Source organism: Ursus arctos, unplaced genomic scaffold (assembly GCF_023065955.2).
Source record: "Ursus arctos isolate Adak ecotype North America unplaced genomic scaffold, UrsArc2.0 scaffold_36, whole genome shotgun sequence".
Classification (NCBI taxonomy): domain Eukaryota; kingdom Metazoa; phylum Chordata; class Mammalia; order Carnivora; family Ursidae; genus Ursus; species Ursus arctos.
In genome coordinates, this window is record NW_026623050.1 from 12307009 (window position 1) to 12379097 (window position 72089).

Genomic DNA, 72089 nt, shown 5'->3' on the forward strand with positions numbered 1-72089 from the left:
TATTTGAACAAATTGTAGCTGAAAACTTCCCTAATCTAGTGAGGGAAACAAACATTCGTATCCAAGAGGCAGAGAGAACCCCTCCCAAGCACAACCATGACAAACCTACGCCACGTCACGTCATAGTGCATTTCGCAAATGTTAGATCCAAGGATACAGTATTGAAAGCGGCTAGGGCAAAGAAATTTCTCACGTACCAAGGCAAAGGTATCAGAATTACGTCAGACCTGTCTACACAGACCTGGAATGAGAGAAAGGGTTGGGGGAGCATATTTAAAGCTCTTTCAGAGAAAAACATGCAGCCAAGGATCCTTTATCCAGCAAGGCTGTCATTCAGAATTGATGGAGAAATAAAGACATTTCAGAATCGCCAGTCATTAACCAATTTTGTAACCACGAAACCAGCCCTACAGGAGATATTACGGGGGGTTCTATAAAAGTAAAAAGGCCCCAAGAGTGATACAGAACAGAAAGTCACAGCCAATACAAAGACTTTACTGACAACATGGCAACATTAAAATCATATCTCTCAGTATTCAGTCTTAATGTGAATGGCTTAAATGCTCCCATAATGCCACAGGGTTGCAGATTGGATAAAAAGAAATGACCCATCCATTTGCTGTCTACAAGAGACTCATTTCAAACCCAAAGATGCATTCAGACTGAGAGTAAGGGGATGGAGTACCATCTTTCACGCAAATGGACCTCAAAAGAAAGCTGGGGTAGCAATTCTCATATCAGATAAATTGGATTTTAAACTACAGACGATACTTAGAGATGCAGAAGGGCACTATATTATTCTTAAAGGAAGTATTCAACAAGTGGATATGACAATTATAAATATATATGCCCCCAACAGGGGAGCAGCAAGATACACAAGCCAACTCTTAACCAGAATAAAGAGACATATAGATAAAAATACATTAATAGTAGGGGACCTCAACACTCCACTATCAGAAATAGACAGAACACCCTGGCAAAAACTAAGCAAAGAATCAAAGGCTTTGAATGCCATACTCGACGAGTTGGACCTCATAGATATATATAGAACACTACACCCCAGAACCAAATAAAACTCATTCTATTCTAATGCCCATGGAACATTCTCAAGAATAGACCATGTTCTGGGACACAAAACAGGTCTCAACCGATACCTAAAGATTGAAATTATCCCCTGCATATTCTCAGACCACAACGCTCTGAAATTGGAACTCAACCACAAGGAAAAATTTGGAAGAAACTCAAACACTTGGAGACTAAGAACCATCCTGCTCAGGAATGACTTGATAAACCAGGAAATCAAAAATCAATTTAAACAATTTATGGAGAACAACGAGAATGAAAACACAATGGTCCAAAACCTATGGGATACTGCAAAGGCAGTCCTAAGGGAGAAATACATAGCCATCCAAGCCTCACTCAAAAGAATCGAAAAATCTAAAATGCAGTTTTTATATTCTCACCTCAAGAAGCTGGAACAGCAACAGAGGGACAGGCCTAATCCACGCACGAGGAAGCAGTTGACCAAAATTAGACCTGAAATCAATCAAGCAGAAGCCATAAGTACAGTAGAGCAGATCAACAGGACTAGAAGCTGGTTCTTTGAGAGAATCAATAAAATTGACAGACCACTGGCAAGACTTATCCAAAAGAAAAGAGAAAGGACCCAGATTATTAAAATTATGAATGAAAAAGGAGAGGTCACGACGAACACCATTGAAATTGGAAGGATTATTAGAAATTTTTATCAACAGCTATATGCCAATAAACTAAGCAATCTGGAAGAGATGGAATACTTCCTGGAAACCTATAAACTAACAAGACTGAAACAGGAAGAAATTGATTTCTTAAACAGGCCAATTAATTATGAAGAAATTGAGTCAGTGATAAACAACCTTCCAAATAACAAAATTCCAGGCCTGGACGGTTTTCCTGGTGAATTCTAGCAAACATTCAAAGAAGAAATAATACCTATTCTCCTAAAGCTATTTCAAAAAATAGAAACAGAAGGAAAGCTACCAAACGCATCCTATGAGGCCAATATTACCTTGATCCCCAAACCAGGCAAAGACCCCATCAAAAAGGAGAATTACAGACTGATTTCCCTAATGAATATGGACGCCAAAATCCTCAACAAGATACTTGCTAATAGAATCCAACAGTACATTAAAGGGATTATCCACCAAGATCAAGTGGGATTCATACCTGGGATGCAAGCGTGGTTCAATATTCGCAAATCAATCAGCGTGATACATCATATCAACAAGAAAAGACTCAGGAACTATATGATCCTCTCAATCAATGCCGAAAAAGCATTTGACAAAATACAGCATCCTTTCCTGATTAAAACCCTTCAGAGTGTATGAATAGTAGGTACATTTCTCAATCTCATAAAAGCCATCTATGAAAAGCCTACAGCAAATATTATTCTCAATGGGGAAAAGCTGGAAGCCTTTCCCTTAAGATCAGGAACTCGACAAGGATGCCCACTCTCACCACTATTATTCAACATAGTACTAGAAGTCCTTGCTACAGCAATCAGACGACAAAAAGGGATCAAAGGTATTCAAATCGGCAACGAAGAAGTCAAACTATCTCTCTTCACAGATGACATGATACTCTATATAGAAAATCCAAAAGAATCCACTCCCAAACTATTAGACGTTATAGAGCAATTCAGTACTGTGGCAGGATACAAAAATCAATGCTCAGAAATTAGTTGCATTTCTATACACGAATAATGGGACTGAAGAAAGAGAAATTAGGGAATCCCTCCCATTTACAATAGCACCAAAAACCATACATTACCTTGGAATTAACCAGAGACGTAAAGGAACTATATTCTAGAAACTACAAATCACTCTTGAAAGACATTGAAGAAGACACAAAAAGATGGAAAAATATTCCATGCTCATGGATTGGAAGAATTAACATAGTTAAAATGTCCATGCTACCCAGAGCAATCTACACTTTCAATGCTATCCCAATCAAAATACCGATGACAGTTTTCAAGGAACTGGAACAAATAGTCCTTAAATTTGTATGGACCCAGAAAAGGCCCCGAATCGCCAAGGATCTGTTGAAAAGGAAAAACAAAGCTGGGGGCATCACAATGCCGGATTTCGAGCTGTACTACAAAGCCGTGATCACAAAGACAGCATGGTACTGGCACAAAAACAGACACATAGACCAATGGAACAGAATAGAGAACCCAGAAATGGACCCTCGGCTCTTTGGGCAACTAATCTTTGATAAAGCAGGAAAAAACATCCAGTGGAAAAAAGACAGTCTCCTCAATAAACGGTGCTGGGAAAATTGGACAGCTACATGCAAGAGAATGAAACTTGACCACTCTCTCACACCATACACAAAAATAAACTCCAAATGGATGAAAGACCTCGATGTGAGACAGGAATCCATCAAAATTCTGGAGGACAACATTGGCAACAACCTCTACGACATCAGCCAAAGCAACCTTTTTCATGATACATCTCCAAAGGCAAGAGAAACAAAAGATAAAATGAACATGTGGGACTTCATCAAGATAAAATCTTCTGCACAGCCAAGGAAACAATCAAAAAAACTAAGAGGCAGCCCACGGAATGGGAGAAGATATTTGCCAATGATGCTACAGATAAAAGACTGGTATCCAAGATCTACAGAGAACTTCTCAAAGTCAATATGTGAGAAACAAATAAATCATAAAATGGGCAGAAGATATGAACAGACACTTTTCCAATGAAGACATACAAATGGCTAACAGACACATGAAAAAATGTTCAAAATCATTAGCCATCAGGGAAACTCAAATCAAAACCACACTGAGATACCACCTTACGCCAGTTAGAATGGCAAAAATCAACAAGGCAGGAAATAGCAATTGCTGGAGAGGATGTGGAGAAAGGGGATCCCTCCTACATTGTTGGTGGGAATGCAAGTTGGTACAGCCACTCTGGAAAACAGTGTGGAGGTCCCTTAAAAAGTTAAAAATTGAGCTACCCTATGACCCAGCCATTGCACTACTGGGTATTTACCCCAAAGATAGAGATGTATTGAAGAGAAGGGCCATAGGCACCCCAATGTTCATAGCAGCATTGTCCACAATAGCTAAATCATGGAACGAGCCGAGATGCCCTTCAACAGATGACTGGATTAAGAAGCTGTGGTCCATACATACAATGGAATATTACTCAGCTATCAGAAAGAACGAGTTCTCAACATTTGCTGCAACATGGACGGCACTGGAGGAGATAATGCTAAGTGAAATAAGTCAAGCAGAGAAAGACAATTATCATATGATTTCTCTCATCTATGGAACATAAGAACTAGGAAGATCGGTAGGGGAAGAAAGGGATAAAGAAAGGGGGGTAATCAAAAGGGGGAATGAACCATGAGAGACTATGGACTCTGGGAAACAAACTGAGGGCTTCAGAGGGGAGGGGGTTGGGGGAATGGGATAGGCTGGTGATGGGTTGTGAGGAGGGCACGTATTGCATGGTGCACTGGGTGTTATATGCAACTAATGAATCATCGAACCTTGCATCAGAAACCAGGGATGTACTGTATGGTGACTAACATAATGTAATAAAAAAAACAGTTAAAAAAATAATAAAGAAAAAGATTCAGAACTATAAATACAGAACAAATTGATGGTTGCTACAGGAAGAAGGGTGGAGGGTTAAGCAAAATGGGTGAAGAGAGGGAAATACAGGCCTTCAGTTACAGAATAAGTCATGGGAATAAGAAGTAGAGCATAAGAAATGCGGTCAATGATACCGAAATACTGATGTAATGGGACAGATGGTAGCTACACTTGCGGTGAACATTAGCCTAATGTATACACTTGTCAAATGACTAAGTTGTATACCTGAAACTAATGGAACATTGTGTGTCAACTATACCCTAAAAAAGTCATATTCTTTAATAAAATCACTGATCTGATCAAAGTCTTTAGGTTTTAGGAAGTGGTCAGACTCAAGGTGTAATATACAAATTTTCCACAATTCTAATTTTCACTTAAAACTTCAAATTTTATCACTGGCAACAAATACTGTTTCTTTTTCCTTGAAATGGTAAGCTTGCTTTGTTAGTTTTTAAGAAAATGACTCCCAAATAACCCAGTCTGAATAACCATCTTCTGCCTGTCAGTTGTTATTTCGAGAAAAAATGCTGTTCCCTTGAAGAGTCTTGCTCAGCTTTCAAGCGAAATAATTGCATAAGTGCTTTTCATTGATATAATGATCATACTTTGGTATGCAGAAGCCTTATGCATACTTCCTTTTTGTCACATAGAATATTAAAAAGACATGTACTCGAGTATCAAGATTTTTAAATTAATAATTTTGACTGCTTCACCAAGAGCATCTCTTGGAAAACTAGCTTTAAAAATTGGCAGTGGAGAATATTAGTAAAGTGCCACTACCTCGACTTTTTACTAAGGCACCAGCAATCTGAGACACCATTGCTTTGGCATGATCAGTGGAAATGTGAACAAAACAGAATATGCAAAAATAATCTTAGTATTGGTAGGAAAATAATTTGACCTTGTGGATTCCCTGAAATGGTCTCTAGGATCCCTAGGGCTTTGTAGACCACACTTAGAGAGCCGCTGCTGTGGAAGTATGATTTCCAAGCTGCAGCGTACCCTCCTAGCAGTGTATCCGGACTGGTTCCAAGCACTTTCATATAATCAATGAAGTGAGACATTGATTTTATTGTATCATATTAGGTTTTATTTACTTGTTTTATATGGAGAACAAACTCATCTTCTGAATCATTGTGTTTTCATGGTTTCTAAGCCATGTAAACCTGATCTTCTCTTAACAAAGAGGTGAGGGACTTTTGGTGGCCCATAGGGTTTAGACTATGAGCTCAGGGTTTTCAAATATCTCCACTCCAGACTGCAGGGACCCACCTCTTATCTTCTTTATCCCTGTTTTTAGCATAAGAGACATGCCATGGCTATTATTTCAGCTTCTTCTTAACACCTGCCATCTGTACAATCAAATATTAATCCTGGTTTTTAGTACATTCTGCCTTCTGGCTGCAGGAGATGAGGGTCTCTTTAAATAGTTTTCTGTCTTTCACAACATTCCTAAGTTAATATTCAAGTGACATGAACCTGGTTCTCTTTTTTCCTGCTTCCAAGACAGTTAACAAAACTCCACCAACTTCACTATCCTGATTATCACTATCTTCATATATTTCAAATGTTGTAACTATGTGTAAGTCAGTATTTCCTCTTTTGCTTGTGCTTCTTCCCAATAACCTGTAGGTGAGAGTCTTAGTAAACGTGATGTTGCAGCATACCAGTAATGGGGACACTTTGCCATTTGATTAGAAAATGATCTATTCTAGAATCTTAGCCTGAGGGTCTGCTTCCTAGGACAGTTTGGGTTACAGCCAAAACCAAAACTGAACCTAGAATTTGGGAAAAAGTATTTATCTGGGAGGTGATCTCAGAAGTCAGTGAGTGGGAAAATGCAACAGGGAAGGGGAAAAAGCCAATAAAGTATATATTAAGAAGTGGTTATCACTGTTTGCAACTAGAGTTTAAATCTGTTGTGAACTCCCTGAGACTGTGTGAAATATACCTCACAATTTGTCCCATGTAAGGGTAAAGAAGTCATTTTTCTACTCTTTTTTTTTCTTTCATTTTTTGAAGATCATTCCTGGGGAATTGACTCTGTCTCTTTCAGCCAGCCCCATATAAGGGCCACCTGTTCCAGCAGCCAGAGCAGCTGGAGCCTCAAGGAAACTGGCCCCACAAAGGCTCTCTTGACAAGCAGATGTTTGAGGAACAAAGCCAACTGTAGGATTCTTCTTCCCTGAAGCTCTGAGTGAGCTCTGCGTTGGTTGAAGAAATAAGGATGGGTTCTGATTATGTCTGTTACAGACCCTACCTCACATTCACACAAAAATCAAATCCAGGAAGATTAAGGGCTTAAATGTGAAAGGAAAAACTATAAAACTCTAGAAGACAACCTTATACTTGTTAGATCTTCTAGTTGGTAAAGCTTTCTTTAAAGAGATACAAAAAACACAAATCATGAGAAAAATATTCAATAATTTCTCTGTACTAAAAGACACCATAAAGAGTAAATTTAAAAATGCTATAAACTTGAAAAAGATATTTGCAGTACATATAAACAAATAGCGTGTAGTGTATGTAAATACTGTGAACCAGAATGAAAAGGAAAACCCAATAGAAAAATTGGGGGGAAATAAAAAAGTAGAAAATCAATAGCATCAATTCAAAGATTGGTGAGGCAGGGGCGCCTGGGTGGCACAGCGGTTAAGCGTCTGCCTTCAGCTCAGGGCGTGATCCCGGCATTACGGGATCGAGCCCCATGTCAGGCTCTTCCGCTATGAGCCTGCTTCTTCCTCTCCCACTCCCCCTGCTTGTGTTCCCTCTCTCGCTGGCTGTCTCTATCTCTGTCAAATAAATAAATAAAATCTTAAAAAAAAAAAAAAGATTGGTGAAGCAAAATGATCCAGAAACATTTGAAAATATTCAATTTCATTAAGCAGTGGAAAGAAAATTAAAGCCACAGGAGAGGAGTTAAGATGGCGGAGAAGTAGGGGACATCTTTTTCAGCCAGTCCCCTGATTCGAGCTGGATAGGTACCAGACTATCTTGAACGTCCACAGAATCAGCCTGAGACGCAGGAAGATACATCTGGATCTCTACAAATGAACATCTCCAGCGCTGAGTATTGAGGTATGAAGAGGGGAGCCGTGAAACCGCGCACAGATATCGGAAGATAAACGGAAGGGGGAGGGAGCCGCCGCGTTCGGGCGCCGGGAAGTGGCAGCCACTTGCACAGGGGAGCGGGCGGACTCCCTGACAGTACCTACGAGTGAGCAGACTGAGACCGTGAGCCGGGTGTGCGCGCCACCAGGCATCTCGCGGAACACCGGAATCCCGGTGCGCTCACCGGACCCAGACTGAGACCGGGAGCTCCGGGAGCGTGGAGGCGGCTGGCGGCTGGTGGCGTTAGAAACACAAAGGACAGAGACGCGCCGGCCCTGGAATTGAGGGCACGGACGCCGGGTGTGGGGTGCACATCCTGGGACGCTGCAGGGTTGAGCAGCACCAACAGAAACAGAGTTAAAGTGGCCAGAACATTAGTAGAGAACGGGCCGCAATCCCTCTGTTCTGTGGCAGAGGCTGAAATTCGGTCGCTGCTGCTCTGACTCTAAGAGGCACAGCAAACCGCCAGGGAAAGCCGCCAGAGAACAAAAGCCTGGAAATACCGGCTCAGGGAGTGCCCATCCCCATCCCCCCTCGCAGGGGACACAGAGACTCTGCCCAAACAGGGTTGTCTGAGTATCGGCGCGGCAGGCCCCTCCCCCAGAAGGCAGCCTGAAAAATCAAGAAGCCCACAACCCTAGCGCCTGGGTGGTGCAGTCATTGAGCGCCTGTCTTCGGCTTAGGGCGTGATCCCGGCGTTCCGGAAAGGAGTCCCTCATCGGGCTCCTCCGCTGGGAGCCTGCTTCTTCCTCTCCCACTCACCTGTTTGTGTTCCATCTCATGCTGGTTGTCTCTCTGCCACATAAATAAATAAAATCTTTAAAGAAGAAGCCCACATCCCTAAGATCCCTATAAAATAAGGGTGCACGGCCTGGGTCCCGGTCAATAATTTGGGCTCTGGACATCCCCGCAACCTCTCCTCATCAGAATGACGAGAAGGAGAAGTCCCCCCCAGCAAAGAAAAGACAATAAGTCTGTAGCCTCTGCCACAAAACTAATGGATATGGATATAACCAAATTATCAGAAATGGAATTCAGAGTAACAATGGTCAAGATGATGTGTAGACTTGAAAAAAGTATTAACGAAAATGTTAATGAGAATATAGAATCTCTAAGGGCGGAAATGAGAGCGAATCTGGCAGAAATTAAAAATTCTATGAGCCAAATGCAGTCAAAACTAGAGGCTCTGATGGCCGGGGTGAATGAGGCAGAAGAACATATCAGCTAATTGGAGGATGGGTTAGTAGATGAAAAAACGAAAATAGAAGCTGGACTTAAAAAAATCCACGGCCACGAATGTAGGTTACAGGAGATTACTGACTTAGTGAAACAATCCAATGTCAGAATCATCGGCATCCCCGATGGGGTGGAGAAAAACAGTGGTCTAGAAGAGATATTTGAACAAATTGTAGCTGAAAACTTCCCTAATCTAGCGAGGGAAACAAACATTCGTGTCCAAGAAGCAGAGAGGACCCCGCCCAAGCTCAACCAGGACAAACCTACGCCATGTCACATCATAGTGCAATTCGCAAATATTAGATCCAAGGATATAGTATTGAAAGTGGCCAGGGCAAAGAAATTTCTCACGTACCAAGGCAAAGGTATCAGAATTACGTCAGACCTGTCTACACAGACCTGGAATGAGAGAAAGGGTTGGGGGGGGGGCATTTTTAAAGCTCTTTCAGAGAAAAACATGCAGCCAAGGAGCCTCTATCCAGCAAGGCTGTCATTCAGAATTGATGGAGAAATAAAGACCTTCCAGAATCGCCAGTCATTAACCAATTTCGTAACCACGAAACCAGCCCTACAGGAGATATTAAGGGGGGGTTCTATAAAAGTAAAAAGGCCCCAAGAGTGATACAGAACAGAAAGTCACAACTGATACAAACAAAGACTTTACTGGCAACATGGCATCATTAAAATCATCTCTCTCAATAATCAGTCTCAAAGCAAATGGCCTAAATGCTCCCATAAATGACACAGGGTTGCAGACTAGATAAAAAGAAATGACCCATCCATTTGCTGTCTACAAGAGACTCATTTTGAACCCAAAGATGCATTCAGATTGTCAGTAAAGGGATGGAGTACCATCTTTCACGCAAATGGACCTCAAAAGAAAGCTGGGGTAGCAATTCTCATATCAGATAGATTGGATTTTAAACTAAAGACTATAGTTAGAGACACAGAAGGGCACTATATTATTCTTAAAGGATGTATCCACAAGTGGATATGACAATTATAAATATATATGCCCCCAACGGGAGCAGCAAGATACACAAGCCAAATCTTAACCAGAATAAAGAGACATATAGATAAAAATACATTAATAGTAGGGGACCTCAACACTCCACTATCAGAAATAGACAGAACACCCTGGCAAAAACTAAGCAAAGAATCAAAGGCTTTGAATGCCATACTCAACGAGTTGGACCTCATAGATATATATAGAACACTACACCCCAGAACCAAATAAAACTCATTCTATTTTAATGCCCACGTAACACTCTCAAGAATAGACCATGTTCTGGGACACAAAACAGGTCTCAACCGATACCAAAAGACTGAAATTATCCCCTGCATATTCTCAGACCACAGCGCTCTGAAATTGGAACTCAACCACAAGGAAAAATTTGGAAGAAACTCAAACACTTGGAGACTAAGAACCATCCTGCTCAGGAATGACTCGATAAACCAGGAAATCAAAAATCAAATTAAACAATTTATGGAGACCAACGAGAATGAAAACACAACGGTCCAAAACCTATGGGATACTGCAAAGGCAGTCCTAAGGGGGAAATACATAGCCATCCAAGCCTCACTCAAAAGAATAGAAAAATCTAAAATGCAGTTTTTATATTCTCACCTCAAGAAGCTGGAACAGCAACAGAGGGACAGGCCTAATCCACGCACGAGGAAGCAGTTGACCAAAATTAGACCTGAAATCAATGAATTAGAAACCAGGAGTACAGTACAGCAGATCAACAGAACTAGAAGCTGGTTCTTTGAGATAATCAATAAAATTGACAGACCACTGGCAAGCCTTATCTAAAAGAATAGGGAAAGGACCCAAATTAATAAAATTATGAATGAAAAAGGAGAGGTCATGACCAACACCAAGGAAATTGGAAGGATTATTAGAAACTTTTATCAACAGCTTTATGCCAATAAATTAAGCAATCTGGAAGAGATGGAGACATTCCTGGAAACCTATAAACTACCAAGACTGAACGAGGAAGAAATTGATTTCTTAAACAGGCCAATTAATTATGAAGAGTTTGAGTCAGTGATAAACGACCTTCCAAAAAACAAAACTGCAGGCCCGGATGGTTTTCCTCTGGAATTCTACCAAACATTCAAAGAAGAAATAATACCTATTCTCCTAAAGCTATTTCAAAAAATAGAAACAGAAGAAAAGCTACCAAACTCATTCTATGAGGCCAATATTACCTTGATCCCCAAACCAGGCAAAGACCCCATCAAAAAGGAGAATTACAGACCGATTTCCCTAATGAATATGGAAGCCAAAATCCTCAACAAGGTCCTGGCTAATAGAATCCACTGTACACTAAAAGGATTATCCATCATGACCAAGTGGGATTCATACCTGGGATGCAAGCGTGGTTCAACATTCACAAATCGAACAGCGTGATACATCATATCAACAAGAAAAGTCTCAGGAACCATATGATCTTCTCAATTGATGCAGAAAAAGCATTTGACAAAATACAGCATCATTTCCTGATTAAAACCCTTCAGAGTGTAGGAATAGAGGGTACATTTCTCAATCTCATAAAAGCCATCTATGAAAAGCCTACAGCAAATATTATTCTCAATGGGGAATAGCTAGAAGCCTTTCCCTTAAGATCAAGAACATGACAAGGATGCCCACTCTTGCCACTATTATTCAACATAGTACTAGAAGTCCTGGCAACAGCAATCACATAACAAAAAGGGTCAAAAGTTATCCAAATCAGCAAGGAAGAAGTCAAAATGTCTCTCTTCACAGATGACATGATACTCTATATGGAAAACCCAAAAGAAGCCACTCCCAAACTATTAGAAGTTATAGAGCAATTCAGTAATGTGGCGGGATACAAAATCAATGCTCAGAAATCAGTTGCATTTCTATACACGAATAATGAGACTGAAGAAAGAGAAATTAGAGAATCCATCCCATTTATAATAGCACCAAAAACCATACGTTACCTTGGAATTAACTTAACCAGAGACGTAAAGGACCTATATTCTAGAAACTATAAATCACTCTTGAAAGACATTGAGGAAGACATAAAAAGATGGAAAGATATTCCATGCTCATGGATCGGAAGAATTAACATAGTTAAAATGTCCATGCTACCCAGAGCTATCTACACTTTCAATGCTATCCCGACCAAAATACTGAGGACATTTTTCGAAGAACTGGAACAAATAGTCCTTAAATTTGTATGGAACCAGAAAAGGCCCCGAATCTCCAAGGAACTGTTGAAAAGGAAAAACAAAGCTGGGGGCATCACAATGCCGGATTTCGAGCTGTACTACAAAGCTGTGATCACAAAGACAGCATGGTACTGGCACAAAAACAGACACATAGACCAATGGAACAGAATAGAGAGCCCAGAAATGGGCCCTCGGCTCTTTGGGCAACTAAACTTTGATAAAGCAGGAAAAAACATCCAGTGGAAAAAAGACAGTCTCTTCAATAAATGGTGCTGGGAACATTGGACAGCTACATGCAAAAGAATGAAACTTGACCAATCTCTCACACAATACACAAAAATAAACTCCAAATGGATGAAAGACCTCGATGTGAGACAGGAATCCATCAAAATTCTGGAGGAGAACATAGGCAGCAACCTCTACGACATCGGCCAAAGCAACCTTTTTCATGACACATCTCCAAAGGCAAGAGAAACAAAAGATAAAATGAACTTATGGGACTTCATCAAGATAAAATCTTCTGCACAGCCAAGGAAACAGTCAAATAAACTAAGAGGCAGCCCACGGAATGGGAGAAGATAATTGCAAATGACACTACAGATAAAGGACTGGTATCCAAGATCTACAAAGAACTTCTCAAACTCAATACAAGAGAAACAAATAAACAAATCAAAAAATGGGCAGAAGATATGAACAGACACTTTTCCAATGAAGACATACAAATGGCTAACAGACACATGAAAAAATGTTCAAAATCATTAGCCATCAAGGAAATTCAAATCAAAACCACACTGAGATACCACCTTATGCCAGTTAGAATGGCAAAAATAGACAAGGCAAGAAACAACAATTGTTGGAGAGGATGTGGAGAAAGGGGATCCCTCCTACATTGTTGGTGGGAATGCAAGTTGGTACAGCCACTCTGGAAAACAGTGTGGAGGTCCCTTAAAAAGTTAAAAATTGAGCTACCCTATGACCCAGCCATTGCACTACTGGGTGTTTACCCCAAAGATACAGACGTAGTGAAGAGAAGAGCCATATGCACCCCAATGTTCATAGCAGCATTGTCCACAATAGCTAAATCGTGGAAGGAGCCGAGATGCCCTTCAACAGATGACTGGATTAAGAAGTTGTGGTCCATATATACAATGGAATATTACTCAGCTATCAGAAAGAACGAGTTCTCAACATTTGCTGCAACATGGACGGCACTGGAGGAGATAATGCTAAGTGAAATAAGTCAAGCAGAGAAAGACAATTATCATATGATTTCTTTTATCTATGGAACATAAGCACTAGGAAGATCGGTAGGGGAAGAAAGGGATAAAGAAAGGGGGGGTAATCGGAAGGGGGAATGAAACATGAGAGACTATGGACTATGAGAAAGAAACGGAGAGCCTCAGAGGGGAGGGGGTGGGGGAATTGATAGACCGGTGATGGCACGTATTGCATGGTGCACTGGGTGTTATACGCAACTAATGAATCATCGAACTTTACATCGGAAACCAGGGATGTACTGCATGGTGACTAACATAATAAAAAATCATTTAAAAAAAGAAAATTAAAGCCACAAAATTAGCAAAAATAAAACTGTCAGAATGTATCAGGTATTGGCAAAAATGTAGAACTCTCATTAGCTTTTGAAGGGAGTGTAAATTATGTAATTTCTGTGAAATGTGAAGTGACATTTCAGAGTTGAACGTGTATATTTCCTACGATCTATCAATAGCACTTACAGATATATGCCTGGAGAAACTTTTGCACACCAGGATGTGCACAAGGATATAGCCTTCAAAAAAAAAAAAATACTACAAAATGAGAAACAAACCAACACTTGTCAGGGGAACTTTGAGTCTTGGTTCTGTTTCCGACTAGTTGGGTGATGTTGGACAGTTATTTAACCTTAATGAGCCTCAATTCTCTCACCAGTAAGATGAAAACAAGACTAGCTCCTAACTCATAGCCTTGTTATTAAAATTAAATAATACATGCAATGTCCTTACAAATGTGCTTGTTACTTGCTCAATAAATGTTAATAAAATGAATAATTCTTATTTTCATTAGAGTCTCAGGAAAGGACTATTAAAAAAAGAGGGTTATTGTACCCTTTAGTTCCTCAGAGATTGTTAAATAGCATTTTAGTTTTATTTCTTTTTAGTCATCTGGACTTAATAGAAGCTACCCCATGGGGTTGTTGAGAGAATTAAGTGAAATAAGACAGATAATGCACTTAGAAAGGCTTCTGGGCTTGATGGTGATGGCACAACACGGGCAACCGCTATTATGTTTTTCTATTTTACATTAGTCTCCTTGGTTTTAAACACTGAGACATTTGAGGGCTAGTCTAATTTGTTTCTTATTCTTTTTCTTGGCTTTTCTCCTCACATAGTTAATTTTGAGTATTTTCATCTTAAAGTACCAACCTTCTAAACATTTAGATTGTATTTGGTTCTTAGACTTCTTTTCCAATAGTTACTTTCCTTTTGATTAATCTGGATCTGGTTTAGATTTCCTACAGTTCATTTATTTTTAATCTTGTTGAATTCTTTTTTCCTTTATGATCTTGAATATTATCATATTTTTGTCATTTCTTCCCAAGTTTCTATACTGAACAGGACTTTTCTTAAAACTTTGCTGTTGGACTTATTTATATGGTTTATAAATCCAGAGAGGCCTCATCCGTGACTCACAGGTCAAAAATCTGGGTTTGGTACTGAAAAATTAGTGCAAAATGACATAAAACAATACAAATAAAATGAAAATTTCTGAAGTTATGTGGAAACGACTTGCAATAATCAGAATTCAATCATAAAAAATGTTCAGTCATGAAACTATAGGTCAACATCAGCTGAAATCCACTTAGATACTAATATAAGGTGGTAGAAACTCTCGGTATAATTATGTGCACAGAAATAAGATATTTTGACACTCAATTCTCTGCAAGATATCCTAATCTACGTGGAATTGAGGTGCTCTCCATCCTTGCCACTCAAAGTGAGGGCCAAGGGCTGGTAGCATTAGCATTATCTGGGAGTTTGCTAGATTCACAAAGTCTCAAATATCATTCCCTGAATGCTCAATCAGTATCACCATTTTAACAGGATCCCCAAGCTGTTTCCATGCATACTGGTATCTGAGAAGCTCAGAGCTACAGTCTGATTCGTTCATGTAAGTCACCCTCCTCCTCCTCGACTAGAGAAATGGTCAGGTTCCCTAAACCATAATATAGGCAGGGCGACGAGGCAGTGATAGGTACCATCAAATGAACTGCTTCATACATACCATTACATGGAATAACACGTGTCCAAGTCTGTTTCTCAGCAATTTAATTCTTTGCGGTATTTCATTCCACAAATGTTAGCCATGTATGAGTGTGTGATTTATTTACAGCCTCCTCACAGGTATATTTGGTAAAACGTTACTTTTACTATAATATTGATGAAGCAATAGAACATATTTTGATTTACTCACTCATCAGACAAGCATTTAATAAGCACCTGTTCCATCCTGTACTAGAGGCTGGGGACACAAAGGTAAACAAAACATGAGGCTTGTTTTCAAGGAACTCACCATTTAATAAGGAATGAACACATAAATGGACACTTTTAATAAAGAGAAAGAAATGCCTTGATAGAACACTTCCAGGGTCATTATGGGAGGCATCAGTGAAGAGTAGCTCATCCATATTCAGAGGAAGGTGAGAAGGTAAAAGAGGTAATGACCACGTTTTCCTAAAGGATGAATATAAAACTTGCTTGGGGAAGAGAAAAAAGAACATGCCTTGGAGAGGAGATGGCATAAGCAGAAATTCAGACAGAAACAGTGCGATTTCAATGGGGACTTTCCGGTAGTTAGCTATTACTGAAGCATACCATGCCGTGCAAGACAAAGAGGAGAGGCAGGCGGGGCTAGAGAGCCAGCCAGGGTAGGTATTTCAAGTCCCTGTTAAGAATCTTGTAGTTTATCTTACAGGGTGGCATTAAAAGTCTTTTATTAAATAAGGAAAAGCCCAGTCAGATTATCATTATTGGTGGAACACTCTGGCTGTAGAGTGGAGGAAGGAAGAAAGATGTGGGAAGATAAAAACCAAGGCACAGAGACCAAGTAAGAGGTTATTACAGTCTTGCTGGCAAAAGGTAAAGACAACCAAAAGTTACAGAGCTGTTTGATGGTGAGATGTCAGTGTCACAAACAACGAGAAGGGCAAAGGTACAAAGAAAACCCAGGGACTAAACTCCCCTAACACACTTTCTCTACAGCCTTGATGTTATATTCCACTTTTTAGAACAATATTGCAATCAGTGCTTTAAATGAACAAATTCTCAAGATATCATACTCTTCCATCCATTATACTCTAAAAAAAAAGAAACAATTAAATCCTTTATTATACAAGCATCTTGAATAGAGATCAAATGTAATTCATCCCACATGCTGTCAACTAATTAAAATATTTGTACCACAGATTCCTCAGCCTTTCAACCTTGGAGGAGCACTGCGGTCTTAATCCAGGAGACAAACAAGTCACTTAACATTTTCCTCTTATTTAATTTTTGCCACAGTACCAATAGCTTCAGTACAGAGCTGCATTTTCAAGCTTTATATTTACCCTGGAAGTTAAATGTGCACCTTCAGAAAACTGCCTGCAGGTAAGAAGAGGAAATTACGTGTTAAAGAAATCTTTAAATCAGGATGAACGGATTTCTCCTCCTCCCCTACATCCTGATTTCTGTCTTAAGCATCATTCCTTTCACACTGCTATTCACTTTTCTCTCTGATCTCAGCCCGGTGGGAACTGAGATATTGTAGGAAAATGTGTGTGTATTCCCAGTTTTACAGCATAACAGAGGAAGTTTTAAGTGATAGGCAAATGAGGAAAATCCAAGTCCTCAATATGCAGAACTAATTTGCATGGTTCTTGGCAGACTGAGAAACCCACTAGGTTCTGTGGTCCATCCTTATCTGAATAATAGCACATTGTCACCTAAAACTGGCAGGGACTTAGACCTCAGCAGGAGAGACTGACACTGGACAGCTCATTCTGCTGCCAGGCACAGAGCATTTGAAGCTCATGCAGGCAAATTTAGCAGTTTTTACTTTTAACAAACACTTATTGGGTACCTATTGTGTGTAGGATGCTACTAAGTAATTGGGAAGAGGATACAAATTCTTTGAATACTTTTTCCTGCCTTGTGAGGGACTCATGATTAAGGGTCCACAGCCAATTTATAAAACCCTCACTTATTCCCCTTTTCGCCATTTTCACAAAACTTGTTTCTGATTACTCCTGCTCCTCTTCCATTTCTGATTTATCTTATAGAAGAGAATTCTTGAATTCACCGAGTGGGTTTTCTTGTTTTTTTCTTTTCTGAATTGTTTGTACAATCTTTCTTGACCTCAGTATTTGTATTACTTGTTATTATAGATATACTCTTTTGGGTTCCCATGAATCTTTTTATTTTAAGATCTCTAAATCTCACTTAAGGCACATATTGCATGGTGCACTGGGTGTTATACACAACTAATGAATCATCGAGCCTTACATCGAAAACCGGGGATGTACTGTATGGTGACTAACATAATATAATAAAAAATCATTATTAAAAATAAATAAATAAAATAAATAAATAAATAAATAAATTTTCACTTAATTGATAATGGAAAAAAAATCTCCAGGGTACACAAGCACAAAATAAAGATGAATCTTCTAAAAGTCTATCTATAGTCTATACTATCTAAAAGATAGTATATTTAATGTTGGGCAATGCTTCTTCGAGTTCTATGGGTTTCACTAAAACCCCCAACAAAATTTGGTATGAGGAATAGTCTGTTCCATTTCCCTTCCTAGAACCTCAGGTCATCATGGTGGTACACCCAGAGTAGATGGGAAGCCAGCACTTGAACCGTGCACGGTGACCACTTGCAGGGCTGTGGGTTCTGTGGAGTAAATCTTGCTTATTCTTAGTTCCTTTATTTCCCCCCCTCATTTATCCTCTGCATAAATTAGAAAAATAAAAAAATAGCTCTTGGGTTTTCAACATTTCTTCAAATCTGGGTGTTAATTTTTTCATGACATCACACAAAATGAAACTCCAGGGTGAAACCAATCAATATACTTTGCTTGGAAGTCATCCTTAAAGTGAAAAATACTGCTGTCCTGTAGGTTCCAATTTCTCTTTATGTTACTGAGTACTAAGGAAAACAAAAAAGTAATAACCTCTTCTCAAAACAAACACGTTTATTCATCTCATCACTACATTAAACATGTATATTTACACTATAATAAAAAAATACCTTTACATTCAATCTGTTGCCTCCCAAGCATCTTATTTAAGAGAGGTGTTAACTAAATTATTATCCTTTTTAGCACCATTCTCCATCCAAGATAAGTGGGTAACCTATTGACACTGGTTTACATCTTTAAATGTAAGTCACAGATCATCCAGGTAGCTTGCCCAGGATTAAGGGAAATTTTCTGCCCAATATGGTGGAGAAAGCATTAGAGTTCTTATATGCGAGGACCTTATGGGCAATCATCCTTTTGGAAGAGGTAAGAAAAGAAAGGGTAGGGTGGTACTAGGAGTAACACTTAACTTTTAGCTAGTTACTCAAATTAAGTTGAGAATAAATCAATTGTCCACATCAAAGAATTGTGGTAGGAGTCTATAGAGATGAAGGTGGAATGGGAAAATGCTTCCCCTAGCCCAGTTCTGATGTAGCCATTATCATTAATATAGCTGGAGAGCTATATTAAGATGGCAGGAATAAAAAAATTAGCTATTTTTACTGTGCCTTTGTTGAATTTTTTATCTTATAGGGAAAAAATGAGATGAATAAATTTTATAACAATCCGACCCTTTTTTACTTTACAAATAAAGAGAAGTGTGCTGGGTCAAAATGGAATAAGAGGGACAGATTCAGACACTGGACTTCAAGCAGCCCAGAACAGTGACCACTGAGAGGGTAAATGATGTAAGTCCTAAAATTATCCCCAACTTATTCCTTAAAGAGAGTTTCCATGCTACACCTCATGAAAAATATATACTGTTGACCCTTGAGCAGTGTGGGAGTTAGGGGTACTGATACTCTGCACAGACAAAAATCCATGTAGACACTGTAGGGAGCTAAGATGGCAGAGAAGGGGGAGGGCCCTAGGCTTGCCTCATTCCTTGAACATCTAGACAAGTATCAAGTCATTCTGAACACCCAAGAAATTGATCTGAGGACTGACAGAACAAACTGCGCAACTAGAGGGAGAGAAGAGGCCATATCAAGGGAGGTAGGAGTTGTGGAGATGTGGTTTGGGGGAAGAACCAGATTGCCAATGCTGTGGAGGGGAGGGAGCCCTGGTCACGGGGGGGGGGGGGGTGAGAGAGAGAGAAGAGGGAGGGAGAGAGAGGAGAGAGAGAGAGTGGAGGGAGGGAGAGTGGAGGGAGGGAGAGTGGAAGGAGGGAGAGTGGAAGGAGGGAGAGTGGAAGGAGGGAGAGTGGAAGGAGGGAGAGTGGAAGGAGGGAGAGTGGAAGGAGGGAGAGTGGAAGGAGGGAGAGCAGAGTTGCACATAGTGGATTGCACAAGAAAAACACTTCCCCAAAGCCAGTGACTGGGAAAATGAGAGGGGCTGATTTTCATGAGTTTTTGCAACCAGTGGAGCTCAAAGACTGGAGATTTAGAGGTCCACAGCCTTGCTGGGATAGAGCCCAAAGTGCACTGTGCTGCTCCAGGCAGGCAAACAACCTGGGCACAGTGTGAAAGCAGTGATCTGAAAAGTGCCTAGGATGCATGGGGGAAATTATTTGCTCTCCTCGGAGGGTTTCTCTGACAGTAGTAAGCATGAACTCCCCTCTCTGGGGACAAAGGAGCTGGCTGGTGCCATTTCCCTCCCCCACACCGAACTTACTTACAAACAAGATTTCAAGCCAAAGACTGTACCAAGAGATGAAGAAGGGCACTATATCATAATAAAGGGGTCTATCCAACAAGAAGATCTAACAATTGTAAATATTTATTCCCCCAAATTGGGAGCACCCAAATATATAAAACAATAACAAACATAAAGGAACTTCATTGATAATAGTATAATAATTGTAGGGGACTTTACCACCACACTTACATCAATGGACAGATCATTTAAGCAAAAAAAAAAAAAAAAATCAACAAAACAATACCTTGAATGACACGCGACTAGATGGACTTAACAGATACATTCAGAATATTTCATCCTACAGCAGCAGAATACACATTTCTTTTGAGTATGCATGGGAAATTCTCCAGAATAGATCACATACTAGGTCACAAATCAGGCCTCAACAAGTACAAAAAGACCGACATCATACAGGCATATTTTCAGACCACAATGCTATAAAACTTGAAGTCAACTGCAAGAAAAAATTTGGAAAGACCATCGATACATGGAGGTTAAAAAACACCCTTCTAAAGAATGAATGGGTTAACCTGGAAATTAAAGAAATAAAAAAAATGAAAATAAAGATAAAACAGTCCCAAATCTTTGGAATACAGTGAAAGCAGTCATAAGAGGGAAATATATAGCGATACAGTCTTACCTTAAGAAAAACCTCAAATATACAACCTAACCTTACACCTAACAGAGCTAGAAAAAGAGCAAATGAAGCCTAAAGCCCAGCAGAAGTAATAAAGATTAGAGCAGAAATAAATGATATAGAAACAGAAAAATATAGCAGAACAGATTGATGAAACTAGGAGACAGTTCTTTGAAATAATTAATAGAATCGATAAGCCCCCAGCAGGACTTAACAAAAAGAAAAGAGAAAGGATCCAAATAAATACAATCATAGAGAGAGGAGAAATCACAATCAATAATAGAGAATTACAAATAATTATAAGGTAATATTATGCAAAATTATATGCCAACAAATTGGGCAATCTGGAAGAAATGGATAAATTCCTAGAAACATATAAACTACCAAAACAGAAATGGGAAGAAACAGAAAATTTGAACAGACCTATAATCGACAAAGAAGTTGAATCAGTAATCAAAAATCTCCCAACAAACAAAAGTCCAGGGCCAGATGGCTTCCAGGGGAATTCTACCAAACATTTAAAGAAGAGTTAATACCTGTTTTTCTCAAACTGTTTCAAAAAACAGAAATGGAAGGAAAACTTCCAAATTCATTCTATGAGGTTAGCATTACCTTGATTCCAAAACTGGACAAGAACTACAGGCTAATATCCCTGATGAACATGATTGTAAAAATTCTCAACAAAATGCTAGCAAATCAAATCCAACAGTACATTAAAAGAAGCGTTCACCACACTCAAGTGGATTTATTCCTGAGTTGCAAGGGTGGTTCGACATTCATGAATCAAATCAATACACCAGATTAATAAAAGAAAGGATAAGAACCATATGATCCTCTCAATAGATGCAGAAAAAGCATTTGACTAAGGACAGCATCCATTCTTGATAAAAACTCTCAACAAAGTAGGGATAGAGGGAACATAGCTCAACATCATAAAGGTCATCTATTAAAAAACCCCATAGCTAATATCATCTTCAATGGGGAAAAACTGAGAGCTTTCCTGTATGGTCAAGAACAAAACAGAGACGTCCTCTCTCACCACTGTTATTTGACATAATATTGGAAACCCTAGCCTCAGCAATCAGACAACAAGAAATAAAAGACATCCAAATCAGCAATGAAGACGTCAAGCTTTCAGTATTTGCAGATGACATGATACTCTATGAAGAAAACCCAAAGACTCCACCAAAAAAATTGCTAGAACTGATATATGAATTCAGTAAGATCACAGGACACAAAATTAATGTACAGAAATCTCTTGCATTTCTATACACCAATAATGTAGCAGCAAAAAGAGAAATCAAGGAATTGATCCCATTTACAATTGCACCAAAAACCGTAAGATACCTAACCAAAGATGTGAAAAACCTGTACTCTGAAAAGTACAAAACACTGATGAAAGAAACTGAAGACACAAAGAAATGGAAAGACATTCCATACTCCTGGATTAGAAGAACAAATATTGTTAAAATGTCTATGCTACCCAAAGCAATCTATACATTAAAGCAATCCCTATCAAAATACCACCAGTGTTTTTCACTGAGCTAGAACAAACAATGCTAAAATTTGTACAGAACCACAAAAGACCCTAAATAGCCAAAGCAAGCTAGAAAAAGAAAAGCAAAGCTGGGCACATCACAATTCTGGATTTCAAGTTATATTACAAAGCTGTAGTGATTAAAGCAGTATGGTACTGGAACAAAAACAGACACACAGATCAATGGGACAGAATAGAAAACTCAGAAATGGACCTGAATATGAGATAGGAAACCATCAAAATCCTAGAGGACAGCACAGGCAGTAAAGTCTTTGACATGGGCCATAGCAACTTCTCACTAGATCCGTCTCCTGAGGCAAGGGAAACAAAGGCAAAAATAAACTACTGGGACTTCATCAACAAAAATCTTCCGCACAGCAAAGGAAACAATCAACAAAACTCAAACACAACCTTCAGAATGGGAGAAGATATATGCAGATGACATATCTGATATAGGGTTATTTTCCAAAATCTATAAAGAACTTATAAACACAACACTGGAAAAAAAAAAATAATCCAGTAAAGAGATGGGCAGAAGACATGAATATTTTTCCAAAAAAGACAGTTGGCTAACAAACACATGAAAAATGCTCAACAACACTGATCATCAGGTAAACACAAATCAAAACTACAATGAGATATCACCTCACACCTGTCACCATGGCTAAAAGTAACGCAGGAAACACACAGATATTGGCGAGAATGCAGAGAAAGAGAAACCCTGTTACACTGTTGGTGGGAATTTGCATTCCCACAGGGGCAGCTGCTCTGGAAAACAGTATGGAGGTTCCTCAAAAAGTTAAAAATAGAACTACTGTAGGAGCCAGCAATTGCACTACTGGGTATTTATCCACAGGATACAAAAATACTGATTCAAAGGGATACATGCACCCCGATGTTTAAAATCACTGACAAACTGCAATATATGAAAATGATAATACATCGTAATCAAGTGAGATTTATCCGTGAAATGCAAGGCTACTTTAATATTCGAAAATAAATCAAGATGACTTTTGGTTTTACTCTGACACATAGAGTTTAGAAATTATTCCTGTCTTTTCAACAAAAAGCTGAATAACTAAAAATCAATGACTTTTCTTAGACCAATTAAACAATTGAGGTCTCAGGGCAAACTGTTACCCTGGATTCTGAAGGAAGGCAATACAGAAAATCATGGTTAAGACCAATCTAACTGGGACAGAAGCTGCTAGAACCATGAACTAGTAGGTACACTTAATGGTAACTTTGATGAATTGCTGGAGACTCAGTGTGGTCTAGCATGAGAATGAGAAACTTCTGGGTCAGCAGTCTTGGGGAAGTATCACAAGTTTATGGATTTTACTTGGACATATGTATTCATGGTGAAGAGCTGTGAAAAAGCATTCATATTTCTTACAGAGAAGGGAAAAAGCTTAAAATATGACCACAACATTCTCCATCACAAAGGCCTGCTCAGTAAGGGAAAAGACTACTAGAACCTTATCTAAGATGAGGGAACAAAATTATTCAACTCCAGGCTTCCATAAGCTTTCTATCTCACTTAAGGAAAAAAAAAAAAAAAAGCTGAGAAAATATTGTGAAGGTCACACCTAGTGCCTGGGCCCACTTAAAGACTGAGACTTACCTGTAAGATTATAGACTACTTCCCCTTCTTTCAGGCCCTACCATCACACTGACAGGCCTCCAGTATAAGTAGTGGATTCTATTGAAAGAGCTCTAAGGCTCAGGTATTACTTAAGAAAGGCTTTTTAAGGATGCCCAAGGAGAGAAGGGCAGCAAATAACACCAAAGGAAACAGAAGTCTCTGACACATACAGCTACAGCAAACGTTAGACAAAGCCAATCTCCTAGCCAAATTAACATAAGATCTGATGCTAAATGCCTATTTACTTCAGATCCTATTACATGATACACAATATATGAGTCTTAAATAACAAGGTGTGCTAAAAGGCAAGCAAAAACAGTGTGGACAGACAAATATCATTAATTCCAAATTCTGTGCCATATCTGAGCTATCAGACAGAGAATTTAAAATAATATGTTAAGAACCCAATGGATAAAGTAGACAGCATGCAAGAAACAGATGGGTAATATAAGCATAGAGATGAAAATACTAAGAAAGAATGAAAACGAAATGCTAGAAATAAAAATCACTAACAGAAATGAATAATGCTTTCAATAGGATCATCAGTAGACTGGACATGGCCAAAAAAAGAATCAGTGAGCTTGAAGACATGTCAGTAGAAACTTTAGCAGAGAAAACACCAAGCAGAATAAAAACTGAAAATTCTTCCCCTAGGCATATTATACTCAAATAGCAGAAAAATAAAGAAAAAAGAGAAGATCTTGAAAGCAGCCAGAGAGTGCACCTTAGGTATAGAAGAATAAGGATGAGAATTATATCAGACTTCCTATCAGAAATAATACAAACAAGAGTAGCATAAAATATTTAAAGTGCTGAGAAATACACCAACCTAGATTTTTATATCCATCAAAATTATCCTTCGAAAGTGAAGGAGAAAGATTCTATCAGACCAACAAAAATTGAGGGAATTCACTGCCAGTAGACCTGCCCTGCAAGAAATATTAACAAACTTATTAAGAACATTCTATCCCCAAATAGCAGAATACACATTCTTTTCAAGTACACATGGACATTCTCTAGAACAGATCATATATTAGGCCACAAACAAGTCTCAACAAATTCAAAAAGGTTGAAATCATATCATGCATCTTCCCCAACCACAAAGGTATGAAACTATAAATCAATCACAAGAAAAAATCTGTAAAGAAAAATACATGCAGGCTAAATAATATGCTACTAAACAATGAATGAGTCACCAAAGAAATCAGAGGATATTAAAAAAAAAATACATGAAAATGACAACCCAATGGTCCAAAATCTTTAGGATGCAGTAACAGCTGTCCCAAGAGGGAAGATTATAGCAATACAGGCCTACCTCAAAAAACAAGAAAAATCTCAAATAAACAACCTTATGCCTAAAGGACCTAGAAGAAAAGAACTAGGCTAAGCCAGTAGAAGGAAGGAAATAATAAAGATTAGAGCAGGAATGAATGAAATAGAGACTAACAAAACAAAACAAAAAACTAGATCAATGAAACCAAAAGGTGGTTCTTTGAAAAGATCAACAAAATTGATAAAACTTTAGACAGACTCATTAAAAAAAAAAAAAAGCAGGGGGGGAGTAAAAATCAGAAACAAAGGAGGAGTAATAACAACTGACACTATAGAAATACAAAGAATTATAAGAGAATAGTATGAAAAAGTATATGTCAACAAAGTGGACAAACTAGAAGAAATGGATGAAGTCCTAGAAAATGTATAACCTTCCAAAACTAAGTCAGGAAGAAAAAGAAAATTTGAACAGATCTATTACTAACAATGAAGTTGAATCAGCAATCAAAAAGCTCTCAACAAATAAAAGTCCAATACCAGATGGCTTCACAGGTGAATACTACCAAACATTTTTTTAAATTTAAATTCAATTAGCCAACATATAGTACATCATTAGTTTTTGATGTTGTGTTTAATGATTCATTAGTTGCGCATAACACCCAATGCACCTTGCCACCATGCCAACCTGAATGCTCCTGATCTCATCTGATCAGAAGCTAAGCAGGATCAGGCCTGGTTAGTATTTGGTTGGGAGACCAGCAAACATTTAAAGAGTTAACACCTATTCTTCTCCAACCATTCCAAAAATTAGAAGAGGAAGGAAAGGTTCATAATTCATTCTATGAGGCCAGGATTGCCCCAATATCAAAGCCAGATACAGACACTACAAAAAACTACAGGCCAATATCTCTGATGAACATTGAAGCAAAAATCCTCTACAAAATATAAGCAAATCAAATCTAACAATATATTAAAAAATCATTCATCATGATCTGGGATTTATTCAAGGATCTAAAGGTGGTTCAATATTTGCAAATCACTGTGATACACCACATCAAGAGAGAGGATAAAAACCATATGATGCCCTCAATAGAGACAGAAAAAGCACTGGACAAAGTACAACATCCATTCAGGATAAAAGATCTCAAAGTCAATTTAGAGGGAACGTATCGCAACATAATAAAGGCCATATATGAAAAACCCGCAGTCAACATCATCCTCAAAGGTGAAAAACTGAGAGCTTTGCTTCTAAGGTCAGGAACTGGACAAGGATGTCCACTTTCACCACTTTTATTCAACATAGTACTGGAAGTGCTAGCCACAGCAATCAATCTCTCTCTCTCTCTCTCTCTCTCTCTCTCTCTCACACACACACACACACACACGGGAGGGAATGAGGGAGGGAAGGAGGGAAGAAAGAGAAGGGAGAAAGGAAGAAAGGACACCCAAATTGGTAAGAAAGAAGTAAACCTTTTACTATTTTCAGATGACATGATATCATATATAGAAAACCCTAAGGACTTCACCAAAAAACTATTTAAAACTAAATAAACAAATTTACTCACAGAGTACAAAATATATAGAAATCTAGAAGTCTGTTACATTTGTATACAGTAATAATAATAATAATGAAGAAGAAGAAGAAGGGAAATTAAGAAAATCCCATTTATAATTTCACCAAAAATAAAAAAATATCTAGGAATAAACTTAACCAAGGATGGGAAAGGCCTGTGCTCCAAAAAGAAGTTGTAGATAATACAAACAAATGGGAAGATATTCTCTGCTCATGGATTGGGAGAACACATATTGTTAAAATGTCCATGCTACCCAAAAACAATATACAGATTTAATGCAATCCTTATCAAAATACCAACAGCATTTTTCACAGAACTAGAACAATCCTAAAATTTGTATAAAAGATCCTGAATAGCCAAAGCAATCTTGAAAAAGTAGACCGAAACTGGAAGTATCACAATTCCAGATTTCAAGATATACTACAAAGCTGTAGTCATCAAAACAGTGTAGTCCCGGCACCAAAACAGACATGTAGATCAATAGAACAGAATACAGAGCCCAGAAACAAATACACATGTTTGTGGTCAATTTTAATCTATGATAAAGGAGGCAAGAATATACAATGGGGAAAAAATGGTCTCTTTGACAAATGGTGTTGGGAAAACTGAACAACTACATGCAAAAGAATGTAATTGGACTACTTTCCTGCACTATACATAAAAGTAAACTCAAAATGGATTAAAGACTTAAATGTGTGACCTGAAACCATAAAATTTCTAGAACACACAGGGAGTCATTTCTTTGACCTCAAACTTAGAAACATTTTTGCAGATGTGTCTTCTGTGCCTAGGGAAACAAAAGCAAAATTCAACAACTGGGACTACATCAAATTAAAAAAGCTTTTGTACCACAAAGGAAACCATCAACAAATGACAAGGGAACCTACTAAATGGGAGAAGATTTTGCAAATGACATATCCCATAGGGGTTAATATCCAAAATATATACAGAACTTCTACAAATCACCAACCAAAAAACAAAACAAAACAATCCAATTAAAAATAAGCAGAGGACCTGAATAGACATTTTCCAAAGAAGACATACAGATGGCCAACAGACACAGGAAAAGATGCTCAACATCATTATTCATCAGGGTAATGCAAATCAAAATGACAATGAAATATCACATCATTCTACATGACTAAAATCAAAATAACAAGAAATAATAAGTGCTGAGGAGAATGTGGAAGAAAAAAGGAGTCCTCATTAGCAAGTTGGGGGAAAGAAGAGACTGAGGAACTGGTGAGACACAGGGGATTATTAGGGCTGTGAAGTTGTTCTGTATGATACCACAATGGTGGTTACAAGAGAGAGTATGCATTTTTCAAAACCCATAGAACTTGACAGTACAAAGACCAAATCTTAACGTATGTAGTTAAAAAAATATTTAGGAGGCTGAGGTTTCTAAGCAAGAATTACAGATTGTGAAAAGAGAATCTAACTCCATTACAAATGTATGAAACCTAACTGAAGGAGCTGGGGAAAAAGGAACTGGCCTACTTAACTTTGGAAATGAGTAGAGTCTGTTAAGATTAAAAGCAAAAGGAATTAAACATGAGCAACTGTACAGAGGTTTATAAAGTTATATCCCATGGTGTACAGGTAAATAATTCTGATATTGTTATACATGTATCCTGGAACCAGGCAGTTAAGTAAATGAATCAAGGATGGTAGGAATCAAGTTTCTCATATTTGAAAGGAGTTTACAGGTAAAGAGGGGAAGACAGAATGATCCATGTGGTAAGTTTGAGACATTAGTATGAACTCATGTTTCACCTAACATAGATAAAAGTAGTTAAACTCAGTTACATATAAAGAATATACACAATATAGGTATAACAGGTTAATATATGCACTAATATGTCCTTGATCTGTCAACTGAGAATAGAATGAATTATTCTTTTTTTTTTTTTAAGATTTTATTTATTTGAGAGAGAGAGAGAGAGGGAACAAGCACAAGCAGGGGGAAGCAGAAAGAGAGGAAGAAGCAGGCTCCCCCCCCCCCCCCCCCCCGCCCCGAGCAGGGAGCCAGACTCTGGACCCAATCGCAGGGCCCTGGGATCATGACCTGAGCTGAAGGCAGACACTTAACTGACTGAGCCACCCAGGAGAACCTAAAAGGAATTATTTTATACTTCTAATGAGAATGGAAGCAACATGCACACCTAGAACCCAGATCTTTTTTTTTTTCTTTTTCTTTTTTCTTTTTTTCTTATACCAGTTTCCAATAAATAGAACCAGAGTTTCTTGGAGAAATAGCATATTCTAGGATTTAGGTAGGAAATACACAAGAACAACCAAAATGTAAAGATTGCATTAAGTGTATGGATTGCTTTGGGAAGTATAGACATTTTAATGATATTTGTTCTTCCAATCCATGCGCATGGAATGTTTTCCCATTTCTTTGTGTCCTCTTCAATTTCTTTCATAAGTGTTCTATAGTTTCCAGAGTACAGATCTTTTACCTCTGGTTAGGTTTATTCTTAGGTATCTTATGGTTTTTGGTACAATTGTAAATGGGATCGATTTCTTGATTTCTCTTTTTTCTCCTTCATTATTGGTGTATAGAAATGCAACAGATTTCTGTACATTGATACTGTATCCTAGGACTTTACTAAATTCATGTATCACTTCTAGCAATCTTTTGGTGGAGTTTTTTGGGTTTTCTACGTAGAGTATTATGTCATCTGAGAATAGTGAGTTTCCCTTCTTCCTTGCTGACTCAGAGGCCTTTTATTTCTTTTTATTCTCTGATTGCTGAGGCTAGGACTTCCAGTACGATGTTAAATAACAATGGTGAAATCAGACATCCCTGTCTTGTTCCTTATCATAGAAAAGAAGCTCTCAGTTCTTCCCCATTGAGGATGATATTAACTGTGGGTCTTTCATATGATGAATCAGTAAATTCTACCCCTGAAACCAATATTACACTATATGTTAACTAATTAGAATTTAAATAAAAACTGGAAACAAAGCAAAACAAAAAGTAAAGAAACATTTAAAAACAAAAACAGTGATGGGAGTATGTCAGAGGGAGACAGAGGCCAACTGAAAGTGTCCCCAGTGGCCAAAGTCCTAACATTTTAAGAAAATAAGGTAGTTTTGGATTATAACCCAAATATAAAATAAAAATCCATGAGTCAATACTGATAAAAGTAATGACTGAATAAATAATTAAATGGAGAAGAAAAGAGCAATCTCCCATGCAGAAACATACCAAATAATTTATGTAAATATTCTTTTATCAACTCCTAAGTGTGGGTTGTGCATATTAACTTCTTTCCACAGAATACAGTCAAAAAGGGGGGAAATAGGAGTAATTTTACAGTGGAGAAACTTAAATACTTTGAGTCAGGTGATAAAAATTAACATTAACTGTAATAAGTCATGTAGATATTACACTTTTTAAAAGATTTTATTTATTTGAGAGAGCACACAAGAACAGGGGGAGGCACAAAGGGAGAGAGAGAAGCAGACTCACCACTGAGCAGGGGGCCTGATGTGGGGCTTGATCCCGGGACCCTGAGATCATGACCTGAGCTGAAGGCAGATGCTTAACCGACTGAGCCACCCAGGCACCCCAATATTACATATTCTTGATTTGACATGATAAAAGGACACTTTTTCACTGTAATCTTCTTCTTTATAATCCATAAATCCAGTCTTATCATGAGACAAAACATAATTCTGATATGGAACATCCCACAAAACATCTGACCAGTACTTCTTAAAACTATTAAGGTCATCAACACAAGGAAAGTCTGAGAAACTGTAACAACCACAAGTCTAAAGAGATAAGACAACTACATGTAATATGATATCCTGGATAGGATTTTGTAACAGAAAAGGGGTTATCAGGTCAAAAGTAAGGAAAGGAACTCTAAACCACGGATTTTAGTCAATAATAGTGAGTCTGCATTACTTTGTTAATTTTAACAAATGTATCAAACTAATGTAAGTTATTAATAAGAGAAACTGGATATGGGGCATATGGGAACCCTATGTTCAATTGTCAATGTGTCTATCATACTAAAACTGTTTCCAATGAAGACATACAAATGGCTAACAGACACATGAAAAAATGTTCAAAATCATTAGCCATCAGGGAAATTCAAATCAAAACCACATTGAGATACCACCTTACGCCAGTTAGAATGGCAAAAATGGACAAGGCAAGAAACAACAAATGTTGGAGAGGATGTGGAGAAAGGGGAACCCTCTTTCACTGTTGGTGGGAAGGCAAGTTGGTACAGCCACTTTCGAAAACAGTGTTGAGGTCTCTTAAAAAGTTAAAAACAGAGCTACCCTATGATCCAGCAATTGCTGGATTTTTACCCCTGGTAAAAACTACTGGGTTTTTACCCCAAAGATACAGACGTAGTGAAGAGAAGGGCCATATGCACCCCAGTGTTCATAGTAGCTTTGTCCACAATAGCTAAATTGTGGAAGGAGCAGAGATGCCCTTCAACAGATGAATGGATTAAGAAGATGTGGTCCATATATATAATGGAATATTACTCAACCATCAGAAAGGACGATTACAGAACATTTGCAGCAACATGGACGGGACTGGAGGAGATTATGCTAAGTGAAATAAGTCAAACAGAGAATGACAATTATCATATGGTTTCACTCAGCTATGGAACATAAGAAATAGCAGGGAGATCAGTAGGAGAAGGAAGGGAAGAACGAAAGGGAGGTAAACAGAAGGGATAATGAACCACGAGAGACTATGGACTCTGGGAAACAGACTGGGAGCTTCAGAGGGGGAGGTGATTGGGATAGGCCGGTGATGGGTATTAGGGAGGGCACACATTGCGTGGAGCACTGGGTGTTACACGCAGATAATGAGTCATGGAACACTACATCAAAAACTAAGGATGTACTGTATGGTGACTAACATAACAGAATAAAAAATTATTACTAAAAAAACAAAAACTGTTCTGAAAGGCTTAAAAATAAATCAATATAATTTACCATATTAACAGACTAAGAAAGGACATAAAATTATCTAAATAAGATGGAGAAAAGCAGTTTGACAAAATCTAATACCCTCTGTTATAAAATTCTTAGGAAACTAGAGATACAATTTCCTTAACCTGTAAAAAGTATTGAGGAAAATTCTACTTCTAAAATCATCCTTAATGATGGAAGGCAAATGGTTTTTCCCTAAGATTAGGAATAAGGCAATGATGTCTACTCTCATCATTTCTGTTCAGCTTTGTTCTCAAGATTCTAGTTAGTTCAGTAAGACAAGAAAATAAATAAAAGACATCTAGATCAGAACAAAAGCTGTAAATTTCTCTTTATTCATAGACTATCTGGTCATTCATATAGAAAATCCTAGGGAACCTATAAACACATTACTAGAATGAGTTTATCTTGTTTGTGGGGTATAAGATTAATATATAGAAACTAGTGTGTCTCTATATACCAGTAATGAAAAAATTATAAGTTGAAATAAAAAAATCAGTACTGTTTACAACAGCATATAAGATATGATATGTTTTGTAATAAATTTGTTAAATCCTGTGCAATGCCTGTACACTGTAAGCTACCCAACATTGCTGAGAGGAAATTAAAGAAAACCCAAACAAATGCAGAGATATACTATATTCATGAATAGGAATCTCCAATATTGTGGAAACAATTTTCTCTAAATTGATCTACCTATTCAGTGTAACCAAAATTCACACAGCATTTTTGTAGAAATTGACAAGCAACTTTCTAAAATTTATATTGAAATGAAATGGGGTTAGAAGAGCCAACATAACTGAAATAGAAAACCAAATTTGGGGAACATTTTCTACCTGATTTCAAGACTTATTTTAAAAGTAGTGATCAAGAAAATATATTAGTGTAAAGACAGACAACAGTTCATTGGAATAAAGACATATACATATGTGTTTAATTCATTTTTTATAAATTTGCCAGGACAATTCAAGGGGGACAGGATAATCTTTATAACAAACTGTGCTTCGATAAGAGGATAGCCATATGCAAAACAAAAAAAAGCCCTACAATCGGATACTATATACAAAAATTAACTTGAAATTGATCACAGACCATAGGAATTAAAACTTTAAAGTGTAGAAGAAAACACAGAAAAAAAAACCTTAGATACTTATATTCTTGGCTAAAATATCTTAAACAATGTTCACTAGCTATAAATGGAAAAAGTCAATAAATGGACTTCATAAAAATTAAGAACCTTTGATTTTCAAATAACACAGACAAGAAAATTAAAAGCAGGCCACTGACTGGGAAAGTATATTTGCAAAACATGTATCCAACCAAGAATCTGTATCTATAAAGAATTCCTTTCAATTTAATAAGAAAACAATCAAGAAACCAATTTTAAAATGGACAAAAGATTTGCTCAGACACTTCACCAAAGAAGATATACTGATGGCAGATAGGCACATGGAGAGTTGCTGTGAGAACTATCATTCACTAGGGAAATGCAAATTAAAACTAAAAGGAGGTACCAATATACTGCTATTAGAATGACTAAAATTAGAAACACTGATCAACTGGAGCAACTGAAAATCTCATCCACGGGGATTATAAAATGGTACCAACATTTTGGAAAAGAGTTCAACAGTTATTTAAGAAGTCAGCCATATGACCCAACCATTCTATTTCTAGTCATTTACCTAAGAGAAATTAAAGCATATTTTCATACAAAAACTTGTTCATAAGTGTTCATAGCTTTATTTGTAATAGCCAAAATCTGTAAACAAATGTCCAACAAATAATTAAACTGAGATATATTCATACAATGAATTTTTATCAATAAAAAGAAATGAACTGACATATGGTACAACATGGTTGAAATAAAAAATAATCATGCTTAGGGAAAGATGCAAGTATACATGATACATAATTGTATTTATATAAAATTTCGGAAAATGGAAAATAACCCATAGTGGTAAAAATTAGATCACTGACTGCCTGTGGATTTGGGGTAGTGTTTGGAAGTATGGGAAGAAAGGCTTACAAAGAGGCAGATTGGATGTAACTCTTGGGCACATAGAGGTGTCATCTTGAGTGTGGTGATAGTTTTAAGGGGGTATATATTTGTCAAAACTTAGAAAATTGTAAACATTAATATGTGCAGTTTCAATGTCAATTATTCTTTGACAAAGCTTTAAAAATAGTTTTGTCTTTTTATAGGCTTATTACCAACTTTAATTGTTATTACTTATATTTCTCTTTTATAGACTGACTATAAGATCTTTGAAGTTATGAACTCATTCTATTTTTTTTAATGATTTACTTATTTATTTTAGAGAGAGAGCATGCAAGTGGTGGGGGGGGGGGGGAGCGGGAGAGGGAGAGGGAGAGAGAGAGTCTCAGAGAGGCTTTCCACTAAGTGCGGAGCCCTACACAAGGCTCGATCTCACAGTCCTAAGATCATGACCTGAGCCAAAACCAGGTCAGATGCTCAATCAACTAAGCCACCCAGGCGCCCCTGAACTCATTCTATTTTTGTCTATTAGGATTATTGAATGCATGAATAACAAATAACATGCAAAATAGCACAAATTAGTCAATGCCTACATATTACTGAACACACACTATGTACCATGGTCTTTGGGAATTTTTCTTCATGCCCTATTTGAGATTATCATGTCTTGGAAATAAGAAATAGAAAGCTAGATTTGTTTATAAATTTAGAAATGTGCACCAGAGAAAAATAAGCAAAAGTAACCAAGGGCTAATCTGAAAAACCTGACCACAGCAATATTTGAATTTCTAATGTTAGCAAGATTATTTCTCAACACATGTATGCACCTTAGATTAAGTAAACCAATGTGAATGAAGACACCACTTTTTTTATTATTTACATGATGCTTACCAAAGTGGTTTATTATAATTTTTAGAGGATGAGAGTTTGAGTTGAATCTCCCCTTTCTAGAATGCAGTTTATTTTTCTTCCTGTCACTTTTTTTCATAATATTTTTATTATATTATGTCATTCACCATACAGTACATCCCTGGTTTTTGATGTAAAGTCCGATGATTCATTAGTTGCGTATAACACCCAGTGCACCATGCAATACGTGCCCTCCTTACTACCCATCACCAGCCTATCCCATTTCCCCACCCCCCGCCCCTCCCCTCTGAAGCCCTCAGTTTGTTTTTCAGAGTCCATACCCCAAAGAGACAGACGTAGTGAAGAGAAGGGCCATAGGCACCCCAGTGTTCATAGCAGCATTGTCCACAATAGCTAAATCGTGGAAGGAACCGAGATGCCCTTCAACAGATGATTGGATTAAGAAGATGTGGTCCATATATACAATGGAATATTACTCAGCTATCAGAAAGAACGAGTTCTCAACATTTGCTGCAACATGGACGGCACTGGAGGAGATAATGCTAAGTGAAATAAGTCAAGCAGAGAAAGACAATTATCATATGGTTTCTCTCATCTATGGAACATAAGAACTAGGAAGATTGGTAGGAGAAGAAAGGGATAAAGAAAGGGGGGTAATCAGAAGGGGCAATGAAGCATGAGAGACACCACTTCTGATGTCACGACTTGAGGGAAATGGACCATTGAGAATCAGGCTGAATGGGTTTGGGCAAAGTAAGGGGACTGCTAAAAGATTTAATCTAATAGCAGAAATATCCTCATTTGAGTCACAAAGTTGTCCTTCTTTGTTCAGTGGCTAAATAATAGGCCTTTTCTTTTTAAGACCTTAGAGTTCAGCATCTGGTGTGATTCATGGACACCTGATATGACTGGTTGACGTGGTCACATATGTCAACTCTACTCAAAAAAAAAAAAATTAAAGTTTAGGATAACCCCCCCCCCATTTCCCCTACACACACATTAATTTCTCTAGGTAGTCTCAAAAACACAAGCATTGTGCTTTGTGCTATGGGAGATATGAAGAGGTGCTGTTCGGAAGGAGTTTATAGTTCAATTAGAAAGAGAAAATATCACAACGTGACACAAGTAGCCAAACCACCAGGAAATGGTAAATAACAACAACAACAACAACAAAGTATGAAAGACAGAATTCATAGGTGGAATCTTCCTTTTGGCCAGGGAAGTTGCAAAAAAGATAGCTGGGATTTCAGTTCACCCAAACAGGATTATAATAGGCTAAAGGGGGAACAAAGGACACTGAGAGGCGAGGGGACAAGGATGAGATGAAGAACCAGGGTGGAAAAGAAAACAAATTTAACAAAAGTAGGCAAACAAATGGAATAAAGCTGAACACTGCATTCAACCAAACATGAAGACGGTATCTGGTAGTTTTAAGAAAGAACACATTTTAAAAATGGACTCATTTATTAGCTGCTATTTAAGCCAGCTCAGCTATGTATGTATTATTTCATAAGTTATAACTGGGGTACTTGTATCACAGGTCTCTTAAAATTTAATTTGTGATGCATAATTCAGAGGGTAGAAATGATGATACTTAAAACTGAGTTTACGAATTGAATTCTATGTGAAAGGACTTTCGGCAAATCTACTTGGGAAATGGCTTATATCAAGTGATTAAAAATGATTCTTTATATTGCTAATGTTATATATATATATGTACTACGGCTGGATTTGTCAACTGTATAGACATAGGACTATTAGTAAGATTGACTAGTTGATATCTGGTCCATGCTATAACTGAATTATATATATATATATATATATATATATATATAATCTAACTCAAAGAAGAACCCTAACAGTAGTATCAAATACATTTAAAAATATTTAGCTCCTTAAGATGTGGGAGCCAGCTCATGGTAAACTGTCCTCTATGCCGGACTGAAGTCGAAGCCTATCTAACAATGCCCTATTCTCCGAACATCCTCAGCTGAAGATAGCTGACAAGGTAGGATAACCTGACTTCCAAGAAAGGATAGGCAGCCTCTGTAAAACTTTGCTATCAGATTGTCACATCATCCTTCTGAAATTGTCTTCCTATAGCTATTACTCCCCGAAATAAAATGCTACTTTCAAAATGACAGCAAGATTTCTGGGGCATTCTGTTACTACAGTAACCTTAAAAAATGGAAACAAAATTGAATACTGGTAAAAGAAACAATGTTTGCATCTCACAAGTAATTCTACATTTCCCATGGGTCCACTAAGCTCAGGAAACACCTTCAGGAAAAAAAAGGTTCTCTTTTTTGGCAGGAAGCATGTAAATTATAGCTTAAATCAAATGGAGTGGAGATGACAAGGTCACTTAAAAGTACTTCTGTGATTAAATAGTCTATATTCAAATTGTATTGTGACAGATTTTAATAACGGACACCTTGAGCGAACAGGGCTTTCTTTCTCACTTTTCTGCAAAGAAAGCATGCTAAAAGAACAGTTCGGTGTCTCACTCTCCTCTCTAGAGGGTACTAGAACAAGGTGCACACTTACACACGAGAGGAATTGATATAGTTTTAGAGCAAGAAGTGATCTCCGAGATCATCTAGTTCCAACGTCTTGATTTACAAATGAGGAGACAGGCCTAGAGGTGAAGAGAAGACTGATGTTTAAGGACGGTTAGTCTGGCACCATGGACATGATACTGTGGGTTTAGCCTCAGGGGCTGGTCAGGCGGGGCTGTTCTCTCCAGGGGTTGGAGTACACACTCTCAGAAGGGTGACTACGAACTAGAGCTCAGGGTAAGACAAAAGGGGCCGCGTCTGCTATCATTTCCAAATGAGCAGTGGGGAAAAAAATGCCATGCCTGAGACAAAAACATTCTGGAAATAGACTCCAGGGCTCAAAGACATTATAGGATGAAGACCAATACCCACCCACAAAGCAAGAATGCCAAGGTCACATTATTTTAGGAATTTTATCTATGATGAGGAAGGCGGCTTGGCATCTAGACTGGAATCTCAGAATTGAACTGTAAAGAATGCGCAAAAAAAGATTGAGTAAAACTGAATCATATCAGGGCTTTTAAAAACCCTGATAACCTCTCATTGGTTCATTTAACTCTTCTTTTTCTAGATTCATAGAAACTACTCCCTCTTGTTGTTACTTTCCTTTTGGGGGCATTTTGGTTATAGCTTTCTGAGAGTCGTTGTAATAACCAGGAAATGGGTGTAGAGGCTAAGAAGTAGACAAAGTGAGATCTGATTCCTGGTTTTGATGCTGAGCAGACAAATGACTTTGGACTAATTACAAATCCTCTTTGAGCTTAAGTTTTTTCATCTGTAAAATGAAGATGACAGTACCCCCTAATTCAAAGGGTTGTTTTGAGAATATATCTAAAATTCTAAGCACAGACTATGCCTGCCTTCAGTAAATAGCATTTACTCAAACAATCATAGGTGAGAAAAGGAGGCAAACCAAGGAACAAATTGATGGTTACCAAAGGGGAGGGAGGTGAACAGATGGGTGAAATAGGTGATGGGGATTAAGGAGGGCACTTGTAATGAGCACTGAGTATTATATGGAAGAGTTGAATCACTACGTTGTACACCTGAAACTAATATTATACTATATGTCAACTGGAATTTAAATAAAAACTAAACAGTGTTTACTATAATGCTAGATTTGTTTCACAAAATTATATCTTTTGGAGAATATGTCCTAGTTTTTCTCTCCTGAGAATAGCCTGGCTCATCCACTGAGTGTTGACCTTATGATTTGACTGTGAGAGGGATACCACTGTCTACAAGTTCTAGGGCACTTTACTGTATTTCTCTAAGTATATGGTTCTAAACTATACAGCGGTCAACATAATCCTAGGGTTTGGTGTATGTTTTATTCTCTCATTGGCATAGCTCTTAATTCTTTCAACCCAATAACTGACGCGTGCTTGATGACCAGATGCTCGGAGAACGTAAGAAAGCAGCCAAAAAAAAAAAAAAGGAAGAGCCAAGGAAATGTGGTCTTATGGAAAGCACTGGAGATGCTTAAATCCCCATGTAATGAACCAATAAATCCCAGAATCAGGAAAATTTATTCCTAGAAAACCACAGGTTAAGAAGGGGATTATGATTGTATCTGCACAGCAGTCCCAAAACATTTTGAAACAGAGGAAAAATGAGTAGGTTATTTATTGATTATCCCAAAAGTTCAGTATACCTTTCAATGGATTCACAAACTTTCAGTTCTACTGTCTCTTTTCCTTTGTCTTAATTTTCCAGACCTACGATGTGAATGGATATTGACAATCTAAATGATAACCAGTGTCTCTATGAAAATAGAATAAAATCATCGGGCCACAAGGGCCCAGAGAGATGATTTAACACATGTCAATTTATTAAGAGGAAATTAAGCCTGTGAGATTACTCCCTATGATGATACATAGCGATTTCTAGACTTTTGGATTCTATAGGCCAATACATTAAAAAAAAAAAAAAACAGAAAGTGAATATAAGCTTGGTTTTTGTTATTGTTTTTTCTTAGGGGTTATCACCTAACATCAGCTCTTCATCCAAGGTGGCCACTAATTGTTGATTGGATGTCTGGGAACTACTGTTGTAGTTACTGAATAAACTTTGAATTAAGCTTCAGTAACAAACAGAAGTATCTTTAATGCAACTGGACCCCACTGGGGCATCCTTAAACTTTATTCTAGTGTGTTCCTAAACCAAGAGGGGCCACTTATAGTGGGCTACATTGACTGAAAGGACAGCAATCTGGGATAAGAGAAATTCTAGATTAGAATCAAGAAAGATAGTATCTACATGACTGCTTGTACAGTCATGACTAGAGATTTAAAAGCTATTGTGGACATTGCTGCTATGAACATTGGGGTGCATATGGCCCTTCTCTTCACTACGTCTGTATCTTTGGGGTAAACACCCAGTAGTGCAATGGCTGGATCATAGGGTAGCTCAATTTTTAACTTTTTAAGGGGCCTCCACACTGTTTTCCAGAGTGGCTGTACCAACTTGCACTCCAACCAACAATGTAGGAGGGATCCCCTTTCTCCACATCCTCTCCAACAATTGTTGTTTCTTGCCTTGTCTATTTTTGCCATTCTAACTGGCGTAACGTGGTATCTCAGTGTGGTTTTGATTTGAATTTCCTTGATGGCTAATGATTTTGAACATTTTTTCATGTGTCTGTTAGCCATTTGTATGTCTTCATTGGAAAAGTGTCTGTTCATATCTTCTGCCCATTTTTTGATTTGTTTATTTGTTTCTCGTGTATTGAGTTTGAGAAGTTCTTTGTAGATCTTGGATACCAGTCCTTTATCTGTAGTGTCATTTGCAATTATCTTCTCCCATTCCGTGGGCTGCCTCTTAGTTTTTCTGACTGTTTCCTTGGCTGTGCAGAAACTTTTAATCTTGATGGAGTCCCATAAATTCATTTTATCTTTTGTTTCTCTTGCCTTTGGGGATGTATCATGAAAAAGGTTGCTTTGGCTGATGTCGTAGAGGTTGCTGCCTATGTTCTCCTCTAGAATTTTGCTAAATCGTGGAAGGAGCCGAGATGCCCTTCAACAGATGATTGGATTAAGAAGTTGTGGTCCATATATACAATGGAATATTACTCAGCTATCAGAAAGAACGAGTTCTCAACATTTGCTACAACATGGACGGCACTGGAGGAGATAATGCTAAGTGAAATAAGTCAAGCAGAGAAAGACAACTATCATATGATTTCTCTCATCTATGGAACATAAGAACTAGAATGATCAGTAGGGGAAGAAAGGGATAAAGAAAGGGGGGTAATCAGAAGGGGGAATGAAACATGAGAGACTATGGACTATGAGAAACAAACTGAGGGCTACAGAGGGGAAGGGGTGGGGGAATGGGATAGGCCGGTGATGGGTAGTAAGGAGGGCACGTATTGCATGGTGCACTGGGTGTTATACACAACTAATGAATCATCGAGCCTTACATCGAAAACCGGGGATGTACTGTATGGTGACTAACATAATATAATAAAAAATCATTATAAAAAAAAAATAAAAATAAAAAAATAAAACAAGCTCTGTCGTCTTAGACAAGTCATATTACTTCTTTGAACCTACTTTCAATCATATAGAATTTAAAACAAACTGAGTGCTTCAGAGGGGAGGGAGGTGGGGGATTGGGATAGGCCGGTGATGGGTATTAAAGAGGGCACATATTGCATGGAGCACTGGGTGTTATATGCAAATAATGAATCATGCAACACTGCATCAAAAACTGGGGATGTACTGTATGGTGACTAATATACCAAAATAAAAATTATTAAAAAAAAAAAAAAAGAAATCCTCCCACAGACAAAAACTATAAATTCTGGGAAACACAAGGCTCTGAGAAGTGAACAAAATTTAGGCAGATTCTGAAGAGACACTGACTTTTGGATGCAGGAAATTATATGGTAAGAGTTTCCCATTTTTTCCTGCTTTTAGCTCAAGAGCAGGATGCAGTCAGCATACATGGGGCAGCTAAAACTCGTATAGAAATCCTCAATCTTTCTGGCATGAAGAACCAACCAGAGCCACTAGAAAGGACCTCTAACTGACCCTACACCATAAATGCACAGTGCAGACTGCGAGCAGCCCAGTTGCCAACAACAGAACTGGTATCTGAGTTGCTGCCCCAGACAGAGTTCTCAGCTTGAGGCAGGTCAAATTGTCCACAGAAACAACAACAACAACAACAACAAAATCCGTACTCTTCGCAAGAGCATAACATAATTCAGCGTCTCCACAATAGCACTCACAATATCTAGAATATATTCCAAAATTTTAAAATCTGGAAAATCTGATCCACTCTCAAGGGAAAAGACAATCAATGGAGACTTAGCCCGTGATAACTAATAACCTAGATGTGGAATTCATAGACGTGGATTTTAAAGCAGCTATTATGACCATGCTCAATGACACGAAGAAATATATGCTCGTAAAGAATAAAGAAATATAAAACAAAGGAGTTTATTTGTTCAGCCAGTCTGCAGTTATTGATTCAATTATTACCTTCTTAGTGTTTACAGTCTAATAGAATAATTGACGGGGTATGTCATCACTCTAGCTGTACTGTTGGTTCTATAAGTCCATTACTCCAAAACCAGGGAATGGAGGGGCGCCTGGGTGGTTCAGTCGTTAAGCATCTGCCTTCGGCTCAGGGCATGATCCCAGGTCCCTGGGATCGAGCCCCACATGGGGCTCCATGCTCTGCTGGGAGCCTGCTTCTTCCTCTCCCACTCCCCCAACTTGTGCTCCCTCTCTCGCTGGCTGTCTCGCTCTCTGTCAAATAAATAAAATCTTAAAAAAAAGAACAGGGAATGGAGGAAAATCCTTAGTAAATGCACATCTATCCAGAGACTACGGACTTGTTCAGTAGGGATCCAAAAGAATCACGGCCAGAGACATTGGTTTGACTTCATAACTTCTATGGACAGCGGCCACAAAGGCAAGTAACCTAAGTCAGATCCTGGCTCCTATGGACAGAGACCAGTACAATCACTCCTAACAACCACAGCGGCAGCAGTTGTAACAGTAATAGCTCACGTTTATATATCCCCAGTAGCTTACAAAATGGCTTTTATTATGAAATTGGAGCCTCCCTACCACACTGTAAAATACTGGGGCGAGTGTTCAATTCTGAGGGCCCATTTTGAAATAAAAGTAGGGGGAGTAGATCCATGTAGAACTTCGCTTTTCAAAAGCATAAATAGACTAAATAAATGACAGGCAGTCACCCAAATCTTTATTTCTAGCAAGCTCTCCGTGGCAATCTAAACGTTATAGGAGGAAAACAAGCTTTACCTCACAAGGAAGCAACAATGAACATTTGGGACTATCAAAGCATTCTCGCAACTGTCTTTTCCAGAAACCTATCTTAAGAATGAGTTACTCAGTGTTAATTAGAGAGTGAAACCCACCCAGTTTCACATTTCAATGCTCCTTCCCAATTAGAATGGCATTAGAGTGAAAGTGTAGCCATGTAATTGTATGAAGAATAGATCTAATTTTCTCAATGTCACTGCAATATCACCTTTTGGGACTAACAGCACTGAATGATTACGCATATCATTTGGTAATTGTATTTTTATCCAGTCCACACCGGGAGCTGATTTTTTAAAGTGGACATGCAATTAGATTACAAATGAACACACATCAACTGGCCCCTCAAAAGAGAGCAATATGTATTAACCCAGCTGCATTTTTAACTACTGTCAGTGGCAGTGTTTGTGGCTTGTCAACACTCAGCAGCGACGAACATAGTCAGGTATTCTGAGCTTGGCCTTTAATAATAAAAAAGAAAGAAAGTGACGGAGAAATGCTGAACTCAGGGAGAGTGGCCTTCACCAACTGAGGGCTTGGCTGGCTACTGGACGTAACTTCAAAACAAGCTGTGATGGAGGATCGAGATTAAATGCACACCACTGCTGCCAGATGCTAGTCTTCGAGAGTTGCAGAGAGAATGTATACTGTTAGGAGCCGATCATTCTATCCCATAGGCTGCACAACAGATAATCCCTGGCGAGGAGGGGGCAGGGAAGAAGGTCTGAAATGCCAATTAATCATAGCATATATTGCTGGAAATATTTCAGGTCAGAAGTGGAAATTTATACAGCCATCTGCATTTAAATAGCAGTTTTCTAAAAGTAAAATGTATAGAAGGTGAGGTTGAGGCTATAAGTTATGGCTTCGAGACCTCCTGAATACTACTGAACTCTCTAATGCACAATCATAAATTTTAAAAAATACAATTATTTGGTGTGCAGTTGAAGTCTCATTATCATACTAACCAAAGGCAAATTCGTAGACCAGTCTGATCCTTGGACTTGATTGGGAGCAATCTCAGGACATTCAAATGAGAGTATTTTTCACGTGGGACAAACGATGAAAAATAATTTTGATTCTACTGTCCTAACAACACGGCAGTTAACAACCACACTCCCCCTCATTATGACAGAGTGTTCATTCCATGGAACGGAAATGTCTGTCAATAACTCCATTCTCGTTACCAGAGTTGTTAACACAAGCTGATGAAATGCCCCTTTCCTGCATGAGACCTTGGCCAGAAATCAAAGCCTGTGGCATTTCTTTTACATTTTTGTGGGGCCTACAGTACTTTCTTTAAAGTTGCAAACATCAATATGTGGAGGAGCTGTGGCTATATCTGCCCATGAGACACAGATGCATGGAGTCACTGCCTTAAGTGTCTTTCTCCTCCCAGAGGACATGGCCGGTGGTCCTGGATGCAGCCCAAGGATGTGTAGGACGGAGGTCTACTGCCTCAGCTGCAGTGCGTGAAGTCAAGAGAAGCCAACCAAGGGGCAGTAGCTGAGAAGCAGCGCAAGTTAACTCCAAAGAGATCATCCCCCTAACCCCAGCCTGTCACAGGCTGTAAGGCCCCAGACAGAGCAGACACATGGAAACATGAAATAATGGTATACAAAAATGGGGAAACCAAATGACTGTTGGAGGATCTGAAGCAGAAGGTGGGAGGGAGAGCCTGAGAAATTCCTGACGTTGAAAGAATAGGTTAAGCCTTTACTTTTTTTCTGAACTTCCCTTCCTACTGTTTCTCTGGTTCTGACTTCCTCACTGTTCACCCTGCTTTAGCACTCATTCCCCTGTATTACAGTTGGTTACATCAAGGATGGTCTTACCTGATAGGTGGTGATGTAGGTCTTTTAAAAAAGGATTATAATTAACGTTTTTGTATCCGTGGGTTAGGCACAAAATAGGATCTCAATATTTAGAAAGTTTACTTTTTAAATCAGACAATGGTGTCCTACTGCATTTAGAATAGGACCCAAACTTCTTACCACGGACAATATCAATCATTTTTGCCTCTCTAATTTTATCTCAGCCTGCTGTTGACCTCGTTTAATATGCGTTAGTCAAAATAGCTTTTTTTTTTCTTTCTTTCTTCTATTTCCCCGAATGCCCCAATCTCTCCGTAAACAAACTATCCCTTTTGCTTGGACTTCCCTTTCCTTCCTCTCTGCAGATGGCTGGGCTTCTGTTGTTGTTTTTCTTATCTTTCAGTTCTCAGCTCAAATGATACAGAAAGATTACCAGGCTACGCAATACAAAGCACATCCACTGTATTAATCTCTTTTCTAGCACTCGGCTTTTACCCCTAGAGGACAATCAACAATCCTTATTTACCCAGGAATCAGAGGTTTCCTGGGATGAGGGTCTCTCAGTACTAGGACAGTCTTAGGCAAACCAGGATGGCTGGTTACCCTGTGGATAGAACCTATCTCTCCCACTAAGTATTATGGTCCATGGAGGTGGGGGCCATGTTTTTTTTGTTCACCATTGTGCACCCTATAGCTCTCATAGTACCAGACACTTAAAGGCACTCAGTTGATGTTGAATGAGTGAATGAATAAATAAATGAATCAAAACACCAGATACTGGGAGTTGAGAACGAGAAATTTACATGTGGAGTCAGCTACACAAAGTTAAAGTTGTTAGAGGTGGAAGGTTCTGTAAGTAGAGAGCCAGATGCTTTGTTCTTACTATAGGTGGTGGGAAGTAGGCACATGGCCAGGAGAGAAAACAGTGATCAGAGTGTGACAGGGCAGGGACTGGATTCAGGTTCCCTCAACCCTGACTATGAAACCCAGCATCCCTCGGCTGCCTCAATAAGGGGGGAAAAAACAACTAAAACTATGTTTCTTTAGATTTTGCAGGAATTCAGAGGGAGCATGCTTGCTGAAAGGAGTATGCTTACCACAAAGACTAGCAAAGACCAGACCAGACCAGTCTGTGCCAAGATGGACCCCTGTGCTGAACTTTCACTGATGTTCCCCCCTCATTATAGTACAAAAATCACGCCCGGGTGGAGATTTAACATGTTAACTAGAACTGTGACACATGAAGAAGCATGACCTTTAAGTGTGCAGGTGTTAATGAATTTCTGCCTCTACATGCTTGGAGATCATGTTTTCCCCACTTAAGTTTCTTTAAAAACCTCTCCCTGAGCTCTTCTCAGGGAATCAGCCTGAGGATTCTTTCCTTTGTGCTGTCTTTCTTGTGTTCAAGCGTAAGTCCCAATAAAGCTTTGCCTGAAACTCTCATCTGGCCACTTGTCAATTCCTATTGCTTAGAGAGCCCAAGGGCCTGGTTCAGTAAGAAGTGGATGGGATCATGTCAGAGAAACCAAACAAGTCATTTCAAGAATGAGGTTGCTTCTATATTTCTTTTGTTTTTATCATCCAAAAGTCCAGGGACCATGCATTCTAAGGACATTCTCCTGGGCACAGATTAATAGTTTATAAAGAAGCCACATTGACCATATAAAATATTTGGTTGGAGACAATTCTTCTCCAGAAAGATTTGACCATTGCGTCAAATCAAACAGAGGTTTACAAAAGAGGCTGAAGACAAAAGGAGTTAAAGTGGGGAAAACCAGTTCATTCATCATCCATCCATATATACAGCCGACCATCCGATTGTAATGTAAAAGGCAGTAGGAGTCATAATAATGAACATCTTGATACTTGCTCCACCAAGAAACATATTCCCAAATATACAAACGTTATTATACATCAGAAAATTTTGTTTTTTATTTTTTATTTTTTTATTTTTATTTTTTTTATTAATAATGATTTTTTATTATATTATGTTAGTCACCATACAGTACATCCCCGGTTTTCGATGTAAGGCTCGATGATTCATTAGTTGTGTATAACACCCAGTGCACCATGCAATATGTGCCCTCCTTACTACCCATCACCGGTCTATCCCATTCCCCCACCCCCCTCCCCTCTGTAGCCCTCAGTTTGTTTCTCATAGTCCATAGTCTATACATCAGAAAATTTTGGATTAGAGTAGGAAGAGAGAAGGCTGGGGATGAAATACATTCCCAAGATTTATAGCAACCTTCAACCTGGATCTACGCTGTGATTCTTCCTCTTGGCAGGGTGCCGGGTCCTCATTAGAGTAGTTGAGCTATAAGGGACCTTAGAGAACTTCTAGATTGCTGTTTCTCAAAGTGTAGCCACTGGAAAATTCTCCCATAAGAGGTCTTAAAAAAGCATTTCTTGGTCAAAACCATTAGAAAAATGTAGTATGGAATCTGGGGGATTCATAATGCCTATGTGATAGGGATGGCATTTTAAGAGATTTAAATACTTTTTTCCTTTTCCCTGTAGCTTTGCAGTTCTCTCATTGAATCAGGACCTGCCTTCACTGCCTCAGGGAGGGCTGTGAAGTCTCAAAAGCAGAAATCACCCAGAGGGGGAGGGAGATTTGGAGTCTTGTCAAAGTGCAAATGGAGACTAAATTCTCTGTAAATTCCTTGGGTCTTGAGAAGGTGATGAAAGGTGGTAGTGGTTTGGGACATATTTAGAGGGATCTGGAGTTCTTGGAAGGAAGAGAACCTCTGCCTTGTTTCCTGAATACAGATAATGTGATGCTGAGACCCCAAAAGGGAATGGCTTATGGGTATGTCTAGGCACATGGGACCACGCACCATCTTGCAAGTTCCTGTGATACAAGCACAGCACAAAAGTATCAAGGAGCCAACTAGACCAGAGATGGCAAACCACAGCCTACAAGCCAAATCCAGTCCACCATCTGTTCTTTGCATGGCCCACAAGTTAAAATTAGTTTTTACATTTTAAATGGTTAAAGAAAAAAAATGTACATATTACATATCATTTATGGCTAAGCACTTTTGCACTGTAGTGACAGAACTGGTAGGAGCAGAGTTGAGTAGCTACAAGAATCTGAATGGCCTACAAAATCTAAACGATTCTCTATCTTTCCCTTTGCAGAAATAGCTTGCTGATCCCTAATGTAGACAATCCCGGGAGCAAACTTTGTGGATTAATGACTTAGGACAAGAGAGGCTACCCATATCTTCTGCCCCTGGAGATTTCAGAATCAGGTCTCCCAAAGTGACTGAAGAAAATAGTCAGTTTGGCAGAATGGGTTCTAGAAGCATAGTTAATTTCTTTATACACCAGGGTTTGTGCCTGAGATGCATATTTGTTAAACACGTTAAGATGATAAAGGCTCTGGGAAGTCCTGTTGTCAAGAAACATATTTAATGTTTTTCTAAATTATTTAATCATGCATTTTTTTGTTAGATCTATTAATGTCCTATGAAATAAAGTATTCTTTTCTAAGGAGCACATTTTAGAACATGCTGCTGTATTTGAATCTCATATTACAGGGGGAAAGGCTGAGAATAAAAGCTGATTAACTCGGGCAAGTTTACAGAACTGGTAGATAGAAGTACTAGATTCCAGTTCTGCTAACTCCACTGCTTTCCCTAGTAGATTTTTAGAACTCTACAAACCATTTTGATCTAATCAGCCAAAATTTGTCAAAATCAGATGGTTGACAGATGCAGTAAGGATGTCTGGACGGATATGATTGAGTGTTTGACTGGAAAATCAGTACAAGCTATGTGGTTTTCGTGAGATGCATCAAAACTCACTAGCAGCAGGGGTTCAAGTTATTCCACAATTTGTGTCTTTTTGAAAACCTTTTGAATAAATTGATCAGTCAATACAATGGGAAACAATATTCTGCTAAACAATAGACTAGATTGAATTTTAATAGAACTGACCATCTGTTTAACTGTCAGGCCAATTCAGGTTGTATCTAGAGGAGAGTCCAAAATTTTCTGAGAGTAAACACACAACTTTTTTTTTTTAAGTGAGGGAAAAATTAAATTTTCTGATCAGGCAGAAAAGGTACAGACTTAGTCAATCTCTGCCTTCAAAGCAGTCTCTTTGCTGAAATTGACAAATTGGTTACTTTCATCAGTTTCAGCCTCTGTCAATTTCAGCAGCCTGGAATAGTCACACAAACACATCAATTTCAGCCCTAGAAACTTGTCTCTTTTTGAAACTGACAGGAACTGAAATGAAGGAAAGCCAAAGTGTCAGGCTCTCTGGAGGCTTTGGGAAGCGCTGATATGGAGTGACCTCTTCAGCAGGCCTGGTGCTCCAGGACCCTGTTCCTGCTGCCTCAATGCCTTGACTCCACACCAAGTCACTGTCCCTAGGATCCTGTAATGAGGGGTACCTCAAAGGGGCCACACATCCTCCAAGTGAGGTCTTAAAGTCAACTGCAGCTCAGAGTAAAATTGGCATAGTACAAAGTTTTATGGTTTCAGAATTTGGAAGTTTTGGGACTACCACTTCACAGGCAACGGACTCATTTAACTTTTGGAGGTTCTTTTATGATCTGTAAATTGTAGTTGGCGATGTCTGTGTTCTAAATAATGATGATGATGTTAATAATGGTTAACACTTACTGAACGTAGTATTTTCAGTGTGTTGTCCTATGTAATCTTTGATCAGCCTTTTATGACAGTTTTAAAAGAAAAAACTAGGGGATAGAAAAGTAACTTTACCAATGTTACATGGCTAATAAATCTTCACTCCCAGATTAATTGTTCTATTAAGGGTTAAGTAACAGGATAAATTAATCCTGTTATGGGTGCTAACCAAGAAGACAGCAAGGTTGTAAAACCACCAAAAGCCTTTGAGGTTTTAGGAATGGCAATCCCACAGACCCAGAATCCGTGGAAATCAAACGCTTGCTCTGAACTGCCGCTGGGGAGTGCGAGTTTATAGAGGCAAAACCCACAAAGTTACAAACGTTGTTTTGAAACAATAATTGGCGCTGACAGGGTTAAACTGACTAATACAAGATTGGCTATTTAGCTAACAGGTATTACATTATTTCTATTTTAGTCCAAAGTAGAAGGCTGTGTTCTAGCAGGTGGTTAGTTGCAATTGACAAAAGTCAAAAGTTCTCCCTGTTCTGAGAGTTGAAGCAGGAGACAGACACAGGCCCTGCTTCCTCCATATTCTCTAGACCCTATTTTGAGTCTCTTTCTTAGCAATGCTTAGCTCATTTTGAAATCATCTTTCGGAAGAGTTAAATAAGATTAATCAATCCTGTTAAGGGTTGAATAATATTAAATAAGTTTAAAAACTATTAAGTGCTATGCTGTGCACTTTAGGTATTATTATTCTGTTTTATTTTCACATTAAAAACTGAATGGGAAGAAATCAGAGAGGGAGACAAACCATGAGAGGCTCTGAACTCTGGGAACCAAACTGAAGGTTGGTGGGGGGCAGGGATTGGGGTAACCAGGTGATGGTATTAAGGAGGGCACATGTGGTGTTGAGCACTGGGTGTTAGATGCAACTGGTGAATCGTTGAACACTACATCAAAAACTAATCGTGTACTATATGCTGGCTAATTGAACATAAAAGTAAAAAAAAAAATGTGTTCTCACCACCTTGTATAATCTTGCATAGTCAGTACGCTCATACTTGATTTAAAGAGGGATGTGAATAAAAGTGATCTGATCCTGGTTAAATATATTTCACTACCAAATACAGATCCTCATTCCAAATACCTGGGATAAGAACCACAAGACATTCAAAGATAATTTTAAGTTCTCCACATATGGCCTCGGCAGAGGCTAACACTTATTCCGTTCTGGCTGAAATATTTCCATCTCCCCGGTTTCTTTATAAAATGAATTTCAAGACCAAGGGTGTGCACACCCGCCTATAAATGTCCTGGGACACCATTCAGTTACGTCCAGCCTGTCATTGTCAACATAGATATATTCTCCTCCTCCTCCTCAGTCTTCCTCATTTTCTTTAATTCAGTGAAGAATTTGTTTGGCATCTCAATGAATTTAAGGCTTTTCAAGAGGCTTCTAAAGAAGACATATAGAAAGGTGATGAAGATTATTTCTCATCTTTTGGGTCCTCTCTTGGTCTCCTTTTTTTTCCCACGTTAGTATCGCCTTCCCTCATCCTTTTTTACTTTCCACAAATATTCACTGAGCTGCTACCACGTGACTAGCATTTTGCTAGGCGCCAAGACAAGATATATCCAGTTTCTTTCTTCATGTCACTTAAAATCTAGTGAGGTTTGACATTAAATGAAATTTATAAATGGCATTAGGATAAGCATGCAGAAAAAAATACAGGATGTTTTGAGATAGAAAAACATGCCCCTTACTTAGACTAGGAGATGAGGAAGACTAGAATTGAATCCCTAGATTGCTAATGCTTCTCTGACACGTCCGTAATTTCTAGGGTTTTCACATAAATGCCAGCCCACACTCCACCTTCTTCCTTTGAGGACTGCACATAATGAGTAGTCACGCCTGGCTTTCCAATTCAGTCACGAAAATGGCCAGAAAACAATAATAAGGTCTACGCTTTCTTAATCTAGTTGTCTTAACAGCCAAGGCTAACAAACAATTTGGCAATTCAAATAGTTCATTGGACAAGGATCTGGAAACTGCTAATCTTATCAATTGTACACATTTAATTTCCAACTCCTTTCTTCTATTTCACTCTCATTTTGAGGTTTCACAGGTGACTGTGTTGCAGATTTGAAACAAACTCAGACCGGAAAGGAAAGGAAAAGGGCAGGAAGGAAGCAGCCTGACGTGAAGCGCCAGCGTGGCCGCGTTTACTGTGTCTAATATGCTCTAAGCTGACCCACCAATTCAGGCCGACTCTTCATAATTTGGCATTTTTTCTCCAAAAGCAGAGAGGTGAGTGTACTCGTATAGCCTTCCTGAGACTCATTTGTTTGAGAGCTAATTCGTTACCTTGAGAATTCTCTTCAGCAGTGTCCCTTTCCATCCCCCACACCGAGAGGCTGTGGCCCTTGGTCACCTTGATGTATTCATAGCATCTGTACTCAAATAATTTATTCATGGGCTGAAATTGCTAATCCCAGTTTGGGGTGGGGAAATGTTTACTTGGTCACTCACGCTCTGTTAAGCTGAGGAGGCATTGAAGGGAGGGTCACTCACAGCCGTCCTTCCCCATACAACTTTCGGAGCTGTGTATTGTAAACCATTTTATCAAAGAGCCACGGGTAGCAGTCTGCGAGGACGGATTGGGAATCAGCTAATGGACAGAAAGTACCTGCTCCGACACATTAATTCCCTTCCCTGTCAGCCTGCATCATTGTAGAGCATGCATGATGGGAAGCGAGGTCCCATCACACCATGGCACCTGCTGCTTTTCCATCTGCCAAGCGCAATAGCTCCTTTGATTGCCCATTTTTCTGCCTAATGGCTTATTCCTTTTCTCTTTGTAAAGTTTTTACATTTTTATTGTGATTTTAATAGTCATTTAAAAAATTTTCTCATCTCTGTTTGGCACAGCAAGTATGTTGATAAAAGAATAACATAAATAATATTCTAAACCATACCCAAATTGAGATCACTCCAAGAGCTGTGTTTCAGTGTTTAGTCTGATAAAGTTGTCATGGCGATAATGTCCCCTGAGAATAAAAATGCCATGTGCATGGTTGATTAAAGGAAATAGCTCAGATGGTACACAAACTGGTAAATATTGAACCTACGAACCATTATTCTGGCCATATTTTTATTTTGTTTTGTTTTTCCCCTGCTTGAATTTTTTTTTTTTTTTGAGCTATACTCTGTTCAGTTTCCTGGAAATAGCGCGATGATTCACATTTCTCTCTCTCTCATTCGAGGATTTATATTGTTAAAATCCCTTGGAATAGATATTGGCAGTGCTCCCAAACTGGCCTTTGGATTCTGTCTAAAGCTGTTGATTTGGCTGGATTAGTCAAAGCAGCAGATCATTATTACATATTGAACATCTGTCAAAAATAGCACTAACAATTATCAGATACATTCTCTATCATGAAGATTTGGACTTGAGTAGTTGAGAAGAAATTTCTATAAATCCAAGTCAATAAGACTATTTATTTTTACCCCAGACAAGAAACAAAACTAGAATTGTCTTTAATTATGAAGAGTTAAGATGGCGGAGGAGTAGGAGACACCGTTTTCAGCCGGTCCTCCGAGTCGAGCTGGATAGGTACCAGACCAGCCTAAACAACCACGGAACCAACCTGAGACGCAGGAAGACGCATCTGGATCTCTACAAATGAACATCTCCAGCGCTGAGTATTGAGGTACGAAGCGGGGAGCCATGAAACTGTGCACAGATATCGGAAGATAAACGGAAGGGGGAGGGAGCCGCCGTGTTCGGGCACCGGGAAGCGGTAGCCACTTGCACGGGAGAGCGGGCGGGGCTCGCAGACGGCACCCGCAAAACAGCAGACTGAGACCGTGAGCCGGGTGCGCGCGCCACCAGGCATCTCACGGAACACCGGAATCCCGGTGCGCTCACTGGATCTAGACTGAGACCGGGAGATCCGGGAGCGGGCGCGGGGCGGCTGGCAGCATTAGAAACACAAAGGACAGAGACGCGCCGGCCCTGGAAGTGAGGGCTGGGACACCGGGTGTGGGGCGCACATCCCGGGATGCTGCAGGGTTGAGCAGCACCAACAGAAACAGAGTTAAAGTGGCCAGAACATTAGTAGAGAACGGGCCGCAATCCCTCTGTTCTGTGACAGAGGCTGAGATTCGGCCACTGCTGCTCTGACTCTCAGAAGAGGCACAGCAAACCGCCAGGGAAAGCCGCCAGAGAACAAAAGCCTGGAAATACCGGCTCAGGGAGTGCCCATCCCCATCCCCCCTCGCAGGGGACACGGAGACTCTACCCAAACAGGGCTGCCTGAGTATCGGCGGGGCAGGCCCCTCCCCCAGAAGGCAGGCTGAAAAATCAAGAAGCCCACAACCCGAGGCGCCTGGGTGGTGCAGTCATTGAGCGCCTGCCTTCGGCTTAGGGCGTGATCCCGGCGTTCCGGAAAGGAGTCCCTCATCGGGCTCCTCCGCTGGGAGCCTGCTTCTTCCTCTCCCACTCCCCTGCTTCTGTTCCCTCTCTCGCTGGTTGGCTGCCACATAAATAAATAAATAAAATCTTTAAAGAAGAAGCCCACATCCCTAAGATCCCTATAAAACAAGGGGCACGGCCTGGGACCCAGTCAATAATTTGGGCTCTGGACAACCCCGCAACCTCTCCTCATCAAAATGACAAGAAGGAGAAGCCCCCCCCCAGCAAAGAAAAGACAGTGAGTCTGTGGCCTCTGCCACAGAAATAATGGATATGGATGTAACCAAAATATCAGAAATGGAATTCAGAGTAACGATGGTCAAAATGATGAGTAGAATTGAAAAAACTATTAACGAAAAGGTTACTGAGAATATAGAATCCCTAAGGACAGAAATGAGAGCGAATCTGACAGAAATTAAAAATTCTATGAGCCAAATGCAGCAAAACTAGAGGCTCTGACGGCCAGGGTCGCAGAAGCAGAGGAACGGGTTAGTGAATTGGAGGATGGGTTAATAGAGGAAAAAATGAAAATAGAAGATGGTCTTAAAAAAATCCACGCCCACGAATGTAGGTTACGGGAGATTACTGACTCAATGAAACGATCCAATGTTAGAATCATCGGCATCCCCGAGGGGGTGGAGAAAAACAGAGGTCTAGAAGAGATATTTGAACAAATTGTAGCTGAAAACTTCCCTAATCTAGCGAGGGAAACAAACATTCGTGTCCAAGAGGCAGAGAGGACCCCTCCCAAGCTCAACCATGACAAACCTACGCCACGTCACGTCATAGTGCAATTCGCAAATATTAGATGCAAGGATACAGTATTGAAAGCAGCCAGGGCAAAGAAATTTCTCACGTACCAAGGCAAAAGCATCAGAATTACGTCAGACCTGTCTACACAGACCTGGAATGAGAGAAAGGGTTGGGGGAGCATATTTAAAGCTCTTTCAGAGAAAAACATGCAGCCAAGGATCCTTTATCCAGCAAGGCTGTCATTCAGAATTGATGGAGAAATAAAGACATTTCAGAATCGCCAGTCACTAACCAATTTTGTAACCACGAAACCAGCCCTACAGGAGATATTACGGGGGGTTCTATAAAAGTAAAAAGGCCCCAAGAGTGATACAGAACAGAAAGTCACAGCCAATACAAACAAAGACTTTACTGGCAACATGGCAACATTAAAATCATATCTCTCAGTAATCAGTCTTAATGTAAATGGTTTGAACCATCCCATAAGCGCCACAGGGTTGCAGATTGGATAAAAAGAAATGACCCATCCATTTGCTGTCTACAAGAGACTCATTTCAAACCCAAAGATGCATTCAGACTGAGAGTAAGGGGATGGAGTACCATCTTTCACGCAAATGGACCTCAAAAGAAAGCTGGGGTAGCAATTCTCATATCAGATAAATTGGATTTTAAACTACAGACTATAGTTAGAGACGCAGAAGGGCACTATATTATTCTTAAGGGAAGTATTCAACAAGTGGATATGACAATTATAAATATATATGCCCCCAACAGGGGAGCAGCAAGATACACAAGCCAACTCTTAACCAGAATAAAGAGACATATAGATAAAAATACATTAATAGTAGGGGACCTCAACACTCCACTCTCAGAAATAGACAGAACACCCTGGCAAAAACTAAGCAAAGAATCAAAGGCTTTGAATGCCATACTCGACGAGTTGGACCTCATAGATATATATAGAACACTACACCCCAGAACCAAATAAAACTCATTCTATTCTAATGCCCATGGAACATTCTCAAGAATAGACCATGTTCTGGGACACAAAACAGGTCTCAACCGATACCAAAAGATTGAAATTATCCCCTGCATATTCTCAGACCACAACGCTCTGAAATTGGAACTCAACCACAAGGAAAAATTTGGAAGAAACTCAAACACTTGGAGACTAAGAACCATCCTGCTCAGGAATGACTCGATAAACCAGGAAATCAAAAATCAATTTAAACAATTTATGGAGACCAATGAGAATGAAAATACAACAGTCCAAAACCTATGGGATACTGCAAAGGCAGTCCTAAGGGGGAAATACATAGCCATCCAAGCCTCACTCAAAAGAATCGAAAAATCTAAAATGCAGTTTTTATATTCTCACCTCAAGAAGCTGGAACAGCAACAGAGGGACAGACCTAATCCACGCACGAGGAAGCAGTTGACCAAAATTAGACCTGAAATCAATCAAGCAGAAGCCATAAGTACAGTAGAGCAGATCAACAGGACTAGAAGCTGGTTCTTTGAGAGAATCAATAAAATTGACAGACCACTGGCAAGACTTACCCAAAAGAAAAGAGAAAGGACCCAGATTATTAAAATTATGAATGAAAAAGGAGAGGTCACGACGAGCACCATTGAAATTGGAAGGATTATTAGAAATTTTTATCAACAGCTATATGCCAATAAACTAAGCAATCTGGAAGAGATGGAATCCTTCCTGGAAACCTATAAACTACCAAGATTGAAACCGGAAGAAATTGATTCCTTAAACAGGCCAATTAATTATGAAGAGATTGAGTCAGTGATAAACAGCCTTCCAAATAACAAAACTCCAGGCCCGGACGGTTTTCCTGGGGAATTCTACCAAACATTCAAAGAAGAAATAATACCTATTCTCCTAAAGCTATTTCAAAAAATAGAAACAGAAGGAAAGCTACCAAACTCATTCTATGAGGCCAATATTACCTTGATCCCCAAACCAGGCAAAGACCCCCTCAAAAAGGAGAATTACAGACCGATTTCCCTAATGAATATGGACGCCAAAATCCTCAACAAGATACTTGCTAATAGAATCCAACAGTACATTAAAAGGATTATCCATCACGATCAAGTGGGATTCATACCTGGGATGCAAGCGTGGTTCAATATTCGCAAATCAATCAGCGTGATACATCATATCAACAAGAAAAGACTCAGGAACCATATGATCCTCTCAATCGATGCCGAAAAAGCATTTGACAAAATACAGCATCCTTTCCTGATTAAAACCCTTCAGAGTGTAGGAATAGAAGGTACATTTCTCAATCTCATAAAAGCCATCTATGAAAAGCCTACTGCAAATATTATTCTCAATGGGGAAAAGCTGGAAGCCTTTCCCTTAAGATCAGGAACTCGACAAGGAGGCCCACTCTCGCCACTATTATTCAACATAGTACTAGAAGTCCTTGCAACAGCAATCAGACGACAAAAAGGGATCAAAGGTATTCAAATTGGCAAAGAAGAAGTCAAAATGTCTCTCTTTGCAGATGACATGATACTCTATATGGAAAACCCAAAAGAAGCCACTCCCAAACTATTAGAAGTTATAGAGCAATTCAGTAACGTGGCAGGATACAAAATAAATGCTCAGAAATCAGTTGCATTTCTATATACGAATAACGAGACCGAAGAAAGAGAAATTAGGGAATCCATCCCATTTACAATAGCACCAAAAACCATACGTTACCTTGGAATTAACTTAACCAGAGACGTAAAGGACCTATATTCTAGAAACTATAAATCACTCTTGAAAGACATTGAGGAAGACATAAAAAGATGGAAAGATATTCCATGCTCATGGATCGGAAGAATTAACATAGTTAAAATGTCCATGCTACCCAGAGCTATCTACACTTTCAGTGCTATCCCGATCAAAATACCAAGGACATTTTTCAAAGAACTGGAACAAACAGTCCTTAAATTTGCATGGAAACAGAAAAGGCCCCGAATCTCCAAGGAACTGTTGAAAAGGAAAAACAAAGCTGGGGGCATCACAATGCCGGATTTCGAGCTGTACTACAAAGCTGTGATCACAAAGACAGCATGGTACTGGCACAAAAACAGACACATAGACCAATGGAACAGAATAGAGAGCCCAGAAATGGACCCTCGGCTCTTTGGGCAACTAATATTTGATAAAGCAGGAAAAAACATCCAGTGGGAAAAAGACAGTCTCTTCAATAAACGGTGCTGGGAAAATTGGACAGCTACATGCAAGAGAATGAAACTTGACCACTATCTCACACCATACACAAAAATAAACTCCAAATGGATGAAAGACCTCGATGTGAGACAGGAATCCGTCAAAATTCTAGAGGAGAACATAGGCAACAACCTCTACGACATCGGCCAAAGCAACCTTTTTCATGACACATCCCCAAAGGCAAGAGAAACAAAAGATAAAATGAACTTATGGGACTTCATCAAGATTAAAAGTTTCTGCACAGCCAAGGAAACAGTCAGAAAAACTAAGAGGCAGCCCACGGAATGGGAGAATATATTTGCAAATGACACTACAGATAAAGGACTGGTATCCAAGATCTACAAAGAACTTCTCAAACTCAATACACGAGAAACAAATAAACAAATCAAAAAATGGGCAGAAGATATGAACAGACACTTTTCCAATGAAGACATACAAATGGCTAACAGACACATGAAAAAATGTTCAAAATCATTAGCCATCAAGGAAATTCAAATCAAAACCACACTGAGATACCACCTTACGCCAGTTAGAATGGCAAAAATAGACAAGGCAAGAAACAACAATTGTTGGAGAGGATGTGGAGAAAGGGGATCCCTCCTACATTGTTGGTGGGAATGCAAGTTGGTACAGCCACTCTGGAAAACAGTGTGGAGGTCCCTTAAAAAGTTAAAAATTGAGCTACCCTATGATCCAGGCATTGCACTACTGGGTATTTACCCCAAAGATACAGACGTAGTGAAGAGAAGGGCCATATGCACCCCAATGTTCATAGCAGCAATGTCCACAATAGCTAAATTGTGGAAGGAGCCGAGATGCCCTTCAACAGATGACTGGATTAAGAAGTTGTGGTCCATATATACGATGGAATATTACTCAGCTATCAGAAAGAATGAGTTCTCAACATTTGCTACAACATGGACAGCACTGGAGGAGATAATGCTAAGTGAAATAAGTCAAGCAGAGAAAGACAACTATCATATGATTTCTCTCATCTATGGAACATAAGAACTAGGATGATCGGTAGGGGAAGAAAGGGATAAAGAAAGGGGGGGGTAATCAGAAGGGGGAATGAAACATGAGAGACTATGGACTATGAGAAACAAACTGAGGACTTCAGAGGGGAGGGGGGTGGGGGAATGGGATAGACCGGTGATGGGTAGTAAGGAGGGCACGTATTGCATGGTGCACTGGGTGTTATACACAACTAATGAATCATCGAGCCTTACATTGGAAACCGGGGATGTACTGTATGGTGACTAACATAATAAAAAATCATTAAAAAAAAAAAAAAAAAAAAAAACGCCCCCACCCGCTCTTGCAGTGCTGATGAGAATGCAGAGCGGCTGGCATCTAATACGTTGCTGGTGGAAATGTAAAATGGTGCAGACATTTCCTAATACAGTTTGGCAATCTTTTCTTTTATAAAGCTAAATATATATACTTACCACATGACCCAGGAATCCCACTCCGAAGTGTTTTCCCCAGGGTAAATAAAAATTGTCCTCACAAAAAAACCAAAAAAAAAAAAAAAAAAAAAGAATTGTCTTTAATTAATGTAAGGATAAAATGATAGGCATGCTGTGTGTGGATATTATTAGGAAAGGTTGAAGGTTTTCTGAGGGGTCAGAACCAACCCATCTTCCTAAGTCTCAGGTAAATGGGAAGGAAGAATGGGTGCTTTAGGGGAAAACTGAGCCTTGGTATTACCTGAAATCTAGAATTTTTCTTTGCTGATAAATCAACTGTAGAAGGGAATGATTTATGATCTACATGTTTACACAAGACACTAAATTCATCAGTAAAGTGAAACATCAGGATGCTGGAATATATGGTAGGAAGATCTCATAGACCATGGAAATGAGAATATAAATAGCAAACAAACTTCTGGGAGAAGCAGCTTGGGACAAATCAGAAAATATTTATTTATGTAGTTATATATTAAAGATCAAAAACTCTGGTCTACTAATCACACTCCAGGGAAGGAATCTTGTAAGTATGAGCTTCTCTAAGCCATGTGGCCATAATGACCAATGAGATGCCAGACATAGTTGTTAAGGGCTTAGAAATAAGCTATAGCACTCGTACCTATGGGTAAAACAACAGCAATCTGCCGCCAACAGGCTCCCTAAAGCTCTAGATCCTGAAACTGGAGAATATCTGGAAAATTGATATTGAAAGGCTAAAAAGATGGACTTCTTCATTTTGCAAATGCTTGCTTTTTAGCTGCTCAGTTCTTAGACACTGGACTAGATGCTGTAAGAAGGATCAGAAAGAAATACAACCCTACCCTTGTCTATGTGAAGCTTTTAATTAAACAGGGGATGGGCATACATAGAACTAAATAATGCAAGAGAATAGGAGGAGGAGGAAGAGAGCAGAAGTACTGTGTGTGTCGAGCCTGGGGTGAGCTACCTTCAGGTTTCTTGGAGTGGAGGGACCAATATTAATGAACTATCATATAGGTGTCTTCAATCTAAGCAAAAAGTCTACCCTGGACTAGAGGCGGGAGGGCAGGCTCTATGCTTAAGTAAAAACCTTAACAGAGTGGGAAGCCAAAGCCCAAGAAAGGATGTGACCGCAATTCATAAAAACAAGTGGAACAGGTTGAGCACAAACTTGTTTCCAAATAGAGAAATGGAGACGTGCTATGCACAGGAAGGTCTCCTACAAGCACTTATGTAAGCATCCTCCCCAAATAAAGGAAAAGAAGGGAAGAATGGGAAAGGGAGGAAGATGAAGAGATCTGCTTTCCACAGTGAAAAATGATCTTCTGGAACTGGTTGCTCTAAGTTGGCACAGGATGGTTACTATAAAAGTGTTTACATAAATTCATGGTTGGAAGTTCTACATTCATTATTGAGAGAATACAACATATGGAAAGGCAGAATGCTCTAGTGTAAGAAGCGGTGGATTGAGAGTCAGAAGATCGAGGGTGGAATCTACCTTCATCACCAACTGTTCTGTAGGACTCCAGGCAGGTTACAACAGCTCGGTTTTCTCATTTGCAAAAGAAAATATCTAATAACTATTTCACAGGATGGTTAAAAGTGAAAGAGACAAAGGATGTGAGAGACTTGAGAAACTTACTAGCAAACACACACATTCCTTGAGACTAATGTCAGAAAGGACAACTTTATCTTTCCATTAACCTATTCCCCTTCTCCTGCCTGGTAAATCCCACTCATAAATTTATAAACAGTGCTTTTGGTGAGAAGTAGAGGGCATGCAGAATGGACACCAGGTCACTATACCTGATCATAGTGTGATACCCTCCCTCTTCTGACTCTGCTTCAGTGAAAACGCATGCCTTACGCAATGATTCAGGCGCCATGCCCTGCAGAGGTCAGAGCACTCAGGCCCAGTATTTTCCTTCGCAGGAAGCAGGCATGCTTTGTGTGTTACACGGAGACCTAGATAGATTAGCAAAGCCATTTTCCTTCTAGTCTTCCACATTTTAAAAAGCAGCTTGGTCTATGCATAACAATTTGACAAGGTTATATATTCTACCAAAAAACAAAAAAATTAAATAAAAAATTCTAAACTACTAGACAGGGGCTAGAATTATTTCTAATGGACAAAGACAGCTGTGACCCCACTGCAGTACCGTGATGGAGAACTTGACAGCTCCAGGCTCTTTCAGATACAATGACATGTGTGACAGCAAATGACTCCACAGCCCCGCCTTTCTCAGGTGCCAGAACAGTAAAAGGAGGAGGCTGAGGTGCTTCTTACCAGGCACAGGGTCACTCAAGAACAGCAGATGTATTTATGTCACTAATTATTTAAAGGAGAATGGCAAAAGACTCCCTTTCTCATTAGGATTCTTACACATTCATTGACTAATGGGTGGGAAAGAGGGAAATCTATTTTTTCCCCTAAAGATCAGTGTATTCCATGGTGTGTAGCTGTATGTGAAAGTGGTATGAAATGGGTCAGGGGGCAGAACCACTGTTGTTTTGTTTTGTTTTTCCAGATTATTGTACCACCAAATGTTTCATTAAATCATCAGTTCAAGAGTTTTATCTGACGGCCGAAAAAAATCGTATAGCAATTCATTGATTTCCTGTGTTTAAAATGATAAACATCTTGGCTTTTGTTAGCTGGCTGTCACTGAAGCCCAGTGCTCAGTAAAAGAGTTGGCTATCAGTCGTTTAAGGAACGACCCGGCCATGGACAAGCCCTGTCAGTTTCTTGACTGTAACTGAACTCCTACTGAGCTATCGGTATTTTGGGGGGAGTTATTTTTGTTTTTCCCTAACAGCCTAGGCAACAATTAATTCAGGAGATTACCCTAAACCTGTTCTTCCAAGAACACCTGAGCCAGTTCTGTCAACTGGGCAAAAGGGGCTGCTACTCAAGGCTGTAGGGGAAAATGTTACTTTCTGTTGTCTGCTGAGGAGGGTCAGGAAGCTCAATGAATAGGTGTTTCTGCAAGATCCCAAGTAAGGGACTACGTACCCATCCTGAAATCTAATCTTTATTCTCCCACATTTTCCCCCCCTATCGCACCATCCTTTGGGCTGTTGTCCTATGTCCGTACTCTCTAGTTGAGCCAAGGCTATAGTCCCTATACTTGTCTTTATTCTGTTTCCAGTAATAGAACAAATCATGTATAACTGACTCTGAAAGGCTAACCTGGAATTGAAGCACATCTTACAGGAACCCTCTGAATCTCAAAAAATCTCCTGATGGGTGTCGAAATGCCATTCTAAAGCATGAAAGGCAGGCACCTGCGGGTTAGCTGGGCTGGGAATTGTGGGTAGATGGATGGAATTGAATGCTTAGAGGTTGATAACCAAAATTAGGTACAAGCAGGTACTTTAAAAATAACTTAGAAGCAGCTATACAGATGGCAAGTAAGCATGTGAAGAGATGCTCCATATCACACGTCATCAGGGAAACGCAAACTAAACCAACAATAAGATACCACGACACACCTATTAGAATGGTCGAAATCCAGAATCCTGACACCGCCAAATGTTGGCCAGGGTGTAGAGAAATACGAACTCTCATTGCTGGAGGGAATGCAAAAATGGTACAATCTCTTTGGAAGATAGTTTGGCAGCTTCTTACAAAACTAAATACGCTTTTACCATATATTTCAGTAATCACACTTCTTGGTATTTACCTAAAGGAGTTACACCATGTCCACACAAAAACATGCACATGAATGTTTATAGCAGCTTTGTTCATAACTACCAGAACTTGGAAGCAACCAAGATGTCCTTCAGTAGGTAAATGGGTCAATAAACTGTGGTACATCTGGATAATGAAATATTTAGAGCTAAAACGAAATGAGTTATCAATTCATCAAAAGACACGAAGACACTTAAATGCATATCGCAAGTGGTAAAAGCCAATCCAAAAAGGCTACACACTGTATGAGTACAACTATATGACATTCTGGAAAATGCAAAACTTTTGGAGACAGTAAAAGGACCAATGGTTGCCAGGGGCCACGGGGAAGAAAGGATGAATTGGTGCCACACAGAGAATGTTTACGGTAGTGAAACTACACTGTATGATACTATAATGGTGAATACATGTCATTATACATTTGTCCGAACCCATAGAATGTACAGCACCGAAGGTGAACTGTCACAAAAACTATGGACTTTGGATGATAATGATGTGTCCACGTAGGTTCATCAGTTGTAACGAATGCACCACTAAGCTGGGGAATGTTCATGATGGGAGAGCCTATACATATGTGAGGCAAGGGAGTCTATGGAAATACCTCAGTTTTGCCTTGAACCTTAAACTGCTCTTAAAAGTCTATTTAAAAAAAATAACTTACAATAAATATTGATACTTTTAATACGAAGCAGCAAAGAATAAAGGCCAATAATTGAAGTTCTGAGGGTGAAGAAAACAGTCGGTCTGAGAAGGTGGAGTTTAAACTGGTCCTGGAAGGATGGATATGTGGAGAAGACCTGGTGGGAAAAGCGTAGCCCAGGCATTGGGGTAGAGAGGTGCCATGCATGCTTTTGGAATCAGTGAGTAAAGCAAACTGCTTTCAGAGGTGGGAAGAATCTGTATAAGGGAACACAGCATAATTTCAAGGAGGTAAAGGAGAGGAACTTAGTTACTCTGAATAGGATTTAAGGATGGGAGGAGGAATGGATGCAGGAGGTATCATGAAAGATGCACTATTAGACTTCTCGAGTGGATTGGTGGTGGGGCATGTGGTGCAGCAACACTCACGGTCCACATTCATGGAACACTCGTAGAGAGTCATTTACCCTTCAGTAGGGAAAGAGTACTCCCCCTCCTTGCTGATGTCCAGAAAGGCTACTCAGAGATGCTACTCATAATTTCTCATTCTTGTGCACAATTTTTGATGGTTTGAAAATAAATGCTTTTTTCTAAATAGTAGATTTAGTGACCTCATAGAATGATTTAAAACAATCTTTTTAATTATAAAATTGATGTATGCTTATTAATAAAATTAATAAAATATAGAAAAAGATATTAAGCAAAATATTCCCACTTGGTCTTACTCCTTCAATGCATTTTTTAAAAAGCATTTCGGCATAGTTGTCTTTAATCTTTACATATTTTTGTTCTATAATTCTAATTGCATTGCATATGGAATTCTCTATACAATTTTTACATGGTGCTTTGTGTTAAATACTGAATACCTTTTAAATGATACTTACGAATTCTCTGAAAGTTATAAAGGATGGTAATCCAAAGGCTATGTGCCCACCACCCAGACTAGGAGACAGAAATCACTGCTAATCCTTTTTTTTTTTTTAATTTTTAAAATAATTTTTATTTAGTTGTATTAGTCACCATACAGTACATCCCCAGTTTTTGATGCAATGTTCCATGATTCATTATTTGCATATAACACCCAGTGCACCATGCAATATGTGCCCTCCTTAATACCCATCACTGGCCTATCCCAGTCCCCCCCGCTCCCCTTTGAGGCCCTCAGTTTGTTTCCCAGAGTCCACAGTCTCTCATGGTTCTGTGTGCTCCTCTTGGATAGGCCCACTTACCCCGTCTAGAGAGAACACCGTCCTAACCTTTGTGTCTAACTTCCCCTTGTTTTGAAAAATAGTTTTATATTACATGAGCTATGGGATTTCATCAAAAGACAAATATCAGAATAATCAGAAGTCCAGAAGAAGAGGGAGAAGGGAATTAGAATTTATTTTTAAAAATAATAGCTAGGAACTTCTCAAACCTGGGGAAAGACTTTGACATAGAGGTTCACAAAGGTAGTCGACCACCCTATTACTTCAATGTGAAAAGGCCTCCAGGACACATTATAATGAAACTGTCAAAAATCACAGATAAAGAAAGAATCTTAATGGCAGCCAGGGGGAAAAAAAGAATAAAACCTACAAAAGAACCCCTATTAGTCTATCAGAAGCTCTGCAGGTCAGGAGAGTGGAATGACATATTCAAAGTATTGAAAGATAAAAATTACCAGCCAAGAATATTTTATCCAGTAAAGTTATCCTTTATACATGAAGGAGAAATGAAAGCCTTACCAGACAAAAGGTGACTTAGTTCACCACCAGTAGATGCGCCATGCAAGAGATGCTGAAAGGAGTTCTTCAAGCTGAAATAAAAAGGTGCTAATCGGCAACATATGAAAGTACACAACACACTGGTAAAGGTGAAAAACAGAATTAGAAAATTATAACTTTTATTAGGATGGTATGTTAACCAACAAACAATAGTATGAAGGCAAAAGGAAAAGAGTGGTAAAAATAACTGTCGCTACTATAACTTGTTAATGAATACACAATATAAAAAGAGGTAAATTGTGGCATAGACAATATAAGAGGGAGGAGTAAAAAGGTAGAGTTTTTATAGGTAACCAAAGATATGTTGCTATGAGCCTAAAATGGGCAGTTTTATCTATAAAATGTTTTATGTAAGCCCCTATGGTAACCACAAAGCAAAAACCTAGATCCACAAAAGACAAGGAGGAAACAGAGCATACCACCATGGAAAATAACAAATTTACAAAGGTAAGCAGAAACAGAAACAATGAAAATACAAAATAACTAGAGAGCAATGAATAAAATGACATAGTTAAGTCCTTACATAGCAATAACTACTCTAAACGTAAATGGACTGAATTCACCAAACAAAAGGCCGAGTGGCTGGATGAATTAAAAAAAACAAAAACCAAACCCAATCATATGGTGCCTATAAGAGACCCACTTCAGCTTTATGGACAGACATAAATTCAAAGTGAAGGAATGGAAAAAGATGCTCCATTACAAGAGGCAACAACAAGAAAGTAGGAGTCACCAGGCTTGCACAAAATTATTTTAAGTCAAAAGCAGAAACAAGAGATAAGGAAGATCACTACATAATGATAAAGGCTTCAATCCATCAAGAAGACTTAATCATAAATATATATGCACCCAACATTGGAGCATCTAAATACATTAAGCAAATACTAACCGCTGTGAAGAGAGGAACAGACGGCAACACAATAATAGCAAGGGACTTCACTACCCCACTTTCAACAACAGATAGATCATGCAGACGAAAAATCAACAAGGAAATGATGGACTTGAAATATACTAGAGACAAAGAAATAAAAGGCTTCCAAATCAGAAAACAATTAAAATTTCTGTTTTAACAGATAATATCTTATTTTTTAATGATTTTATTTATTTGAGAGCTAGAGAACATGTACAAGTTGGGAGGGGCAGAAGGAGAGGGAGAAGCAGACTCCCTGCTGAGCAGGGAGCCCAATGCAGGGCCCAATCCCAGGACCCTGGGATCATGACCTGAGCCAAAGACAGACGCTTAACCAACTGAGCCACCCAAGTGCCCCACTGACGCTTAAGCTTTTAAAATCAAATGCTGCCCACCCCACACCCCAATACACACGTACACAGAGAAGCCATTGTATCTATGTAAATAGGCATAGACATGATGTGAGCGAAAGACTGTACCTAGTCCAGCATCTTCAAATAATATTTGGAAGAATCCAAGGTGTAAACAAATGTACTTCTCAAACATTTCCACATAAATACACTTCTCTCCAAAAGGAGCAAAAGAAATTTTTATCCAGGATATTGGGTTACTAATACTGAAAACAGGTTTTTTTATTCAAAATTGCAATTCAGAGGATATATATAGAAAGACTATGAAAAATCACAAATACCCATGTACATATTTGTGGGATTTTAGATACCTTGGTTCCTTCAGGTTTTTTTAAGGTTTTAGAGAAGCAGAATTGGGAGGGATTCTGTCTGCTGTCTGTATGCAAAGTGAAACATTATACCCTATTTAATACCTAAACAAAAGTGTTATTTTGAGACCTGAATAACTGAAGACAAATAAACCTAAGTTTTTTGGGTTTTGTTTTTTGTTTTTGTTTTGTTTTTTTTTAACTCAATAGGTTCAATTCTGTTTGTTCTAAAGGGAAAAGGGAATTCTTTCTCGAATCCTCTTGACTATTTTATATCTGGTTAGAGAAATCTGTTACATTCTGGGCCTAAGGCTGAAAATAAGTTTTTTTTTCACACTCTGACCACCAGATGACAGGTAGACAAACAAGGCTGTCATTTGGCAGATAAAACACTCTGGCAATATATATGTGCGTGCAAGTGTATGTGTGAGCATATATGTGAGTGAGATCATGCAAGTGTGCCCTAAGTACTAAGGTCCCTGCAGGCAGAGGCTGGGTCTTATTTTTTCTTCTATCCTCAGTACTTCTCTCAAAGTAGGCACTTACTGAAAGTGAATCGGTAGATTAGCAGATGGACATCTGAAAGAAGAATTTACCACTGGGGCGTGTGGTGAGCAAGATAGAGAACTCCGTAACTTTGATATGAAGTAATTAAACCCTGAGAACATGACCTGAGCTGAAGGCAGATGCCTAACCAACTGAGCCACCTAGATGCCCCAACAGATATGATCTTATATATTGAAAATCCTAAAGAAAAATCATTGGATCTTATCAATGAATTCATTGAAGTTGCAGGATAAAAAAAAAATCAGTATGCAGGAGTTAATTGCATTTCTAAATACTAACAATGAAACATCTGAAAAAGAAAAAATAAAACGATCTCATTAATAGAAAATATCTAGAAATAAATTTAAGCAAACAAGTAAAAGTTCTCTACAATGAAAATTACAAGACTTTGTTGAAAGAAATCCAAGGAGACAAATGGAAGGACATTCATGTTCACGGATTGGAAGAGTTAACGTTGTTAAAATATCCATGCTACCTAAAGCCATCTGTAGACTCAACATAATTCCTATCAAAATTCCAATGGCATTTTTCAGAGAAACAGGACAAAAACCCTAAATATTGTATGGAACCACAGAAGACTGAATAGCTAAAGTAATCACGAGAGAGAGGAACAAAACTAGAGGCATCACACTTCCTGATTTCAAACCATACCACAAAGCTATTGTAATTAAAATAGTATGATACTAGCATAAAAATAGAGGCATGGATCACTAGAACAGAACAGGGAGCTCAGAATTAAGCCCATGGATATACAGTCACCTAGTAGTTTATAAAGGAGCTAAGAGTATCTAACGTGGAAAGGATAGTCTCTTTAACAAATGGTGTTGGGAGAACTGGGTAATGGCATCTTACACCACTCACAAAAATTAACTCAAAATGGATCAAAGATTTAAACATAAGACCTGATATGATAAAAATCCTTTAAGAAAACAGAGGGAGCTCATTGGCAGCAGTCTTAGCAATGGTTTTTTTGGATAGGACAACAAAATCACAAACAATGAAAGAAAAAAGTCAACAGGTCGGACTACATCAAACTTAAAGCTTCTGCATAGCAAAATCAACAATTAACAAAATGAAAAAGCAACATACAGAATGAGAGAAAATATTTCCAAACCATGTTTAAGAGATTAATATTCAAAATTTATAAAGAACTTACACAGTAACAATCCAATTAAAAAATGAGCAGAGGCACTAAATAGACATTTTTTTTTTTCCAAAGAAGACACCCAAATTGCCAACAGGCACACAAAATGTACTTGACATTACTATCATCAGGGAAATGCAAATCAAAACCTCAATAAATATCACCCCACCTAGAAGAATCAAGAAGACAAGAAGTATTGGTGAGGATGTGGAGAAGGGTGAACCCACGTGTACTGCTGGGATTGTAAAGTGGTGCACTCACTGTGGAGAACCATATGGAGGTTCTTCAAAAAAATTAAAAATAGAACTACCATCCACTCCAGCAATTCCACTTGTAGGTATGTATCCAAAGAAACTGACAACAGGTTACCTGAAGGATGTATGAACTCACATATTTATTGCAGCATTATTCACAATAACCAAGATATGGAAACAACCCAAGTGTCCATTGATGGATGATGGATAAAGATGTGAGATCTCTTCTCTTTTCTCTCTCTCTCTCTCTCTCTCTCTCTCTCACACACACACACACACACACACACACACACACGAATACTATTCAGCCATGAGAAAAAAGGAAATCTTGCCATTTGGGAGAACAAGGATAGAACTTGAAGATGTTATGCTAATAAGATAAGTCATTCAGAATGACAGATTCTGTAGGGTATCTTTTAGATGTGGAATCAAAAAAAAAAACAAACAAAACAAAAAACAAACCCTCAAAAACCAGAATGGAATGATGGTTATCAAGGGCTGGAGACTGAGGGAATGGGACAGATGTTGTTCAAGGATACGTACATATTTGAATAAGTAATCCTGAAGATCTGATACACAGTATAACAGTAAAATGATTATAGACAACAGAACTGTATTATAAATATTAAACTTGCTAAGAAATTAGATACGGATTATTTATTTATTTGACAGAGAGAGGCAGCGAGAGAGGGAACACAAGCAGGGGGAGTGGGAGAGGGAGAAGCAGGCTTCCCACTGAGAAGGGACCCTGATGTGGGGCTTGATCCCAGGACCCTGGGATCATGACCTGAGCCAAAGGCAGACGCTTAACGACTGAGCCACCCAGGCGCCCCAGATACAGATTGTTTTTAACACTAGAAGAAATGATGATTATGTGATGAATTAAAGGTATTGGCTAAGCTACAACGATAATCACATTGCAATAGAAGTGTATCAAATCAGTATGTTTAAACTTATGCAATGTTATATGCCAATTATAGATCAATACCCTAGTTTTATCACCTATCTATGTACATATATTGTGTGTATACATACCTACACACAAGTATATTCCTAATTAGGTCTTTCATGAGTGATTAAGTATTTTATTTTGCCTTCTATGGAGGCAAATTAAGTATTTTATTGAGTCTTTCATGAGTGATTAAGTATTTTATTTTGCCTTCTATTGGAGGTTATATTTTCTATATCCTTTCTTTTAGTAGTCATGCCCGATACTTTAACTTGGATATGTAAAAAGTTTAATATCTTTACACTTTTCTCAAATAAAAGGACATCAGAACGCTCCAGATAGAATCAATCTTTTCTCAAGTTATAGGGTTATTATTGTCTAGTATTTGGTTTTATTTTTTTTAAATTTGACAAGGTAGTTGGTATTTTCTATAGTTAATATTTTAATTTTACCTACGTATTTGCAGAAATCTTTACCATTCCTTTCTATATCTGTGACCTTCCATTTGGTATCTACTCGAAGCTCATTATTGAGCTCAACGTTTTCCTTTAGCCTGAATAGATTTTCCCTTCCTACTTTTTTTTTTTTTTTTAATATTTTATTTATTCATTCGACAGAGAGAGAGACAGCCAGCGAGAGAGGGAACACAAGCAGGGGGAGTGGGAGAGGAAGAAGCAGGCTCATAGCGGAAGAGCCCGACGTGGGGCTCGATCCCAGGACGCCGGGATCACGCCCTGAGCCGAAGGCAGATGCTTAATGACTGAGCTACCCAGGTGCCCCTCCCCTCCTACTCTTGAAAGATAATTTCACCACACATTCCATTGTAAGTTGATAATTATTTTTTTCTTAGCATTTTAAAATATCACTGTCTTCTGGATTTCATTATTGTTGTAGAAAAATCACTCAATCAGGCTATTTACAATGCCTTTGTTAGAAACATCTTTACTTTCTAGCTGCTTTACAGATCACTGCCTTTAATGTTTGACAGTTTCATTGTAATTTATATCTAGGGGAGAATTTTTTATTTATATTGCCTGGGGTTTTTGGACTTCCCAAATCTGTTTTTTTTTTGTTTGTTTTTTAACTGGAAACTTTTGGCCATTGTCCCTTGAACTATTGCTTCTAACACTTTCTATTATTTCCTTCTGAAACTCCAATTAGACATACGTTAGAACTTCTCGCTTTATCCTAAGTGTCTCTTAATCCCTCTTCATATTTAACACTGTAGTGCATTCTGCATAATTCAGATCAGTATTTCATTTCACTGATTATTTCCCCTCAGTGATGTCAAGTTAACCCATCCATTGATTTTTTTTAAAATTTCAATTATATTTTTATTTCTGGAAATTCTATTTGGTTTTCACATCTGTTTTGATTTCTACGATATTTTTGTTTCTTGTTCATATTTTTAGTCTCATTTCTTTAGATACATTAAGCATGGTTTTGTATACTCTAATGACGTCTGAATGCTTTGCAACATTGAATTCTGCTATTAGTTGTTTCTGGCTTCCAGTTCCTCATGATGTGATATTTGACTGTAAGTGCGTGTTCGTGGGAACTTTATTTGTAGGAATTATCTGAAGAATGGTCTGAAGTTGAGGCTCTCCAGAAAGGAGTCATCTTTGCTTCTGACGTTGGATGGGATTTTACCAACCTGCAACTCAACTCAGATTTCTCAGCTTTTGATTTTTCTGACCATAATCCCACGTGAAAACTGGCTTGTGGTTATATATTCTCGAGGGAGATTTATTTACCCCCATCTTGCTATGTTTTTCCCATGGTGAATTTTTTTCTCCTTTACCCTTACACTGAGAATGTAGACCTTTGGGTTCCCAGCTCAGTGTTGGAATCTCCCACTAGATTTTCTTCCTTAGGTGGGTCTTAGGCTTTATTTCCTGTCTCTCATGCAGGGTGACCCTGAGCAAGTATTAAATCAGAAGTTCAAGTTCACTAGGATTTGGCAAATGCCATTAGGACAAATGCTGGGCTACACATTGACTTATCTATGAATAATTGCATCTTTCACTGGTTTTTGATATCTAAAGAATATTTGGCATTTTTATTGTTTTTGGTGGCAGTTATGAAAAGAAAGAAAATCTAATGCACCACTACTGCCAAAATCAGAAGTCAGGTGTCTTTTTTTTTTTTTTTTTTTTTTAGATCACTCAACATTGTATCAAAAGTCTTCAACAGTCTGTATGTTAAAAGTTATTTTCATAGGCTATATTACCAGTATAGCACTGCTGGACTAAGAGGATGCATAGTTTTAAAGTTGTTGATAAACTTCACAAGGTTATACCAATTTATATTATTAATAAAAATATAGAGTGCTCTATATCATCACATTTGGTGTTACTGTTAATATTTTATATTTGTCAACTTGTCAAGGACTTTAAAAGCAGAAATGCTTTTGTCTTGAAAGCTATTTGTAATTTTTAAAGTTTAAAAACTCTCTTCTACGTTTGCATATTTATACATATAGTTCTATTATTGGAAATACAGGAAGGCTAATCTCCTGAGATGAGTGATAAAAATAAATGTTTGTCAACTCTGAAAAAATTTTAGTTCTCTCTCTACGTCTCCCCTCAGCCCCCTTCCCCCCCCCCCATCACTTCCACTCTGGTGTTCAGGGAAATGTTTTTTAAACA